This window comes from Spea bombifrons, chromosome 11 (assembly GCF_027358695.1).
Source record: "Spea bombifrons isolate aSpeBom1 chromosome 11, aSpeBom1.2.pri, whole genome shotgun sequence".
NCBI classification, from domain to species: Eukaryota; Metazoa; Chordata; class Amphibia; order Anura; family Pelobatidae; genus Spea; species Spea bombifrons.
Genome location: NC_071097.1, coordinates 6,657,035 through 6,726,976, shown reverse-complemented (window position 1 = coordinate 6,726,976; position 69,942 = coordinate 6,657,035). Strand labels below are relative to the sequence as shown.

Below are 69,942 nucleotides of genomic sequence, written 5' to 3'. Positions count from 1 at the left end.
CTATCTCGGAGCCCCAATACATAGGTAACTACGGACGGGTCGTCTGTTGGTACCGTGCCTTCCCAGTGTTCCCGTAGGAGGTCTAAGGGGCCTCGAACCCTCCGGCTGTATAACAGCTCAAAGGGGGAGAACCCTGTGGATTCCTGTGGGACTTCCCGGTAGGCAAACAAGAGATGGGGCAGGTGGCGCTCCCAGTTCTTGTGCTCTGCAGGCAAAGGTCCGAAGCATCTGCTTCAGAGTGCCATTAAATCTCTCGCATAACCCATTGGTTTGCGGAGCAATAAAGGGGTTTAATGCCGCACAACTTCCAGAGCTGTTGGGTTACCTCTGCGGTGAACTGTGTCCCTTGATCGGACAGCAGCTCCTGGGGAAACCCCACCCGGGAGAATATTTGCAACAGCGCCTCCGCTATGGTTTTGGCTTGGATGTTGCTTCATGCTACAGCCTCAGGGTACCGGGTGGCATAGTCCACCACGGTAAGTATATATTTCTTCCCCGTGGGGCTTGGCTTAGCTAACGGGCCAATAAGATCGACTGCAACCCGGCTGAAGGGTTCTTGCACTATGGGCAGGGGTCTTAATTTAGCTTTCAGATGATCCCCTCTCTTGCCTACCCGCTGGCAGATCTCGCAAGTGCGCCAGTAGTCCCTAATGTCCCCGGAGATACCAGGCCAAAAAAAGTTCTGGGTGATTCTATACCTCGTTTTTCTCTGTCCTAAATGTCCGGCCAAGGGAATGACATGTCCGATGCGTAGTATGTCTGCCCTATATTTCTGGGGTATCACTAGCTGCGGCCTGGGCGCTTTACCAGTCTGTTTCCCCCCATCCGCGGCACTACGATAGAGTCTGTCCCCTTCCCAATGGAACCAGTAGTCGTCCATCCCCCCAGGCTTACTGAGAGCCTTCTGTCGGTACACTGCTAGGGTGTCGTCCTGTTGTACTTCCTTACTGGAGTCTGTCGGGGAGTCCCAGGTGAGGAGGTCGGGGCCAGAGTCAAGGTCAGTGGGTCTTACCTGGGTCTCTTCGGAGGGAGGTGGCTTGGTTTGTTGGGCTTGTAGCCAGGTGGTTACAGGGTGTGCTTCCTCAGGCTTGGAGGGGCCAAATGTGGAGGTGAGATGGCCTAAGTCGTTGCCCAGTAGAATTTCCTCTGGAAGCCCAGTCATGAGTCCAGATGCACCTGAGCCGTGGGGATTTGATATACTTTGCCCCCTGTGACTTGTACTGCCACAAATTTTCCAGTTGTTACCGGGTACTGGTACCCTCTGGGGATCCACCATGGTTAAGGTGGCTCCGGAATCACGGAGCCCCCTGGCCGCTTTTCCATTGAGTAACACAGGCTGGCAGTGATGATGGCGGTTGATCCCCGCAATGGCTTGTACGATGTCAGCCTCGTGTAAAATTCCCCAGTCTTCTTCCTGACCAACACCTTGAACCACTTTGCGCCGGGGCCTTCCTCGATATGGTCCCGATAGCTGGGTGTGAGGTTCGTCTTACCAGGAGGAATCCGAAATGCAGGACTGGAACACACTTGCTCAGAAACAGAACACACACAAGGGGCCTGGTGAGGTTAACAGGGCACTTGGCAGTGAACTGTAAGTACGAGTGGTCAGAGAGAAGCCGTTTAGCAGACCAGGGTCGGGACGTCAGAGATACACAGGAACCGTTTAGATAGCCAGGGTCAGGAAGCCAGAGGTACACGTAGTCGGTATGGATAGCCAGGGTCAGGATGCCAGAGGTACACAACGTTGCAGGGAGAGCCAGAGTCAGGAAGCCAGAGATAACACGAGAGCCGTTTAGCAGACCAGGGTCGGATACCGGGATAATGAGAGAAGTAAATATACACACTGGAGGAGCTCACGATATACAGAAGGGATCAGTATAACTGAGCACTGGACACACTGAGAGAGAAGTTTAAATAGCCCGGGGGGGCGTTCCCCGACGTCTGGGACGTGATCGCGTCCTGCGTCGCCATAGCGACGCAGCGGAATCCAGTCGGCGGTCAGCCTCATAAATATGCATGAAGCGGCCGCACGCGCGAGCGGCTGCTTCATACTCCAGCGAACGGTGCCGGCGTTTCAGCCGGGAGGGAGAAGAGGACGTCCGGGAGCCACTTAAGGTAGGTGCCTTACAGGATTCCCCCGCGAGACGCGACCTCCGGGTGCGTGGATGACCTGGCTTGAGGGGATGTAATTTGTGAAATCTTTGAACACACATCGGAGCGTGGACCTGACTCGCAGGTTCCCAGGTATTCTCTTCCGGGCTATACCCCTTCCATTGTATCAGGTATTCGAGATGTCCTCGATGGATCCTGGAATCGACAATTCTTTGTACCACGTATTCTTCAACTCCATCGATGACAACTGGAGCCGGAGGAGGAGGTATCCGGTTAGGAAAAGGATTGGCTACCCAAGGTTTGATCAGTGACACATGGAATACCGGATGGACCCGACAGGTAGAGGGGAGTTTCAGCTGCACTGTCACTGGGTTGATGATCTTTGTGATGCTGTATGGGCCAATGAACTTAGGTCCCAGTTTCTTGGAGGGGATCTGCAAGCGCAAATGACTTGTGGATAGCCAGACTTTAACGCCGCAGTGGTAAGTAGGGGGACTGGAACGATGGCGATCCGCATATAATTTGTAGGCTTTACGGGCTTTGATTAAATTTTGCTTCAGGACTCGAAATTGCCTTGTTAAAGTGGTGACTCGATCTGAAATTCCGGAAATCGTGGGTGCGGTTGGCAGACCTGGAATCATAATGGGGTGGTACCCATAGTTCGCATAGAATGGTGACATCTTTATAGATCGTTGTTTTTGATTGTTGTAGGTAAATTCTGCGGAAGGGAGGAACTGGAGCCAATCATTCTGAAGGTGCGTGGTATAACATCTTAGATAATGTTCTAATATTTGATTTAGACGTTCAGTCTGACCGTTGGTTTGTGGATGAAACGCTGTGGACAAGGTGGGACGGATGTGTAGATTGCGGCAGAACACCTTCCAGAAACGAGATGTGAATTGTACTCCACGGTCTGAAGTGATGGTGTGTGGTAATCCATGAAGCCGGAACACAGTATCCAGGAACAAGGTGGCCGTGGTGGAAGCGGAAGGGATGCCAATGGTGGGAATAAAATGTGCCATTTTGGTGAATCTATCAATCACCACCATGATTGTGTCGTGTTTCTTTGAGGGTGGTAAATCTACAATAAAGTCCATAGAGATTTCAGACCAGGGAACCGAAGGAGTGGGTAATGGGCGGAGAAGGCCCATTGGCCTTCTGCGTAAGGTCTTGGTACGAGCGCAGGTGGTACATGAACGGACAAACGAGGTCACATCTTGATCCAGCAAAGGCCACCAGAATAGGCGACGAACAAGGTCTGTGGTCTTCTTAATGCCCCCATGTCCGGAGAGGAGAGAATCATGGCAGGTTTGTAGAACTTTTAAACGAGCCGGAGTCAGAACGAATATCTTATCACGGTAGTATGATAGGTTTTGGGTACGACGAATAGGGGGGTTTGTTCTTGGGACTATGGCTCTGCGGGATAAAGAGCGAATAAAGTCCATAAGAGATGGTTGAAGGGTGAGGAAGAGGCTGGAGGGAAGAATAGTGTCCGGTTGGGTCTCTGGACAACTCGATACAGGAGGTAACCGAGACAATGCATCTGCTTTGGTATTGCGAGACCCAGGGCGGTACGTGATATGTAGGTTGAATCTTGTGAAGAAGAGAGCCCACCGAGCTTGTCTAGGACAGAGTCGCCGTGCGGAGCGAAGATATTCAAGATTCCGGTGGTCGGTATATACCGTTACTGGATGTTGAGTCCCTTCTAGCAGATGACGCCAGGTGTCCAAAGCCTGTTTTATGGCCAGTAATTCTCTGTCCCCCACGCTATAGTTCATCTCAGCTGGAGTGAGTTTACGCGAGTAGTAAGCCACCGGATGCAATCTTTGTTTCTCCCCATGTCTCTGGGACAGGACTGCTCCTACCGCTAGATCCGAAGCATCCACCTCCAAATGGAAAGGTTCAGCCACCTTGGGTTGAATGAGGATGGGAGCGGTGGTAAAATGTTGTTTGAGAGCGTCAAATGCGCCCTGTGCTTCCGGTGTCCAGGCAAAACGGGAGTGTTGACGGGTCAATCTGGTGATGGGTGCAATAACGTGAGAGAAGTTCCTAATAAATTTGCGATAGTAGTTCGCAAAGCCAATAAAACGTTGGACCCCTTTTTTATCAGAAGGCACTGGCCACTCTAGGATAGCTGACACCTTTTTAGGATCCATCTGCAGGTTTCCAAGCGTAATGATGAACCCCAGGAATTCTACCTGATCGGCTTCAAATTGACATTTCTCCAGCTTAGCATAGAGGCGATGTGTGCGTAGGCGTTCAAGAACCATTTTGACCTGGTCACGGTGATCAGATAGATTTGATGAAAATATGAGAATATCGTCCAAATAGACCACCATAAAGACATCTAGATAATCTCGAAACACGTCATTGAAAGTGTTGGAATGTAGCAGGGGCATTGCAAAGCCCGAAGGGCATTACAAGATATTCGAAATGTCCATATCAACTTCGGAAGGCGGTCTTCCACTCATCTCCTTAAAATGCGGACCAAATTATAAGCCCCCCGGAGATCAATCTTGGAGAAGATCCGCGCATTTTTAAGTCGATCCAGGAGTTCTGGAATGAGAGGTAACGGATATCTGTTTTTCATAGTGATTTTATTTAGTTCCCGATAGTCTACACATGGTCGCAGACTCCCATCTTTCTTCTCTACAAAAAAGATTCCTGCACCTGCTGGAGAAGTGGAAGGTCGGATGAACCCTATAGCTATGTTTTCTTGGATATAGTCCTTAAGGTGCTGTAATTCAGGTTCTGATAATGGAAATATCCTGTCAAATGGAATGGGAGCGCCAGGGAGGAGGTCAATGGGGCAGTCATAAGTCCTTTGTGGAGGAAATGTGTCAGCTCCCTTTTTGTCGAATACATCACTGAAACTTGCATATTGTTCAGGGATACGTGGATCAGGAGGAGAGGACGAACAATCGGGAAGTAACAGGAGTGTGGGGTGGTTCGTCAGGCAGCGATTGCGGCAAAACAGAGAGTGGAAGGAGAGGGTCCCCTTGGACCAATTGATTGTAGGGTTATGCAGTCTTAGCCAGGGCAGGCCAAGAATCACCGGAAACATGGGCGATGGAATAAGGTCGAAGTTCAAGTATTCCGTATGATTATTCCCCAAAAGCGCATGGAGTGGTAACGTTTCTTGTGTAACGGGTCCAGTAGATAGGGGAGACCCGTCGACCACTTGGATATGTATAGGAGCCGACTTGATTAAAGTTGGTATGTGCAGTTGCTTGGCAAAGTCCTGGTCCATAAAGCAACTGCTGGCTCCAGAGTCGATGATAGCAGAAACGGTGGTAGGATTATTGGTCCACTGTAAAAACAAGGAGATGTACAGATGAGGAGAACTGTCTTTAGGAAAAGAACTTAGGCAAACTTTATCGTGTGCGGGCTTACCCTTGGGAGGGCGTCGTGGACAGGTGGAGATCAGATGCCCCGGTTGACCACAGTATAAACACAGATTGTTCCTACGACGACGGGCTTTCTCGGCTTCTGATAATGGGCCACGTGCCAATCCGATCTGCATAGGTTCTTCTGGAGGGGGCATGATTGCTGGAAACTGGAGAGCAGGAGCAGTAGGAACCGTAGGAACCGTATGAACAGTAGGAGGGAAGTGGCGTCTCGGAATAGGAAAGGCTGAAGCTGCGCGTTCCAGGCGTCTCTCCCGAAGTCTGCGGTCTATCTGTATGACAAGGAATATGAGATCTTCCAATGAATCAGGAATGCCCACGCGAGCTAGTTCGTCCTTTAATCCCTCGGCCAACCCCAGGCGGAACTGATCTAAAAGTGCTGGTTCGTTCCACTTGCTGTCCAGAGCCAAGCTTCGGAATTCAGTCACGTATTCCTCCACTGGCCTCTTCCCTTGACGTAGGGCACGTAGGGCGGCCTGAGCGGAGGTAGTGCGGAAAGGATCGTCGAATAAAGTGTCCATAGCGTGACTGAACTCGGCCCATGAGTTTAGGACCGGATTGTTGGTGCGCAGTAAATGGTGAGCCCAGATCTGTGGTTCACCTGATAGTAATGAAATCACAGTTCGTACCTTCACGTGATCAGAGGCATAGGTTCTGGGTTGGAGTGAGAACAGAATCTGGCAGGATGTCATGAAGGTACGATAACCAGTTCTGTCTCCTGAGAAGTGCTCGGGAAGAACAGCCTTGGGTTCAGGAGCAGCAGCAGCAAAGGCCCCCTCCAATGGTGGAAGTGGAGCGGTAGCAGCAGATGGTTCCCCAGAGACCGGAGGGTTAGCCTGAAGTTCGTGGAGCTGGTGCTGCATATGCGCATGACTGGTTTGGAGGTCTTGGAAGGAACGTGTAAGTGCAGTAATCTGTCCAGAGATTGCTGCAAGGGCATCAGAAATTCCTGCGGATTCCATGTTTAGGCTCAGTTATTCTGTGAGGTTCGTCTTACCAGGAGGAATCCGAAATGCAGGACTGGAACACACTTGATCAGAAACAGAACACACACAAGGGGCCTGGTGAGGTTAACAGGGCACTTGGCAGTGAACTGTAAGCACGAGTGGTCAGAGAGAAGCCGTTTAGCAGACCAGGGTCGGGACGTCAGAGATACACAGGAACCGTTTAGATAGCCAGGGTCAGGAAGCCAGAGGTACACGTAGTCGGTATGGATAGCCAGGGTCAGGATGCCAGAGGTACACAACGTCGCAGGGAGAGCCAGAGTCAGGAAGCCAGAGATAACACAAGAGCCGTTTAGCAGACCAGGGTCGGATACCGCGATAACGAGAGAAGTAAATATACACACTGGAGGAGCTCACGATATACAGAAGGGATCAGTATAACTGAGCACTGGACACACTGAGAGAGAAGTTTAAATAGCCCGGGGGGGGCGTTCCCCGACGTCTGGGACGTGACCGCGGAATCCAGTCGGCGGTCAGCCTCATAAATATGCATGAAGCGGCCGCACGCGCGAGCGGCTGCTTCATACTCCAGCGAACGGTGCCAGCGTTTCAGCCGGGAGGGAGAAGAGGACGTCCGGGAGCCACTTAAGGTAGGTGCCTTACACTGGGGTTGCAGGGACAGTTCAACATAATGTGTCCCGTTTGGTTGCACGAGAAACACCTCCGAGCGTCGGCTGGTGGGGGGTAGCGAGGACTTCCCATGGCTGTAGCTTGCGGTGGGGAATGGGCTGGCAGATACCGAGGGGCTGGCCGGGTGTTGGTCGAGTTAGCCCGGCGCGTGTCCTGGTACTCATCTGCCAAGCTGGCGGCTTGGGCTAGGTCTCTGGGGTGACGGTCCCGGACATCAGGGGGAGTGTAGTTAAAAAACTGCTCCAGAAGGAACAACTGAGTCACCTCTTGGGCAGTCACTTCTCGGCTCCCTGTGAGCCAGTTTTGCACTGCTTTCTGCATCCGATGCCCCCATTCTTGGTACGTGTCTTTCTCCATCCTCCGCAGGCTATGGAACTTGAGTCTTTGTGCCTCCGGGGTGATGGCGAAACGAGCTAGTAATTGTTCTCGCACTCGCTCATAGCTGTTACAGTCCTCGCCGGCCACTGCTCGGTAGGCTTCAGCCGCCCGGTCAGTGAGCTTGCTGGCAAGGATGGTTACTTTATCTGCGTCTCTCACTTGTTGCAACAGACATTGCCGCTCGAAGTCTTGGAGATATCCTTCGATATCCCCCTCCGCCTCGATGAAGGATTTGAAAGCTGCATAGGGGAGCTTTCGGAGGTTACTCAAAGTGAGAAATCTCATCACTTTCCCCAGAAGAACGTGCTTGTTGGGGATACCTTAGCGCAGTCACCTCTGCTATCACCCGGTTCACTATCTCTGCGGGTGGATGGGGCCCGTAGCAGGACAGGCGGAACAGAACATCCCTCTGGAACTCATCCTGGTCTCCTGGGGTAACAGGGCCGGCTTTAGCCTGGTTGTCCGCCATAAGTTCCGCAATGAGGGTATCCCTGGTTTTGTTGCTGGCAACCTTTCCACGAGCATCCAGGAGGTCTTTCAAAGTATTCTGCTTACGTTTTAGTACCGCTGGTCCATACCCTCGTAAGGTGCTCTCCGTCTCGGCTTCTTGGTCCTGGTAGTGGTTTGGATGTCCCGCTTAGCTAGGAGCAAATCCCAAATCACGGAGCTGGCTAGTCCGACCGACTACCTCCGCTGTCTTGTGCTCCCTTAGCCTGGGACACCACACACTTTCCCCGGTTCCCCAGTCACTAGCCGAGACTCAGTGTAGGGTATAACATTAAGAACACTTTATTGGACACAGACACAGGTATATATATCCATATAATCACATCAACACACAGAATGAGACGTCTGAGTAACATAACCGCCCTCTTAAACTGGGGGATTCAGGTCTCCCAGGAACAATAGGGGAGATAACAGGATTAGCCTCTGATATCTTCCACCGATAGTCAGGCTGGAGCCCTGGCTGGGCACCCTGTGGAGATAATCCTGTCTGGTACACATAGTGGGGCAGGAGGCTATTCTAGCCGCCCAGCAGTTCCAAAAGTAAAACCTGTATGTCCTGGTACTGGGCCTGGCGGTCTGGGGGTAAACATAAAAACTGGGTTCCAGGGGAACGGGTGGTTGGGCTGTATAATATCCACAGCGGTGTGCCTGAAGGGACGAGTCCGTCACATAGATCAAATGAATAAGACATATAAACCTTGTGTTTGAAGGTATTAATAAATAACACACAAAACAGCATTGCAGGTATAGATCAACTGACAAATCACAAGCAAACTCAGCAGTGAAGGTTTAGATCAAATAAATAATGCATGGCAACCCTAAATTACAGACATAGATAACAGGTTACATACTCCAAAGGCCAGCGCTGGCACCCAGATTACATTCACAGGACCTACCCAGGACCCAGATTGGACGCATAGGGCTTGCCATCTTCCTCCCCAAACAGCCTGCCTGTGCTATCTTTGCCCCAAACAGCCTCCCTGTGCAATCTTTGGCCTAAGCAGCCTCCCTGTGCCATCTTTACGACAAACAGCCTCCCTGTGTTATCTTTGCCCTAAACAGCTTCCCTGTGTCATCTTTACCCCAAACAGCCTCTATGTGCCATCTTTGCGTTGCTCTCCCACTCTGAGAACAAGTTCTCTTTTATGACCTGGGGAACCAGGAACCCAGCAGGGTCACGTGACGTGACATAACTTAACATGACCCTACTGCGTTTCTACTTTCTCTGTGCGGTACAAGACAGCAACACAGAGGTAAGGAAGCCGAAGCTGAGACCACACTATCTGATACGGAATTCGATCCATACGATGACTGTCTTACAGATGTATCACAAGATGTCGTTGATGTACTTGTGATATCAGATGACGAACAGCAGGATTTTGCTCCAGTTTGGTTGACAGCTTAGTTGTCCAGTTTGGTTGACAGCATGGCAGCTCCCATGGGTTTATTGTCTTATCCTTCCTTTCAGCTTTAGAGTGAATTAGGAAAAGTTTACTCTACTTGCACTGTTTGATGACAAACAGCCTTATGTGACAGTTTTCCTGCATGTCATAAGTTTGAATTCAAATTACCATATTGAAATCAAATCTGATGTTTTTTAATTTTTATTTGGTGTGCGTTGGAAGAGGGGTAGTCTTATACGGCGAGTATAGCCCAAACTCTATATTTTAACTGGAAAAGTTGGGGGTCGTCTTATACGCCCAGTTGTCTTATACGCCGGACAATACGGTAATTATAGTGTTAAAGCGCCACGCATGCAGACAGTTCCCCTACAGTCCAAAAACCAGCCAATAGAGACCCCATGCTCTGTTACCTGCTCTTTCATGGCTCAGCTCAGGAGTCTCCAGAATCTCAGCCATTGCTGAATGGTGCAGCTGTAAGCTAGATCTTTCACTCTTATATCCAGTGAATGCAGTGAGAGGTGTATGGGAAACATGGCGGACAGATAACATGATATAAAGGTGTGGAGGAGGGGGATTGATGTTAGTTACATTTCATTAATACGAGATCCCACCACTGCCACAGTGTAACCAGCGCTGTCGCTACCACCTACCCTGTGCCAAAGCAGGCAACAAGATTGGTAGTCACTCTGGGTTCTCAGAGTAAATGTGCTATACCGGGGAAGAAGGATCTCATAAAGAACCATACCATCAGTCACGGCACACCAGTCAGGATGCAAGAGGAAACTTTGTTGGGACTGGGCAGAGTTTATATAGGGGATACTGACAAAACACAGGAAACTAGAAATGATTCGCATAGTTAACACATAACACAATTCCAGGGATTATGCAGACAACATCAGCACCAGGCTACTCCCCTTACACATTTACCGATGGTGAATATGAACCTTCCCGGCAGCTTGGCACACCGGCAACAACGCCCTGGTCTGGCTAGATTTCTAGGAACAATGGTAGACTTTTGCAATGAAGCCAGGTGGTTTAACAAGGAAAACAGAAGTGCTGATAGACTCTCCTGGTTAGAGGGCTAGGCCACGCTGAATGTTTTGGTCAGAGTGTCCATGCAGGCAACTCTGATCTACTTGGGACTGGAAAGGGGAGGGTTGGTGTTCACAGGACAAGTAGATCACGTACACTCACAGAGCGGGGCTGCGGAGTGCTGAAGCTTGTACAAATTGCCTGTACTCTGTAGCATTGCTCAATTCAGAGTTCTAATCTGCCTCTGGAAGGAACATCAGCACAAACGCTGTGTGTCTGTGCTTTATGAAATGGGTCCCCATGGCCAAGCAGCTCCACACTAGCCGAGGATTACTGGGTGAGGTTTGATGGACGGATTTGGGTTGGATTGTCAGGAGAACGCTACCTACCGAAATGCAAAGTGCCTACTGTAACGTTTGATGGGGGAGGGATAATGTTCTGGGGCTGTTTTCCAGCAAAGGGTAATGTTAATGATACAGCATTCAAAGACATTTTAGACAATTGTTTGATTCCAACTTTGTGGGAACAGCTTGGGAAAGACCCTTTTCAATTCCAGTATGACTGTCTCTCAGCTCACAAAGCAAACGTGGTTGGATGAGTTTGGTGAGGAGTAACGTAACTGGCTACACAGAGCCCTGACCTCAACCCCATCAAACACCTTTGGTGTGTGTATAAAATATATCTGTATGTGTACCTATGTGTGTGTATAAAATATATCTGTATGTGTATCTATTGTGTATGAAATATATCTGTATGTGTATCTATTTGTGTGTATAAAATATATCTGTATGTGTATCTATTTGTGTATAAAATATATCTGTATGTGTATCTATGTGTGTATATAATATATCTGTATGTGTATCTATTTGTGTGTATATATAATATGCCTGTATGTGTATCTATGTGTATGTATAATATATATCTGTATGTGGATCTATGAGTATGCACATATATAATATATCTGTATGTGGATCAATGTGTGTATATAATATATCTGTATGTGTATCTATGTGTGTATATAATATATCTGTATGTGTATCTATGTGTGTATATAATATATCTGTATGTGTATCTATGTGTGTATATAATATATCTGTATGTGTATCTATGTGTATTTATAATATATCTGTATGTGTATCTATGTGTGTATATAATATATCTGTATGTGTATCTATGTGTGTATATAATATATCTGTATGTGTATCTATGTGTATTTATAATATATCTGTATGTGTATCTATGTATATATATAATATATCTGTATGTGTATCTATGTATATATATATAATATATCTGTATGTGTAATTATGTGTGTGTAGATATATATATATATATATATATATATATATATGTATGTGTATCTATGTGTATATATAATATATCTGTATGTGTATCTATGTGTATATATAATATATCTGTATGTGTATCTATGTATATATATAATATATCTGTATGTGTATCTATGTATATATATATAATATATCTGTATGTGTAATTATGTGTGTGTATATATATATATATATATATATATATATATATATATATATATATATATATATTTGTATCTATGTGTATATATAATATATCTGTATGTGTATCTATGTATATATATAATATATCTGTATGTGTATCTATGTATATATATATAATATATCTGTATGTGTAATTATGTGTGTATATACATATATATATATATATATATATATCTGTATGTGTATCTATGTGTATATATATATCTGTATGTGTATCTATGTATATATATATAATATCTGTATGTGTATCTATGTGTATATATAATATATCTGTATGTGTAATTATGTGTGTATATACATATATATATATATATATATATATATATATCTGTATGTGTATCTATGAGTATGTGTATATATATATATAATATATGTGTATGTGTGTTATGACGTAATGATGCAATGACCATTCCAATATGTAACTGATGCTTTTATTATACTGTCTAACTGTTACAAAGAAAAACAACCGTCAACTGTCTTTTCATGTACCTGCCAGCCCCGCCCAGGTGATGACATCATGCTGGTACAGAAGCCAGCGTCATCCATCCAAGCAGGCAGCAACAAACACTACATATATCTATGTGTGTATATATATATGCGTATCTATGTGTGTATATATATATAAATATATATATATATATATATATATATATATATATATATGTATATGTGTGTGTATATATATATGCGTATCTATGTGTGTATATATATATATAAATATATATATATATGTATATATGTGTGTGTATATAAAGCTTATAGAAATATATATTTGTTGGTGATAGAAAGCTGTAGATATAATAAAGATCATTTAAACAAGATACCTTTATGCACTTTATTGGATCCATGAGAAAGAAACCCCCTTGTTTGTGTAATAATATAATACATTAATGGGGGTGACATTTATAATTATGATTAAAGAAAACACAATTCCATCAGACTTCTCTTTTAAGGTATAGGTGATGATGCCACAAAGTGGTGAAGATTCTGGATGTGTCTAGTGATGATCATAAAGACATTTGAAGCTCTCAGCTGTGCTTTGTAATACTGTCACAGAGATTTGAAGATTCTGGCTGTGCCTAGTGATGATGTCACAAAGACATGAAGATTCTGCCTGTGCCTAGTGATTATGTCACAATGACATGTGAAGCTATGATGTCACAATGGGGCACAGGCTATATGAACACAACATTCTGAGAGTAAGCCAGACACACGGATACTCACTGGTAAGTCACATCACCCTGAACGTAAGGCTGGGGAGTCAATGAAGGTTTAAGGTCATAGAGCAAGTGAAAAATGTGCCGGCCCCTCTCACCTTTTATTTGTACATACCTCACCTTTCTTTGTATTTTGTATTTTATTTTGACTTCTGAATCTCGCTTCCAAGGCAGCTGCTTTTTGGGCAAGAAATTTGAATTTCATTATTTGTGAGCCTCTATATAGATAGAGCAGCTGCTAGATCGGCCGTGCCCCTGTGTAACATTATTGTCTATGGAGAACCAACATCCTGAATTCATTGTTTCTTTCTTTATAGAGTTGTCCGTGTATCACACGACGTACAAAACGTCAGCGACGATTTTACTCACCTTGGTGAAGTAGAAGCCAAAGACAACATTATGTCAGAGATGACAAACAGAGACGTGGAGGGAAATATCCCAGCGCTCTCACAGGAAGTTCCTGAAGCTCCTGAACAGCTAAAGCTGGATCCCGAGAGACGGGAATTTTTTATTACCCACATGCGGGAGATGATTCGAAGTGGCTCGGAGATTCCTTCTCCTCCCAACCTCAATGATGAACGCGTACAGGAGAGACGTAAATCATCCAGAGGTAAACCTGCTATACAGGAGAGACTGGAGACCCTCCCCCGAAGACCAACTTTACAGCAGCAGAGTGGGGAGAAATTGACACATAAATCATCCAGAGGTAAACCTGCTATATCTCAGCAGCCTTACCCTGTGAAGAAACACCTACGAGATCTCCCTGTGGAGCCCTCACCCAGGACAGACAGTGGGGTGCTTCTCAAACAACAGAGTGGGCGTGGGAAGAAAAATAGGGATGCGTTACCCAGAGAGGAACCTGTTATATCTCAGGAGCCTTCCCCTCTGGAGGAACATCTTCAAAAGCTCCCTAGGGAACGCTTAAAGAGATTAGACAGCCGTCAATCTTCAAGCAAGAAAATCCCAGCGTTCTCACAGGAAGTTCCTGAAGCTAAAGAACAGCTAAAGCTGGATCCCGAGACGAGGGAATGTTTTAATACCCACATGCGGGAGATGATTCGAAGTGGCTCGGAGATTCCTTCTCCTCCCAACCTCAATGATGAACATGTACAGGAGAAACTGCAGATCCTCCACCGAAGACTAGGTTTACTGCACCAGAGTGGGGAGAAATTGGGACACAAATTATCCAGAGGTAAACCTGCTATATCTCAGCAGCCTACCCCTCTGAAGAAACACCTACGAGATCTGCCTGTGGAGCCCTCAACCAGCGCAGACAGTGGGGTGCTTCTGAAACAACAGAGTGGGCGTGGGAAGAAAAATGGGGATGCGTTACCCAGAGAGGAACCTGTTATGTCTCAGGAGCCTTCCCCTCTGGAGGAACATCTTCAAAAGCTCCCTAGGGAAAGCTTAAAGAGCTTAGACAGCCGTGAATCTTCACGCAAGACACATATGAGGTTCCACCCAACTCCATTCTTGGATCCCGAGACGGGGGAATATATTCATAGCCACATGCGAGAGATGCTTCATAGTTGCTCAGATCGGCCACTTCTGGTCCAGAACTCTATAAATGCAACTGTAGTGCCCCCTGAGATACCTTCCCCTCCAGCAACACGTTCCATCAGCAGAGAACAACCCAACCCCAATGATGAACGTGTACGGGAGAGTGGGAAGAAATTGAGGCATAAATCATCCAGAGGTAAACCTGCTATATCTCAGCAGCCTTACCCTCTGAAGAAACATCTACGAGATCTACCTGTGGAGCCCTCAACCAGCACAGACAGTGGGGTGCATCTCAAACAACAGAGTGGGCGTGGGAAGAAAAATAGGGATGCGTTACCCAGAGAGGAACCTGTTATGTCTCAGGAGCCTTCCCCTCTGGAGGAACATCTTCAAAAGCTGCCTGGAGAAAGCTTAAAGAGCTTAGACAGCGGTGAATCTTCACGCAAGACTTCACGGGCAGGACTGATGAAAACATCCCCGTCTCCTAATACCCACATGCGGGAGATGATTCGAAGTGGCTCGGAGATTCCTTCTCCTCCCAACCTCAATGATGAACGTGTACAGGAGAGACAGAAATCATCCAGAGGTAAACCTGCCATATCTCAGCAGCCTAACCCTCTGAAGAAACATCTACGAGATCTCCCTGTGGAGCACTCAACCAGCACAGACAGTCGGGTGCATCTCAAACAACAGAGTGGGCTTCGGAAGGAAAATAAGGATACGTTACCCAGAGAGGAACCTGTTAAATCTCAGGAGCCTCTGGAGGGACATCTTCAAAAGCTTCCTAGAGAAAGCTTAATGAGCTTAGACAGAGGGGAATCATCAAGCAAGACTTCCCAGGCAGAGCCATTGAAAACATCTTCTCAAACGTCTTCTCAAACGTCTTCCGAAACGTCTTCTCAAATCAGTGAGTCCCTGACATCCAGACTCCTGCTTTGTCTGACGGACACCATGTCGACGATGTGCTACTGCTGTTGCACTGCACTGTTTGGATCATCAAACAGTTCTGAGTGTTCAGAGGAAGATGGATTTTGAGAACAGACGGATTAAAAATATCTACCCTGTGCATGTTTCATTTTGGTTGTTGTATTCTGCTGAGAGGCTGTTCCAGTCATCCGCTCAGTAATCCAGAACCATCCAAAGCACAGAAAGTATGGCAGTTTTTCTGGATTTTCTGCCACTATTTACACTGCTATGTATATCTGTTAATAAACTGTAAATAGCATTTGAAATTCTGTTATGTGTGTTTGTAGTGCATCGGTGGCTTCACAGAACTGCCGCACCACCCAATAGGTGTCCCTTTTCATACCCTGCTCCAGGCACTCGCCCTCTGTCTATTCAGACATCCCAGACACTCCAGGTCCTTATCTTCTCTGAGGTCCTGACTCAAAAATACAAAAAACCCATGCCTGATATAAAACTAAAAACAGAGACCACGGAGATACATTTCTCTAATCAAAATAGCAATTCGTCGACACCCACCTATCATCCCCAGTTTCGATTCGTCCTTCACTGTGCCAAATGCTCTTTTCTTTCCTCATGTAATTCACGTATTGAGCAAATAAACAACAAATTAAAACACAGCATTGCAGGTATAGATCAAATGAAAAAGAAATACAAACCTTGTGTTTGAAGGTATTAATAAGTAACACATGAAACAGGTATGATGCAGGTATAGATCAACTGAAAAATCACAAGCAAACTCAGCAATGAAGGTTTAGGGCAAATCTATAATGCATGGTAACCCAAATTGCAGACATAGATCACAGGTCGCTCACCTCAAAGGCCAGCTCTGGCACGGAGAATACATCCACAGGACATGCCCAGAACCCAGATTGGATGTATAGGATTGGCCAATCTTCTCCCCAAACAGTCTGCCTGTGCTATAGACAAAAACAGAAATTAGAGACCATGGAGATACATTTCTTTAATCACCCCTAATGTCCCTTTGTCCCCTCTTTCACTGTGTCACACTTTTTTCTGTCCTAATGTAGCTCATGTATAGATCATGCCAACAAAAAAATGGAAACACAGAATTGCCGGTATAGATTGTCATGGAGCTGGCTAGTCCGACCGACTACCTCCGGTGTCTTGTGCTCCCTTAACCTGGGACACCACACACTTTCCCCGGTTCCCCAGTCACTAGCCGAGACTCAGTGTAGGGTATAACATTAAGAACACTTTATTGGACACAGACACAGGTATATATATCCATATAATCACATCAACACACAGAATGAGACGTCTGAGTAACATAACCGCCCCCTTAAGATGGAACAAGGTCTCCCAGGAACAATAGGGGAGATAACGGGATTAGCCTCTGATATCTTCCACCGATAGTCAGGCTGGAGCCCTGGCTGGGCACCCTGTGGAGATAATCCTGTCTGGTACACATAGTGGGGCAGGTGGCTATTCTAGCCGCCCAGCAGTTCCAAAAGTAAAACCTGTATGTCCTGGTACTGGGCCTGGCGGTGTGGGCGGCAGAGGGCAGCTTCTGGGCAATAGGAAAAAGGGGTAAACATAGAAACTGGGTTCCAGGGGAATGGGTGGTTGGGCTGTATAATATCCACAGCGGTGTGCCTGAAGGGACGAGTCCGTCACAATGCTCCCCCTTGTGGAACACCTCGTCCTACCCAGCGCGCCCCCAATCGGGTCCGCTTGGGATCGTTCGAAGCCCTGGCACCCATCGCCTCCCAAACACAATCACCCCGTTAGCTCCGTTTGTCTGGACAGCCCATCCGCATTCCCGTTGAGCCTCCCTGGACGATACTGAATGATGAAGTTGAAGAGCTGTAGGGCTAGACTCCACCGTAATAACCTGCCATTGTCCCCGGCTACCCTGTTCAGCCATACTAAGGGGTTATGATCCGTAAGGACGGTGAAGGATCGCCCGTACAAATAGGGTTGAAACTTGCGGAGAGCCCAAACCAAAGCCAGGCATTCTTTTTCAATGGCGGCGTAGCTCACCTCCCGGGGAAGTAGTTTGCTGCTGATGTATGCCACTGGGTGTTCGTCGCCATCGTCTCTGACCTGGTTTAGTAGTGCTCCCAACCCGAACGTAGAAGCGTCTGTATGGACGACAAAGCCTTTGGATGCGTCTGGTGCAGCTAGTACAGGAGCTTGCACTAAAGCCTGTTTGAGTTGTCTTAACGCCGCCTCGCACTCCGGAGACCACAGGACTTGTCGGGGCAAACTCTTTTTGGTCAGGTCAGGGGTTTTGCAATAGTGCTATAGTTGGGGACAAACTTACGGTAATAACCCGCAGTCCCTAGGAACGCTAGGACCTGTGTTTTAGTACGTGGTACTGGCCAGTTGGCAACCGCCTCTACTTTAGCGGGCTCTGGTCTCTGTCTCCCACACCCCACCCGGTGTCCTAGATATTGGACTTCAGACAGACCAATGTGGCACTTGTCTGGCTTAATTGTCAGCCCTGCATCACGGATTCTGTCTAGCACTGTCCATAGATGTTCGAGATGTTCCCTCCAGGTGGCACTATGGATGGCTATGTCATCTAGATAGGCGCAGGCATACTCCTGCAACCCATCCAGCAGGCGGTCTATCATCCGCTGGAAGGTAGCCGGTACATTCTTCATCCCAAACGGCATGACTTTAAACTGGTACAAGCCGTATGGGGTGATGAATGCAGACTTCGGCCTAGCCTCCGCGTCCAGAGGTATCTGCCTATAGCCCTTGCATAGGTCTATAGAGGCGAGGAACCTTCCCCCTACGATCCGGTCTAATAAGTCATCTACCCGGGGCATCGGGTACGCATCAGTCACGGTGCGGCCATTCAGTCGCCTATAGTCAACACAGAATCTGGTGGTGCCATCCTTCTTAGGGACGAGAACGATTGGGAAGCCCAGGGGCTTACGGAGGGTTCGATGACCCCGAGATCTAGCATCTCCCTGATCTCCTGACGCATGCTTTCTCGGACAGCATCAGGGACGCGGTAAGCGGGTTGCCTTAAGGGATGGGGGTCTGTGGTCTCCACTTTATGAACCGCTGGGTGTAGCCAGGTAGAGATGAAAACATGGCTCGTCGTTCCTCTAAGATCTGGGTGACTGGTCCTTTTCTGAGGGGGCCAGCCCTTCTCCTAGCCTAACACTTTCTAACTTTTCTGGGTTTCAATATCCCCTGGTAAGCCGGGCAGGGGCAGACCCTCCCATTCCCCTACAGCGGGGCCGCATATGGCGACCACCGCCTCCTCCCTTTCCAAGTACGGCTTCAGCATTTTCACATGGAAGGTCCGCTGGACCCGCTCATCTGAACATCTGGCCACAATATAGGTGGTGTCACAGAGTCGTTGCGTTATCTTGTAAGGACCCTGCCAGGCTGCCTGCAGTTTGTTTTGCTTGACCGGATGGAGAGCCAATACTTTTTGCCCTATCTGGAAGGTGCGATCCCTAGCCGTCCTGTCATACCACCTCTTCTGTCTGCCCTGAGCTCTCTGGAGATTGTCCTTCACTAGGGTCGTGTATCTCTGGAGCCCATCTCGGAGCCCCAATACATAGGTAACTACGGACGGGTCGTCTGTTGGTACCGTGCCTTCCCAGTGTTCCCGTAGGAGGTCTAAGGGGCCTCGAACCCTCCGGCCGTATAACAGCTCAAAGGGGGAGAACCCTGTGGATTCCTGTGGGACTTCCCGGTAGGCAAACAAGAGATGGGGCAGGTGGCGCTCCCAGTTCTTGTGCTCTGCAGGCAAAGGTCCGAAGCATCTGCTTCAGAGTGCCATTAAATCTCTCGCATAACCCATTGTTTTGTGGAGCAATAAAGGGGTTTAATGCCGCACAACTTCCAGAGCTGTTGGGTTACCTCTGTGGTGAACTGTGTCCCTTGATCGGACAGCAGCTCCTGGGGAAACCCCACCCGGGAGAATATTTGCAACAGCGCCTCCGCTATGGTTTTGGCTTGGATGTTGCTTAATGCTACAGCCTCAGGGTACCCGGTGGCATAGTCCACCACGGTAAGTATATATTTCTTCCCCGTGGGGCTTGGCTTAGCTAACGGGCCAATAAGATCGACTGCAACCCGGCTGAAGGGTTCTTGCACTATGGGCAGGGGTCTTAATTTAGCTTTCAGATGATCCCCTCTCTTGCCTACCCGCTGGCAGATCTCGCAAGTGCGGCTGTAGTCCCTAATGTCCCCGGAGATACCAGGCCAAAAAAAGTTCTGGGAGATTCTATACCTCGTTTTTCTGTCCTAAATGTCCGGCCAAGGGAATGACATGTCCGATGCGTAGTATGTCTGCCCTATATTTCTGGGGTATCACTAGCTGCGGCCTGGGCGCTTTACCAGTCTGTTTCCCCCCATCCGCGGCACTACGATAGAGTCTGTCCCCTTCCCAATGGAACCAGTAGTCTCCATCCCCCCAGGCTTACTGAGAGCCTTCTGTCGGTACACTGCTAGGGTGTCGTCCTGTTGTACTTCCTTACTGGAGTCTGTCGGGGAGTCCCAGGTGAGGAGGTCGGGGCCAGAGTCAAGGTCAGTGGGTCTTACCTGGGTCTCTTCGGAGGGAGGTGGCTTGGTTTGTTGGGCTTGTAGCCGGGTGGTTACAGGGTGTGCTTCCGCAGGCTTGGAGGGGCCAAATGTGGAGGTGAGATGGCCTAAGTCGTTGCCCAGTAGAATTTCCTCTGGAAGCCCAGTCATGAGTCCAGATGCACCTGAGCCGTGGGGATTCGATATACTTTGCCCCCTGCGACTCGTACTGCCACAAATTTTCCAGTTGTTACCGGGTACTGGTACCCTCTGGGGATCCACCATGGTTAAGGTGGCTCCGGAATCACGGAGCCCCCTGGCCGCTTTTCCATTGAGTAACACAGGCTGGCAGTGATGATGGCGGTTGACCCCCGCAATGCTTGTACGATGTCAGCCTCGTGTAAAAATCCCCAGTCTTCTTCCTGACCAACACCTTGAACCACTTCCTCGATATGGTCCCGATGGCTGGGTGTGAGGTTCGTCTTACCAGGAGGAATCCGAAATGCAGGACTGGAACACACTTGCTCAGAAACAGAACACACACAAGGGGCCTGGTGAGGTTAACAGGGCACTTGGCAGTGAACTGTAAGCACGAGTGGTCAGAGAGAAGCCGTTTAGCAGACCAGGGTCGGGACGTCAGAGATACACAGGAACCGTTTAGATAGCCAGGGTCAGGAAGCCAGAGGTACACGTAGTCGGTATGGATAGCCAGGGTCAGGATGCCAGAGGTACACAACGTTGCAGGGAGAGCCAGAGTCAGGAAGCCAGAGATAACACGAGAGCCATTTAGCAGACCAGGGTCGGATACCGGGATAACGAGAGAAGTAAATATACACACTGGAGGAGCTCACGATATACAGAAGGGATCAGTATAACTGAGCACTGGACACACTGAGAGAGAAGTTTAAATAGCCCGGGGGGGGCGTTCCCCGACGTCTGGGACGTGAACGCGTCCTGCGTCGCCATAGCGACGCAGCGGAATCCAGTCGGCGGTCAGCCTCATAAATATGCATGAAGCGGCCGCACGCGCGAGCGACTGCTTCATACTCCAGCGAACGTTGCCGGCGTTTCAGCCGGGAGGGAGAAGAGGAAGTCCGGGAGCCACTTAAGGTAGGTGCCTTACACTGGGGTTGCTGGGACAGTTCAACATAATCTGTCCCGTTTGGTTGCACGAGAAACACCTCCGAGCGTCGGCTGGTGGGGGGTAGCGAGGACTTCCCATGGCTGTAGCTTGCGGTGGGGAATGGGCTGGCAGATACCGAGGGGCTGGCCAAGCATTCTCATTTTATGTACCAGCCTTTTATGTGGCACCGTATCAAATGCTTTGGAAAAATCAAGATATACGACATCCAGTGATTCACCCCGATCCAGTCTTGAGCTCACCTCCTCATAAAAGCTGATCAGGTTAGTTTGACAGGACCGATCCCTTGTAAACCCAATGCTGATATGGAGTCATACATTTATTTTCATTGAGATTCTCCAAAATAGCATCTCTTAGGAAACCCTCAAACAGTTTACATACAACAGAAGTTAAACTTACCGGCCTATAATTCCCCGGATCACTTTTTGTCCCCTTTTTGAATATTGGCACAACATTTGCTATGCGCCAGTCCTGGGGAACAGACCCGGTCACTATAGAGTCTTTGAATATTAGAAATAGGGGTCTGTCTATTACATTACTTAACTCCCTTAGAACTCGGGGGTGAATGCCATCTGGACTTGGTGATTTGTCTATTTTGATTTTTTTATCATCTATGGATGTGTGATTGTGTATGATAAACGGAGGCCAAGTTCCTTGGAGCATTTGTCTAGTTCATTTTGTGTACAGTACACCTCGGTACGTGTGTGCAATTCTATTGGTCGTTTCGGCAGGGGGCTGGCCTGCCATCAACAAATGAAGTGCGTTCTGCAGTTCTGCAATTCACTCGTTGATGCCAGACCAGCCCCCTGCCGAAATGACCAATAGAGTCGCACACACGTACCTTCACGGCAGCTGCTGCTGCTCCGATGTGTTGTTAACCCCGTATTAACCCCTGCTAGGCAACCGGGAAGGAAACGAAGATTAAACGAGCACGAAGAATGTCCGCGAATATTCGCCCGAAGAGAAGACAGGAACGGGCGAATATTCGCGGAATACGAAGATTTTTTTCCCCCCGAAGACGAGCACGAAGACGAACACGAAGAGCCCCCTGGTGCCCAAGTCTAGTAATAATGATGATGTCATGTTTTCTCCATGTTGTCCTCCAGCTCACTGGGCTAATCCTAATCACCATGGTGTTTCTGGCTTGCCTCCTCATGCTGGTGATGTACAAGGCTCTGTGGTACGAGCAACTCAGTTGTCCAGAGGGATTCATTTTTAAGGTACTGTGGTCCGGATTGTTAAATAATTGTACCTGGATAAAGCATTCTTGTTCAGCTGGGTTCCATTCAACCAGTGGCCTAGCAGATCCCCCTAATGGGCTATTGAGCTCTCCAGTCCAGTTGTAACTGGCCCATTTTCATTTTGCAGAGGAGATGAGTTAAAAATGTGTGACTCCAGTCAATGTTCAGAGTTGACTTAAGCATTTACTCCTCAACACGCATTGCAGTTGACTCCACATCAATTTAAAGGGCTCCCTGTCAATCCGCACTACTACTACTCTGCCTGAAACATCTGCATGTAAAAGCCTCACTTCGAAAAAAATTACTGGAAACCTAATAAAGAAAAATACACGTTTACACATCTGTATTATGTTTTTGTTTTTTTATATTAAAGTGCAAGCTCAAACAACAGCGACAACCCCAAGGGAGGCTACACCCAATGGAAATGAATAATCGAGCAGGAAGTTTAGATGACTGCTCCCATGGTATACTCGAAGGTGGATTTCTCATACATAATAATAAAGCTTATATTAATTTGGTGTACAGAACTGTAGCACGTGAGATTAGGGACAGATCACTTCAAGGTCCGACCCTTTTATGTGACGGCGTTGTTATACAAGCAGAAAGAGACACAGGAAACCGCTTCCCTGTTCTGTCGTAGTTGTGTTTTTGGCATAAGAAGCACAGGGATCCTGTGTGCAATAAACAAGGATATTTGCTCTTCCCTCAAATAATGTGACCTGACACACACTCTAACATTGTACAAAGAGACTCCACTCAGTTTAACACTATATACTGACACCCCATACACTTTAACCCACACTCGAACACTGTACAAAGACACTCCACTCATATACACTATATACTGACACCCCATACACTCTAACGCACACTCTAACACTGTACAAAGACACCCCATACACTCTAACGCACACTCTAACACTGTACAACGACACTCCACTCAGTCTAACACTTTATACTGACACTCCATACACTCTAACCCACACTCTAACACTGTACAAAGACACCCCATACACTCTAACGCACACTCTAACACTGTACAAAGACACTCCACTCAGTCTAACACTATATACTGACACTCCATACACTCTAACCCACACTCTAACACTGTACAAAGACACCCCATACACTCTAACGCACACTCTAACACTGTACAAAGAGACTCCACTCAATCTAACACTATATACGGACACCCCATACACTCTAACGCACTCTAACGCTTTTTTAATGGCAGAGGCCCGTGTACCTTACTGCAGCGCCTTGAGAGGTGGCCACATTTGAGCTCTTTGGTGCAACATAGCATAGACCTCAATTAATTTTACAACTGTCGGCCAGTGAGGACAGCTCAGGGCTTGACTAGGGATGACAAGGGATGTAGAGCTCGGCCAGACATATCCAGCTGGCAGCTGCACACTTCAGCACCAGACCCGCCATCTTACGGCAGATCTGGTGAGTACTGGGTGCTGTTGGCCAGAGGTCTACCAGGTGGCCAGACTGAGATGTTTAGTATTATTAAAATGCTGGATCGCTCTCAGAACAGATCCCACGATTTTGAGTCAGCAAATAAAAAAATGACAGACTTTTTGGAAGGAGGAGAAAAAACCCCATAGCAGCTGCCGCAAAAGCATAAGAAATTCAACGCCGTCCCGTCATCAACCCCCTCTTTCTTCGTGATGAGGTTATAATTTAAGTAAATGAGGTCCTTGAATCGAGCGCGAAGCTGGGGCAGCTGTAAAGGTTTAGGAATGGAGAGTCAAGAGGTAGGAAGGAACGAGGGGGGGGTGACGGTTGAAGAGAAGCCCTCTCTGTCTGCTCCTCTGAATACCCATTTTTGTCTTCCGATCACACGCTGATCTGTCTTGGCATCAGCTTTTTTCAAATGAGTTAAGCACGGTTTGCCGAAATTTAACGTTTTGCCTCTTTTGTAGTCCACGAAGGCTTCAATTTGGCTATACATTTATTATTTTGACCTTTGGCTGGTAACTTTTCCTTTAAGGGGGGAAGCTTTGTGTAGAGATTTCAATGGGTTTTTTTCTTCTTCTTCTTTCTCCCCATTTGTCTTGAATATAAAAGAGGACCTTCTTCTCAGAAGATGAAGAGGGGGTAAATAAAAGCACCTAGGGAGCAATATTCCTCGACAAAAAAAATCAATTAGTCTCTGGGTTTGAGAAGCGGCGTGAAGAATGGAGGGAGGGCGCGATGGAGTTTAGTAGAGTGACAACATGAATTCTTACCCCTTTTAATCAGATCCTGCATGGTCCTCGTCAGAAAGCCAACAAGAACGATGGGCTGTGTCTTTGTATGCACAGGCCAAGGTATTGTGACTTCTCGTCAAACTTTGGAGGCCGTTGCTCACTTTGTCCTTTTGAGGGAGAATGAAGTTTAGGATTGAGATGGAATGTTGGAACTTTGGTAGAATTTCAAACACTTTTAGGGTTAACCGTTTCATGGTTCTTCAGAAGAACAGAAGAAATCTTCGGGGGGGGGGATTGTCACATATGCCACCGAGACGATTGAACGGTGGAACCATAGAGAATGTTTTTGTCACTGCTGATGATAATTTAAGATGAACTTGGTAAAAAAACTCTTCAGAAATACTTCTACTGGATTGTCCATCAACATCTTAACGTTTATGAAGGACTCATACACCCTGCCAAGACAATTCATTATGGTAATGCTAATGAAGTCCATCCCACCATAGGCTTTTATTAGTCAGGGTGATTTAGACAGAGTGTTTCTATTGTTTAGCACAGGTGTATGATAATGGTCCTCATCAACAGTCTTGATGTTCAAGGGTGGCTTGTTTTGTAATAAAAGACAGAGATTGTCCATGTAACTATCCGACTACATGCCGGGAGATTTTGCAACACACCCTAATGTTAGTTGAAGATTCTTCTAAGGATGTGCTTACCAGCTACGGAGGTCTCAGCTAGTATTTTTAACAGGACCTATATATTGAGCAGTCTAACCTTGTTAGGTAAACCTGTCTAGTTCTTAGGGGACAGAAATGGAAACCATGGTGGAGATCTGCTGCGTTGGCTTCAAAGGGTCAATGTGTTGGGCAGTCACCAATGGCCTTCTGTTCACCATTGTGGTAAAGAGCCTTATTTGAGTGTTTTTGGCCCTTTTGTAGCCATTCTCCGCTGACCTCTATAACTAGCAAGGTGTTTTCACCCATCGACCTGACTCTCTCTGAATGTTTCATGGGCTCCATTCTCTGTAAACTCGGTAGTGGGTGAAAATCTCAGGAGATCTGTTGTTTAGGAGGCACCACTTCTACAGCCATCAAACTTACCCAGGGAGATCTTGATTCTTCACCTTTCTAATTTTGGGTCAGCAGCATTTAAGCATCTTCACGGCGTTCCTGTGCTTTCTATATGGAGCATACACAAGCTTGCAATGCCCACCAACAACGGACAGCCTATTTTACGGCGAGTCCCCCGCTTGGGGGCGTCTCAAGTTACATTACAAGTTACATCTCGTGCCATGGCAGAAGAAGAACCTCCATCGACATATCAGTCTGATCCTTCCTCGGGACTGGAAATGGAACCAACAACCTCACATGTATGTTTTAACTTGTATGGGCCTTGTCAGTGGGGTCCGGTTGGTATCCCTCTAGTCACAAGTGAACAAGGAGGTCCACGTCCGGACTCAGCTTTTCACTTGGGTTGAGCCCCAAAAAGACCCCTGAAGGGTGAAATACCATAGAAAACAAGGTTGAGAACCTCACCAAGAACAGACAGCTGTTATACACCCCAAGTTTATTTAAAAGGAGGAGAGATGTTAGAACACAAGGCCATAATCTTAAACTAGAGGGTCAGAGACTTAGATGGAATTTTACTTTACGGAGGTGGTAGATAAGTGGAACAGCCTTCCTGCAGAGGTGGTAGAGAATGGCATATGTCTACTGAATCCTGATTAAGGTCTGAGTCCTGGATGGGCCTGATCCGTCATCAGATTCTGATAGACTCAGAAACCATCCTGAGCTCCTAGAAAGAGGGACATCATGGGAGGAAAGAGGGGCTCAGGCATTTGGGTGAGGGACTGGACAAGCTGAGCAGGGACACTTGGGAGGTTGGATGGGTATTAATCATCTTGTGCATGTGCGGTAGTAAATCTTTAAGTCAGGAGCCTTCAGCAGCAGATGTGATTGGTTGTTTGGGGAGGGCCCATCATGCCCATGAGGGTACGTTATCATATTAATAAACCGGGGCGTCGTCCGTCCTGAAAGGAAAAGGGGGATTTTCAAGCGCCTGTCCTGTTTATTCACCAAACTATAATGGCCCATTAGCCCTCGCACAAAGAGATGACAAGCGGGATTACCGTGTTGGCTCGGATATAGGCCGCCCCCGTATATAGGCCGCACCCTAAAAGTTTGGTGCTTTTTAAAAGAAAAAGTTTTTTTCTTTAAAAAAGCACCAAAAAAACATGCTGCCACTCTGTCCTCCCCCCGAGATATGCTGCCACTGTCGTCGTCCCCCGAGATATGCTGCCACTGTTCTCCTCCTCCCTCCCCCCCGATATATGCTGCCACTCTGCCTCCCCCCCCGACTTACTTATAGTTGTATACGCATATTGCGTAGATGTCCCCCGCCGGTCCCGCAAGACACCCGGGAGTCTGCTCCGGTAAGTCTTGGGGGCAGAGGTAAAACGCATCGTTCGGACGGTCACCGGCTGTGGCGATGCGTGTAAACAACCCGGAGGCTGTGACCGTCCGGACGATGCGCTTAGACAACCTCCCGTGCCAGCACCCCCCCCGTGGAAAGTGCTGGCAGGGGAGGCTGTCAGAGTATCAGAGAGTAGGATGCAGGTCCCCTGCACCGCTGCGGGGGATCTGTATCCTAACCCCGCTGCCTGCCCATCGCCTGGGACTGCATGTCCCGGGCGTCAGGCGCTAGACCCCGAATATAGGCCGCACCCCCACTTTAAAGACTTAAAGTGTGGGGGGGGGAAGTGTGGCCTATATTCGAGCCAATACGGTAATTCCGCCCCAACAAGGGGTATAATAGGCATTGAATAATCTGATTTGCCCTTTAAAGGTATAAGCCCCCCCAAAAAAAGGCAGAGAAGTTAAAAGGCTGAGCTAATGAAAAGAAGGGGGGGTAGGACTCAACAAAATAGAGGGAGGGGGGTCAATTAACCCTGTAAACTCAGCTCAGAGTCACTCAGTCCTACTAAAGATTGTCATCTGCCAACAACGGTGATATTGAGCCGAAACAGAATAAGATAGAGATTCGTATAAACTTATGGAACCTCGGAGGTCTCTTTCTCAGTAAAAATGTGACTAATTGATGGACTTTTCCCACCATGCAGAGCCGTTTCTTGCTCTCTCTCGTTCTTTAGATGACATTACATTGCCCCCTTCTGGTCAATGTCTGCATTCCACTACTTTACACGTGTTGCATATATATATATATATATATATACATATATATATACATATATATATACACACATATATACACACATATATATATATATATATACACACACATATATATATATATACACATACATACATATATATCGTATTGGCTCGAGTATAGGCCGCACTTTTTTCCTATATTCGGGGTCTAGCGCCCAACGCCCGGGACATGCAGTCCCGGGCGCCGGGCAGGCAGCAGGTTTAGGATACAGATCCCCCGCAGCGGTGCAGGAGACCTGCATCCTACCGTCTGATACGCTGGATCACAGCCTAAGAGAGTGTGTGGGTGGCTCTGAAAAGAGCCGTTGGGTGTTTCCGGGTGACGAGTCAAAAAGCTTAACCTCCGAAACCGTACAGAGTACGGCCTTGGCGTTTCAAGGCATACACCACGTCCATAGCGGTAACGGTTTTCCTCTTGGCATGCTCGGTATAAGTGACTGCGTCGCGAATCACGTTCTCCAAAAACACTTTGAGCACACCACGGGTCTCCTCATAGATCAGCCCAGAGATACGCTTTACACCTCCTCGGCGAGCCAAACGGCGGATAGCAGGCTTGGTGATACCCTGGATGTTATCCCGAAGCACCTTCCTGTGCCTCTTTGCGCCACCTTTTCCGAGTCCCTTACCTCCTTTGCCACGACCAGACATGACGGTACCTACTCCACGATTTCTACAGCACAATACTCGCCTACGGCCGGCCCGCTTTCTTTTATGCGTACTGGACGGACCTGATGGGGAACTGCACCATGATGCCACAAGGGGGCGTTGCTTTTTGAATTTATGCTTCACGTTGGTTGGCTGGAGAAGCTTCCAAGACACTGATTGGCTATTTAGGAAAATCAAAGGAAACCGGATATGAACAATTCAAACCAACCTCCTTTGTGCCACTCCCTACACCAAGGCCGCGTCTGCTTTCCAAGATGCCTAGCCTTTATTAATCGAGCCTCTCTACTGCATGACGTACGTTAAGCTTCTGCCTCCCTCACCTCCACGTGATCGCTTTCGACGATCCCTCATTTACCACTAGGTGGCAGCATATCGCTGTAAATAAACGCCAAACGGCGGCCAAGATAAAGGCGGGCTTTTAGCTTTCGCCGTATCGCTGTTAACGGTCAGCCAGTACACAGTTCACTAGGTAGGAGGCTGACCAAAAGAGAGGAGATCAAATAAATAAACAAGAAAAGAACCACAGCTAACGAATAAATGAACGATTCGACCATTTAATAAAATAAAAAAACTCTCCACACCAAAGTTTCTTGATCAAAGGCTGGCTTTTTCAAACCATCGTTCTAGCCTATGAAAAAGAGGGGCGTGATTACGCGTATCCAATCACATTTACCGCTACTCTATAAAGGGCTTGAGTTGGCCACGTAATCGCTATAGTTACATTGTGTCCATCGGTGAATCGGATCATCACGCAGAAGCAGCATGGCTCGCACCAAGCAGACAGCCCGTAAGTCCACCGGAGGAAAAGCTCCCCGGAAGCAGTTGGCGACCAAAGCTGCGAGGAAAAGCGCTCCAGCGACTGGTGGTGTGAAGAAGCCACATCGCTACCGCCCGGGCACCGTAGCTCTTAGGGAAATCCGCCGTTACCAGAAGTCTACGGAGTTGCTTATCAGAAAGCTGCCTTTCCAGCGGCTGGTCCGTGAGATTGCTCAAGACTTCAAAACCGATCTACGTTTCCAGAGTTCTGCTGTTATGGCTCTCCAGGAAGCCAGCGAGGCTTACCTCGTGGGGCTTTTCGAAGACACTAATTTGTGCGCTATTCACGCTAAGCGGGTTACTATTATGCCAAAAGACATTCAGCTGGCTCGCAGGATCAGAGGAGAACGTGCTTAAGTAAACGCGGTGTGGGCGAGCGCTTTTTCCCCCTCACCTTCCCACAAAGGCTCTTTTAAGAGCCACCATATTGTCACTCAAACGAGCTTGTGTTTTGCGTTTCCCTTCGCATACACGAAATGCACTCTGTTGTTTCGGCCAAGCTTCAACTTTCTCGCACCATTGATCCTTGGCCCTCTACCGAGCGAGCCGTTGAGCGGCCGAGTTCCTGGCTGGGCATAACGATTAACGGCAAAGCACAATCTTTAAGCCCGCCCCTTATCTCTATTATGTTACGGACAGAGCTCCGAGCGAGAGCGCTGGCCGAATATGTGAATCCATGCATTACACACAAGTATGGGGCTAGGCTTACAGCGGGTGGCCCACATAGCCGCGGCCGGGTGATTAAACGCTTTTTTTTTTTTCTTTTTCGGAGGATATGATGGTTCTGAAAAGAACCTTTTGTGTGAGGAATTAAGTGGGAAAGCACACACCAGAGGCGCTGCAAAACCCACGCCCCCCCTTCTCACTTTTTGGGGGCTGCCTTTTTAGCCTTGGGCTTAGCGGGACTTTTGGCTGCCTTGGGCTTAGCGGGGCTTTTGGCTGCCTTGGGCTTTGTGGCCTTCTTAGCTGGGCTCTTGCCAGCTTTCTTCGCCTTAACAACCTTAGGCTTCTTGGGACTCTTGGCAGCGGCCGACGGTTTCTTAATCTTTTTTGGGCTTTTCTTCACTCCTGCAGGGGCTTTCTTGGGCGACTTCACAACCTTCTTAGGGGCTGCTTTTTTAGGCTTTACGGGAATTTCCTTCTTCTTTGATGTCTTCTCTCTGCTCTCCAGCTGCTTCTTGTTCAGCTTGAAAGAGCCAGAAGCACCGCTTCCTTTCAGCTGGATCAGGGTCTCTTTAGACACCAGACCCTTGAGAGCGAGCTTCAGGCGGCTGTTATTCTTTTCTACGTCGTAGCCGCCAGCAGCGAGTGCTTTTTTAAGAGCTGCGAGAGACACTCCGCTGCGCTCCTTGGACGCAGAGACCGCTTTCACAATCAGCTCGGAGACACTGGGACCGGACTTCACAGGACGGCTTTTTGCAGCTGCCGGCTTCTTCGGCTGTTTCTTCTTGGAAGAGGTTTCTGCCGGCGGAGGCGCAGGGGAAGGAGCTGTCTCGGCCATCTCAATGCCTGGATCCCGCCACGAAAGAGTTGCAATCGCACGTAAACACGGGGTTAAACCGCCAGAAGTTTGGCTTTTATAGACGAGCTGCCGCACATTCATTGGTTCATGAGCAGTAGCCTGCGAGTCTATGATTGGACGCCGTTTCTGAAACCTCCCCATGCTGCCGATCGCCGGGGCATCGCTGGATTTGCATTCAGGGAGAGGGGGGTTTGAAAGGAAAATATATTTACCGTTTGCGCGTAAACGTCTCATCACACTTCTAATTTTACATCCTAACTCCAAAGCAGTTGAATGTCCTACACCGTGCAGCCCCCCCAAAATAAATAAATAAATAAATAACTGCCAGGGAACAGCACCCAAGAGGTGTGAAATAATAAATAAATAAAATAATGAATACAGATAAAATAAATTCTTTAATACGGTATCACCTATTAAAGATTAATTTACCCTTAAACTTAATCTACAAATTTATATAACCCAATCATTTATTATTATTTAAGAATAGCCTAATATTTATACATTAAAGAATAACATTAAAAATGATGGATATTTTTAACTAATAATAATCAATTAAATAATTTAAAATAAATTGTATTTCTACTGCTAGTGCCTGGCTGCCTGCCGGTCTGATGATTGTCTTAGGACTCGTAGCTGACAAGAGTTTACTTAGGGGTTATTTATTATTAACGTATTATATTATTTATTTATTATTCAAAATAATAAAAGTAATTATTAAGATTAGGTTTTGTCTTATCAGGACGTTTTATGTGCGAGAGTGTGTTTGTGTGTATTAGTGCGTGAGCATACGTTAGTGAGGAAAGGGTTAAGCGTGAGAATGTGTTTGTGTGCATGCACCACTGTGTATTAATGATGTATATACTATTTCTTTAACGTGAGTGCGAGTGTATAGAACTAGAAAGGGGAAATAACAGGAAAGATCCTTGTGAATTGTGTGTGTGTGAACTCTGTAAAACACAGCTTTACATCTATGATCATATAGACTGACCTCTGTATAATAACACACAGCCTGACTTCTATACAAAACCCCCTGACCTCTGTATAAAACACACACCAGGACCTCTGTATAGTAACACACAGACTGACTTATGACTATACGTTAATATTGGGGGCCCAGAGCAGCAGGGTTGACAAGGACTAGCGTGCCCCCCTCCCCCTGCCCTGTAATCAGCCCTTCGAAGCCTGTATTTTTGTGACAGGGGAGCCGGCACCAGACTTACTTAAGAGGGCGGGGCTTCCTCTTCAGCAGCCGGCACCAATACAGAGACAGGGGAGGGACTATCTAGCCGTCTACTACCTCTCTCATTCTCCTAGCCCCTCCCCCGAGTGTCTGTTTGGATCAACCCCTTCCTTTCTTGTGTCTTCTGGAGATCCCAGATCTGCTCAATGCAAGAAAAAGTTGGAGGAGGGAGAGAGCGGATGGACGTGAAGTTACATTTTTAATATATTTTTTAAATAACATTTTAAATGGATTCCTGCCTTGAATAGGGAGCCGAGTCCCGCTCCTTAGGTATTTAGTTTCTTGTTGTTCTTGTTGAGTACTTTGATGGTTTTGGCAGCAGTCCCAGTGTTCTTGTTGCGGTTTGGCAGCAGTCCCGGTCTATTGATTGGTTGCGGTTTGGCAGCAGTCCCGGTGTTCTTGTTGCGGTTTGGCAGAAGTCCCGGTCTATTGATTGGTTGCGGTTTGGCAGCTGTCCAGGCGTTCATTGACTTGGTGTTGTGATAAATGAATGCCGGCGAGGAGAGGGTGCCGAACGTTCCTTTAATTGTCAGTAACAGGAGGGGATGCTTCTCCGTGCGGATTGAGAAAGCTCACACAGCTCCCTGACTGCGACTCGGATGATTGACTGCCACGCGGGGGCCACTCTCCCACAGCTTCCTGACGGCCACTCGGGGGCCCCCTCCAGAAGGCCACTCGGGGCCCCCACCCACAGCTTCCAGACTGCCATTTGGGGGCCCACATCCCAAGGATTCCAAGGGGCCACCCGGGGGCCGCCTCCAAACGGCCAATGGGGGGACCCCCTCAAACTGCTTCCGGACTGCCACTCGGGGCCCCCCTCCCAAGGATTCCAGACTGCCACTTGGGGGCCCCCCTCCCACAGCTTCCGGACTGCCACTCAGGGACCCCCCCTCCCACAGCTTCTGAACGGCCACTCGGGGCCCCCCTCCCAAGGATTCCAGACTGCCCCTCGGGGGCCCACCTCCCAAGGATTCCAGACTGCCACGCGGGGGCCCACCTCCCAAGGATTCCAGACTGCCACTGGGGGACTCCCTCCCACAGCTTCTGGACTGCCACTCATGGGCCCCCCTCCCACAGCTTCTGAACGGCCACTCATGGGCCCCCCTCCCACAGCTTCTGAACGGCCACTCGGGGGCCCCCTCCCAAGGATTCCAGACTGCCACTGGGGGACCCCCTCCCACAGCTTCTGGACTGCCACTCATGGGCCCCCTTCCCACAGCTTCTGAACTGCCACTTGGGGTCCCCCCTCCGAAACCTTCCAGACTGCCTCTCAGGGGCCCCCCTCCCAAGGATTCCAGACTGCCACTTGGGGTCCCCCCTCCCAAGGACTCCAGACTGCCCCTCGGGGGCCCCCCACCCAAGGATTCCGGACTGCCCCTCGGGCCCCCCCTCCCAAAGTTTCTGGACTGCCACTCCGGCCTCCCCTCCCAAAGCATCCAGACTTCCACTCAGGGGGCCCCCTTCCCACCGCTTCCTGGCCTCATAATGTGTATTTATACCAGCAATGTATTATATATATAAATAAAGTAAGTTCCATTTATATGTGATGGCTCAGAGTAGTAGTATTGTTCGACAACTAAATAATGGATAATAAATAACACTGACATACTATATACAGTACTGCAGAGTATGTTAATGTATTCTGTTACAGTATTATATAATTGTGGCATATTTGTCATATATATATTCATTGTCGCTTCCCAATGGTATTTCTTTGATTTACTGTAAAAGTTATGCCATAGTTAGTAAAGGCAGATAGATGCCCAGACTATTCTTTAATTCTCTGATCAGGCCCCAGTTACCCCTGCATTCCTGTGAAAATATTTTGTCGTTCCATGTCAGTAATGTCACAGAGCTGGCTAGTACGACCGACTACCTCCGCTGACTTGTGCTCCCTTAGCCTTGGACAACACGCCCTTCCCAGATTCCCCAGTCACTAGCAGTGTAGGGTATATAAAAATGAAGAACACTATTTTTTACACACATGGCTAGATATAGCCAGCAAAGCGAACATTAACATAAACAGTCAGGTATTGGATTACAACGGCTACAGAACCGCCCCCTTAATCTGGGTAATTTGGACTCCCAGGGGCAATAGGGCAATTAAAGTGATTAACAATACAATGGGGTCCCCACCTCCACTATATAATACTGGCCAACATTTCCAGGGAAAACAATGGTTTGGCCGGTGTCAGACAATTCTTGCGTGGAAAGAGTTAAAATGCTAGCATGTTAAATGTCCATGGGTTATCTAGTGTTTTTTTTTTTTTAAATGTATGATTCGATGGGTAAATTGAATTGGCCGGGTTCAACAATGTCCCAGATAACACGGGGGGCAGGGACCACACGTCACATTTCCAATTTGAAAAATGCACACTTCTCAAATGTGGCCTTTTAACCCCCCAGACGAGGACAACAGTCCCACTCGCCAGGGGAGGGAGGCAGGGTCCATAATCTGTGGGTAGCACTCCATCACACTGTTGAGGTGTAAATATACTAAGTATGCACTGAGTTCAGCCTTTGGAAATTGAGAAACAATTTCTTTTTAGTGCCTGGATTAACTAGCAAATCGGACAACACTGAAATCTGGTACAGAAAAAGATGGAAAATCTTTTAGTTATCCCACCACTGACACCACATTTGTCACGTTCAGGACTACTTGCCAAGCTGTGACGGTGTGGAGGGTGTGGGCATGAACAGAGCCGGCCTTAGGTGTTCCGGCGCCCTGTGCAAACTACTCCTCTGGCGCCCCCCCTCACTACCCCCCCTCTGCCCCTTCAAACTACCCCCCCTGTGCCTTCAAACTACCCCCCTCTGCCCCTTCAAACTACCCCCTCTGCTCCTTCAAACTACCCCCCGTCCCTTCAAACTACCCCCCTCTGCCCCTTCAAACTACCCCCCCTCTGCTCCTTCAAACTACCCCCCCCCTCTGCCCCTTCAAGCTACCCACCTCTGCCCCTTCAAAAACTACCCCCCTCTGCCCCTTCAAACTACCCCCCCTTGCCCATTCAAACTAACCCCCCCTGCCCCTTCAAACTAACCCCCCTGCCCCTTCCTGGAGGATGTTAAATAAAGTTAAAAAAGAACAACAACAAAAAAAAACAACAATGTTTTCATTTAGGTGCAGAGGGGGCGGCAGCGGACCCCGCGGCGGCGGCGGAGGAGGACCCCGCGGCGGCGGACCCCGCAGCGGCGCCCCCTGGAGTGTGGCGCCCTGTGCGGTCGCACACCCCAAAGGCTGGCCCTGGGCATGAAGTGGTTAATAGCACCAGGCCTCTGTATTTACTATCTTCACCACTTAACAAGGCATCAGTTATACCAAATGAACCCCCAAATCCTGCCTTTATCCCCTCAGGTAGTCTGCCACCACTCACGATTTTGATACCGGATTTGTGAGAAATCCGAACTAGAACATTTATCTCTCTATGTATATAACAACCCACCACGTATTTGCCCGAATATAGGCCGCACTCCCCCCCACTTTAAGTCTTTAAAGTGGGGGTGCGGCCTATATTCGGGGTCTAGCGCCCGACGCCTGGGACATGCGTCCCGTTATGATACAGATCCCCCGCAGCGGTGCAGGGGACCTGCATCCTACTCTCTGATACGCTCAGACAGCCTCCCCTGCCGGAGGTTGTTTATACTCTCGTCGCCGCAGCCGGTGAACATCTGCGTGATGTACGTTAACAATCTTCCTTTCCGGTACTTCCCGCGGCGGAGGGGTAGAGTGGCAGCAAATCTCGGGAAGGGAGGGATAGAGTGGCAGCATATTTCGGGGGTGGCAGAATTTTTTCCTTTAAAAAAGCACCTAATTTTTAGGGTGTGACCTATATTCGGGTGCGGCCTATATTCGTGCCAATACGGTATATATCCTCTAGAACTTAATAACAATACGGTAAAGTGTTATCCTCTCTTAGGGTTTGTGGATATCTATAGTAGAGCCAGAGCCGGCCTTAGGTGTTCTGGCGCCCTGTGCGGACTACTCCTCTGACGCCCCCCCATCCCCCAAAAAGAAAGGAAAAAAAATCTTGTCACGAAACTCCCCTTTCTCACTATCTATCCCCTCTCCCCCTTTATCACTATCTACCACCTCTGCCCCTTCTCACTATCAACCACCTCTGCCCCTTCTCACTATCAACCACCTCTGCCCCTTCTCACTATCTACCACCTCTGCCCCTTCTCACGGCCTCCCCCCGCCCCATCTCACTGCCTTCCCCTCCCCCCCATCTCACTACTTCTCATTATCCTTACTTACCTTGTTGAGTCCTGCGGTGGGAGCGGGAGGCGTCCATCTGCCGCGGTGCATGCTTCACAGCTGAGCGCTGGAATATGACATCATATTTTGGTGCTCAGCATGAAACGCCGGCACCGGACGGAGTCACGGAGAGTGAGGGGCACCGAGCGGTTGCTGAAAACTTCACAAGCGACGCTCGGCGCCCCTGCCCAGGACTTAAATTAAAACATTGGGGTTTTTTTTTGTTGTTAAATATGTTAAATAAAGTTAAAAAGTGTATTTAACATGGAGGATGTTAAATAAAGTAAAAAAAAAAAAAACAAACTAAAAAAACAATGGTTTAATTTAAGTCCCGGCCACACAGGTCGTACACCCCTAAGGCCGGCCCTGACTAGAGCCCAAAGACAGACTTGGATTATGAATATTTTAATAACAAAAAGACAAAGATTACACAGTGCCACAATTACAAAAAAACAAGACGTACAAAAGAAAACCAAAATGGCAAACAGTTCTTAAAACGATGGGACTTAAACACAGGACCCTCACTCACGAGTTTCTTCAATAAGCTGGCCTGTGGGAACTCCTTAAGTCCAGACGTTTTTTTTATGATGTCTGTGACAGAATGACCTGTCATACAGGGGCCCAAGGTACTCAGAGATGGCTCCAGCCTGGCTGCCAAACAGGCAGGAACTCCATTGTTTAATTAATCCCATCAATAGGATTGCTGACTGGGGATTAAAGGTTGGGTGGAATACATGTATCTGGTAATTTATGTTAATGAAGTTCTGTGGCTATATCAGTCTATGTTTTACTACAATAAACTGTTCATTCCTGCTGTACTCAATTCAAGGTAGTTGTGTCTACTTATTGGGTACACATAGCAGGGTTCCAAGGTGCTCATGCTGACTGGTGCTGGAAGTGATTCCGGGGACAACAGGAGGATACGTCTGGGTGATCTCTGGGAGTTACTACAGCTCTCTTGGTGAACCCGTTACAATGTTGTTCCGATCAGAGTATATCGTGAAGTTCTGCTTTGAGGTCGCTGCATTGTCCCTAAATCAGATTCTGTTTCAAGAAAACATCCCTCTGACCACATGGCCAATTATATGACACCTTTTCCAAGAATTGGTTCCCATCTTTGATGTGCCAATAAATTATGGTGGGGTAAAGGTGATGGAAAACCCCTCCACTTAAGATAGGAATGGAATTCCTACAACTAAGGATCCTTATCAGTTAAGCCATGAATCACCACAGGGGTCCTGGGAAGATGACACCTCTTGCCAGATCAGATATGGAGGGCATGTACAAAGAAACTGATTTACATCAACATTGCTAACACAAAGGAATAACCACCTCTGCTGGATTATCCTTCCATGTATCCACTACATTCTATGAGTTAATCATGACAGCTATACTTCCGTATACTACAGTGCTGACGAGGTTCCTGATAGGCTGTATTTCCTGTTAATCCAAGTCTTGTATGTCCGGTGACTATGGGCAGAGGGAAGCAACGTCTGGCGGGTGTACCTAACCTGTTTATAAGCCCGTGTGTTTCCCAAATAAAGAGTCCCCGTTTTGCCTCACTACGAGTCTCGTCTTGCTATTTAGTTAAGCCTCGGTGCTGCCCTTATCAGGGCCACCGAGCCCCACAATGGCTGTACCACATTAAACCGGTAATTTCGGGGGTGATCCTGAAGGAGCGGCGGCGATCCCCGGGTGCCGATAGCTCGGGGTCCTGAGTATATTCTGTCCAAAAGGTTAGGCGATCGGTCGAAGGGACCCCGAGCGGCAGCAGTTCAAAGTTTCCCCGTGACGACCGTGAGATACCCCACGGGTGGTGGGGGCACGGACCAGGGGTGGTTCGGGGAAGAGGCCTCCTATAGATTACCGGCTGCTGGTGCTGCCAGGAGAGCAGAGATCAGCAGGCGTGGTAACCGAGGTTGGTAACTTGTTTCTGGCTCTTCATCAAGGTATCAGCTACATCTTTAGAGAGACCTTGTGACGGATCGTCCTGTGCCCCAGACTGGACACATCCGCCAGCCAGCTCCTTCCCTCTCCCAGTCAGCGGACACACTGTGGCTGTCCGAAGAAAGCAGTCACAGACCAGCACTTCCCTCAATCATGAGACAGGACTTCATGCTTTGAGGTTAAAACAGAACTCTCCTTTTATTACACACAGAATTTATATACAATCTCAATTCAATGAGCACCGAACCCAACCCCCAATCCCATCAACCATATCCCATCACAAATCCCATCAGCCACATCCCATCACAAATCCCATCAGTTTCCATGGGATGTATCGGGTGAGGAGATTAAGAGATACAATGTGTTTCCCCCACCTGTGTTATCCCCCCTGTAGTGCGGGTGCCCCCTGGGCAGACAGGGCTGTGCTGGCTGATTAAGAGCCCCAGCCGGATTACAGGATTGTCTCTTTGAAGGTTGGAGCTGCAGCTACATTCAAACAGGTTACAAATAAATATAATAATAATAACAGTGAAGATGAGACATGGTTCTTCACAGACCTGCCTGAATTAAAGTCTCCCTTTCAGGAGCCAAACTGAAAGACTGAAACAGGCGGGATTTGGGTGGAGGACAGGCCCCTGCTGGAGCAGGTCTGGTTTGATCTCCAACCTTAGAGGGCTCTCTATGGACAGACGAATCAACTCCGGGTACCAAATCCTTTTGGGCCAGTCGGGAGCTATCAGAATCACCCGACATCTGTCCCAGGCGATGAGAGGAAGAGGGGGCAAGATATAACCCAGGTCGAAGGCCCAAACCTGAGAAAAGGCATCCAGAGCTAAGGGATGGCCTGCTGCTGACGGAGAATAAAACAGAGGGAGTTTCTTGTTGGCTGTAGTAGCCATGAGGTCGATCTCTGGAACTCCCCAGATCTTCGTGATCTGATGAAACGTCGCCTAGCTCAGGCTCCACTCTCCTTGAAGAACAGAAGTTCTGCTTAGGAAATCTGCAGTGACTTTCTCCTTTCCATGGATGAAGACGGCCGAAAGGTGAGAAAGATGAAATTTGGCCCACTTCCCGATCTTCTGACGAAGACTTCCTAACTGAAGACTTCTCGTGCCACCTTGTTTGTTCAGGAAAGCCACTACCGTGCGATTGTCCGACAGAATTCTTACCGCTTTCCCTCATAGCCTGGACTGCCATGAGAGGAGAGCTTTCCAAACTACCCGAAGTTCCAGCATATTGATTTGAAGATGGCGCTCGTGGTTGGAACAAAAACCTTGACGGAATTCTTTGTCCATCGTAGCTCCACAACCAGATAAACTGGCGTCCGTGGAAACGACTGTCCAAGAGGGCTCGGTCCAGACCAGACCTGAACCCAGCCTGTTCGCCTGAAGCCACCATCTGAGGGAAGAATGGACACTGGGAGGAAGAGAGACCTTCCTTGAAAGCGCCGGAACGGATCGATTCCATGACTTCAGGATGAGACATTGTAGAGGACGGATATGCAGAAGCGCCTATGCCACGGCAGGCCTTGTAGAAACCATCAGTCCAAGAAGTAACATGAGAAGCCGTAGACTGGAAAGAGATCTGGAAAGAATCAAGCTGGTAAGGCTCATAATGTTCTGAATTTTGTTCTCCGGCAGAAAAATCTTTTGACACGTAGTGTCCAGGATAAACCCCAGGAAGGGAATTATTCTGTTGGGAAGCAGGTGGGATTTTCGAAAATTGACAATCCTTCCCAAATCCTGAAGCATGGAAACAGTGAATCTGTTGAGACTCAGATGATAGAAGCCAGTCGTCTAGGTATGGGACTACCTTGATTATTTCCTGAGGAAAGCCACGATCCCTGATAGTAGTTTCGTAAAAATTCTCGGTGCTGAAGCGAGACCGAAAGGAAGGGTCTGGAACTGGAAATGACGAATCCCTGATGTAGACGGAATGGCCACCCGAAGGAACCTCTGAGAAGCTTGCTTGTTGGGAACATGGACATAGGCGTCTTGAAGATCGAGAGTAGCCAGGAAATCCCCTTCGGAAAGAAGTTCCATGGTGGATTTGATAGATTCCATCCTGAACTTCCTGTAACTCACTAATTGATTTAGAAACTTGAGGTCTATGATAAGCCTGAAGTCTCCTGATGGTTTGGGAACCACAAAGATGTGGGAGTAAACACCTTTTCCTCTTTGGGCAGCAGGCACTGGGATAAGTACTTGTTTCTTGACAAAATCCTGCACCAGATCCAAAAGCACCTTTCTCTTGGAAGGATCCGCGGGAGGTGTAGACATCATAAAACGCTCTGGGGGAGTGCTGACAAGCTCCAGACCGTACCCTCTGGAAATGATCCCCAGGGTCCAAAGGTCTGGACAAACAAGAGCCCAGAGGTGAAAAAAATTTCTCAGCCTGCCCCCTACCGCACAACTCCTGGCGTCAAGGTCTCTTAGCGGCTCCATCTTCATGTTAAGATGGGAAGGGTCTGCCCCTACCACGAAACCGAGCCTGGGGTCGGAATCTTGACCTCTGGAGGAGCTGAACGAACAATTTGGACGAAAATGAGGTAAGGGTTTATGTTTAGGCAAGAAGTACTTATCCCCAGTAGCCTTTTCCAATAAAGTTTCCAGCTCTTTCCCAAACAGATCTTTGCCAGAAAAGGGAATCCCGCACAAATGTTGCTTGGAGCGGAGTCTGCTGACCAGGCTTTGAGCCATAGAGCCCTTCTAGACACAACCGACAATGCAGAGGCCCTAGCAGCCATGCGTATGGATTCCATAGCTGAGTCACATAAAAAATCAGCAGCGCTCTTCACATCTGAGATGCCACGGAGGATATATTCTTCTCCTGCACCGCTTAGGATATCATCTTCAATTTGTTGAAGCCATAAGCGCATAGCCCTAGCTACTGAGGCTGCTGCAATGCCTGGCTTAAAGATAGCTGCTGAGGCTTCAAAAGATCTCTTAGCTGCCCCTTCTGCCTTCCTATCCATGGGATCCGAAAAATGAGAGGAATCTTCTAAAGGTATAGCAGATCTTCCGGTGGCTCTGGCCACTGGAGCATCAACTTTGGGAGTTGAACAGAGCTCAGATAAATCGTCTGGAAAAGGAAAGAGTCTGGACACCCTTTTACAGGTAGTTAGCCTTCTTTCCGGAGCCTTCCACTGGTCAGTGATTATGGATTTTAAGGTTTCATGAATAGGAAAAACCTTAGATTTCTTAAAGGAGCCCTGGTTTGTCTTTTGGCTGCTCTTCTTCCAGATCCGGAGCAGCCCTTACGGCAATAACCAGCTTGTTTACTTCTTCTGCTGGAAAGAAGAAGGATTCTTCCGATAGTTCCCCCTCCTCTAGGGATTCGGGATCTTACATCTGCCAATCCTTTTCAGGATCTGAAGTGTAAGGATCCTGACCAGAGGGCCGGAACCCAGGCCAAGGGTCGGGGCCCACAGATCTAGGCTGAGGTAAAGAAAACATAACAGAGGTTTTGATCTGCTGAAAAGTGGACTGAAGCTCAGCCTTCATCCATTCCTTGAATTCTGAAATGGACTCCTCTCTGGCTTTGAGGCAGGATGAGCAAAATTTCCTAGAGGCGTCAGACATTGTAGCCTTGCAGTTTTTACAGGCAAAATGTTTCGTCTTGGATGCAGCCTTCCTAGGAGCTGGTGATTCTTCAGGGAGGTCTGGCTTATCTAGTGACATCCTAATAATAAAGGATAGGAGACGGTTAAAACAAAAAGAAAAAACAAACGCAGACAAATTCCCATAGACTCATAACCTACTTGGGTTAAGAGGCAGAAAACACCAGAACAGAAAATCTCAGGAAGCCAGGACTCTTCATCAGAAGAAAACTGCAAACTAAAAGCAGTACAAGCTAATAAAAAACCTTACCAAACCGAGGGAAAAAGGTCCAGAAAACCACCAAAAAACCTTCTCTGACCTGAGAGCTGCTTACAGATCTGCCCCCTTCCTGACCTCAGATGCCTCCTGGCAGACTGAGACGAGACCGGAAGCACGCCACCGCAAAGATCAGACGCTTCCTGGCTGAAATCGTCGGCAGACTGAAGAGTCCCGGCGTTCTGCTTCCAGTTAGCCTGCCCAAGGGCTGCTAAAGGTAAGTAGGCCACAGTCCTACCGAGGACCCTGAGTGAAGGAGCCTTTCCCTGCTCCGGTAAACAGGTTCCTACCGAGGACCGGAGAGGGCTAAAATGGCCGAGAAACGCTTGCCCGCTACCCAAAGCGGGGGATGTACCTACCCGGATAGGGCAGGAAAGAACTGTGGGTACAGGGGAGGTTCTGGGGGTTTAAATCTTCCCTGCCCTATTCAGATAGGCGGACCTATCTCATATGCTACCGGGAGTAAGAAGGGAAATTTATCCTCGCTCTCGTGGACTATGCCACCGGTTACCCCCCTAGATTTGCTTAGAGAGCACTGGCAGGGACCGAAGGGCCGACCATAGTAGAGTACGTGTTGGCCTTCTGGGATAGATTGAAGAACCACACGGACATGGTCCGGGAAAACCTTCAAGTGGCGCAAGGTTGGCAGAAACGGTGGTACGAACGGACCGCCCTGGAGCCGTGCCTTTGAAGTAGGGCAGAAGGTCCTAGCGCTTAAACGATCCCGTCAGGATAAGCTGCAGGTGGTGTGGCAGGGATTGTATCGGGTGGTGAAGCAACTGTGCAACACCACCTACATGGTAGCTAAATGTGCAGACGGAAGGATCCAGCGAACCTTCTGTGTGAACATGTTGAAAGCCTACCAGGAGCGTCCCGAGGAAGTAGCAATAATTTGCACCCCGGCAATAGATGACCCTGAGGGATTAACGTTGCCCCAGGTAGCGTCAGGGACGAGGGAACTTGGCGCGATATAGTTAGCGGTGCAGTTAGGGGAATCCCAGAAGGCCCAAGTTCGCCAGCTGTTAGATCAGAGAGGCGGCTTACTCTCTGCCCTCCCCGGATGCACCACCGCGTGGAGACTCCAGGGCAAACCCCGTTACGCCAAGCGGCGTACCGAGTTCCTGAGTCTGTCCGAGAAGGGATGTTAAGGGAGATTAGGGAGATGCTCGATCTGAGAGTGATTGAGACGTCCGAGAGCCCCTTGGCTTTTCCGGTAGTCCTAGTGCCTAAGAGAGATGGGACGACCCGGTTCTGTGTAGTCTACCGCAGGCTCAATGACCGGACTGTGACTGACACGTACCCCATGCCCCGAGTAGATGATTTGTTACACCGCATCTCTCGTGGTAAGAGAGATCGGCCTTCATCACCCCATTGGGACTATACCAATTTAGGGTAATGCAGTTTGGGATGAAGAACGCTCCGGCGACGTTCCAAAGGATGGTAGATCGACTTGTCGATGGCCTCCAGGACTATGCTTGCGCGTTGCAATCGGAGTTAGCCACCTAACCAAAGAAACACCCCTAAGCTGACCCGTTGGGGTCTAGCCGGGTCTGTCACTGGAAACAAAGGGGGGAGTAATGTGATGGTTCCAAGAGTCACCCTACCCCTCAGTTAATGTTATCCAGTGACATGAAACTCTTTAATGTGTTATTAATAAAAATGTATATTATTGCCTTATTTTGTAAAAGTTTGCACACGGCACACTAAGGTCTGAGAGATAATCTAATAAAGATAATGTGTGCTCTTTATCTCCCAGACTTAGTGGTGCCGGTGTCCTGTTGTATTGCTCCTCCTCCCCTTGTGGTGTCCCTACCTATAAAAGGCGACACCTGTCCCATAATAAAGAGTTATTCCTTTTGTTGTACCTAAAGACTAGTCTTGCCTGGTTATTTGGGTACCGGATAGCGATATCCCTTTACTTTGCTTGGGGATATTGCCTACAGATTGCGGGGAATTATTGTCCTGAAGGGAGAAGTCGCTCTTGGTGGAGAGGGACAACCTGAGGTCCCGGGTCGGTCCGTCACACCGACACTAGCGGAGCAGGGCTCACGAGCTGGTCCGGTGACCCTAGCTTCACGGCACCGCAGCCCGCCGAGGCGTAGTTGAGTACAGTGCCGTAATTGTCCTGAAAATGACAATTAGTGATCCAGCGGGTCCCTGAAGCATTAGACGAAACTGTGACGGGACCGACCTATACCCCGACTGGGTACTCCCGCCAAACGTTGCTTCCTCCTGACGGGACACCAACAAGTAACCCCTTCAGCGCCGGGCAGAACCAGCGTTGTAGATAGAAGGGGGGACGTCGCTGCACTGTAGCTGCATTGGCACTGTGGCTATCCGAAGCTTAGCTACACAGCGAGTCTACAGCCCACCCCAAACATCAGGCAACACTCATGTTGAGGTGAAAACAGGACTCTCTTATTAAAACCAAAGACAGAGCTATATATACACAAGTAAGAAAAGGGGCAAGACAAATATCACATGATCTAATTACCATGGCAGGAAGGAAGTAATTGCAACACAATATCCGGGGGAAGGACAGGATGACACGAGACATAAATAATGACATTAACTGGGGACGTGGAATGACGATAGACATATAATTGGCTTAAGACAGACAATGGCCAGGACACAGGGATAACAGGAGCTCACACGATTAACAGCTACCTGTTATGTAATGGATAATTAGGTATGCAGCAGTGACACCAAGTCATACCTACAGGGGGCCTTAATACAAGGGCTAACTCACACAAAAACAGGGGAAACACTTCACACTTATACAATTAACAATGTACAGATAATCAGCCTTCTTCCTACCACAGGATGTCCAGCAGACGTTACAGTTCTTAGACTCTGAGTGCTAAAACATGGGGTACATCAGCAGACTGAACCCCTGTATCCACACACAGAAGTCTCTACAAGGCCCGGGCCCATAGTCGATAGGGAGGAGGCTGGCTCTCAGGCCTCTCCAGGGGCCCCAGTGATGGAGGGTTCTGTCACAGAAACTAATGTTCCAGGGAAGTAACAGACTTTATTGGGGAAACACACAGGCTTATATACAGGTTAGGTGATAAAAAGGTCATAAATCAGGCACACATCTTCCCTCCCTGCCCAGACGGTCCGGCGCCACGCTTAGGCAACCGAGCTCCACAATATCCGTAGGGACCCCGAGCAGCAGCAAAATGAAGTTTCCCCGGGACAGCCGGCGTTTGTACGATAGCCGCATGGCCTGATCGCCACCTCTCTAGCGGCTCCAGTGACAAGGGATCCCCAGTCTCTGCGGGGGTGTCTGGGCTACGAGAGCCGAAGTCCATGGGTAGGGCAGGTGATACAGGGATGAGGTAGGACGGGAAGGGGAGCCAAGCGGCAGTAGGTTGAAGCTTCCCCCGGGATGGACCGCGGGACAGCCGGCGTGGGTCCGATAGCCGCGCTGGGGCAGTTATGGTTAATGAGGGTCTTTAGGGTTAATTTAGGGGCAGTAATGGTTAATGGGGTATTTAGGGTTAATTTAATGCTGAGGACTGAGGGCACGGGCGAAGGAACCGGGGGGGGACGGATCCCCCCCAGGAAATCATGCGGGGGGGACCGATAATCCCCCCAAGGGTGAGTGCACTCGGGTGCTGCTGTGAGGGTGCTCACAGCTGCCCGATCCGCAGCTGCAGCCTGCAGGACTGGTTAGGGAAATCCGTGATCTCCCCAACCAGTCCTACAGCTGTATTCAGGTCACACTCACCAGCTGTCTGTAACTGAGCGCCGGGCGACGGGATATGACGATTATATCCAGCCCCGGCGCTCAGCAGAAACAGCTGTCCGCAGCCGCACTGCACAGACTGCGAGCGGCAAAGGAGGAAGCAGAAAGCAGGAAGTAGGAAGGAGGAAGCAGGAAGAAAAGGTAAGATTTGTGGAGAACCAAGGTGGGTGGGTGGTTGATTATTGGGGGGTCTGATGTAGAGAACGAAGGTTGTGGGGGGGGGTCTGATGTGGAACACAAAGGTGGGTTAGGGGGGTCTGATGTGGAGAACAAAGGTGGTGGGGGGGGTCTGATGTGGAGAACAAAGGTTGTGGGGGGGTCTGATGTGGAGAACAAAGGTGGGTTTGGGGGGGTCTTATGTGGAGAACAAAGTTGGGGGTGGGGGATCTGATGTGGAGAACGAAGGTGGGGGGGGTCTGATGGTAGATTTGTGTGTGCATATACATATGGTAAGGCATGTGTATGGGCACTTGGGCAGGCATATGTGTATAGGGCAGCTGTGTATATGTGCGTGTATGTGCATATGTCTGTATGGGCAGTGTATATGTGTATGTCTGTATGGGCAGTGTATATGTGTATGTGTGTATGGGCAGTGTATATGTGTATGTCTGTATGGGCAGTGTATATGTGTACGTGTGTATAGGCAGTGTATATGTGTATGTCTGTACGGGCAGTGTATATGTGTACGTGTGTATGGGCAGTGTATATGTGTACGTGTGTATGGGCAGTGTATATGTGTATGTCTGTATGGGCAGTGTATATGTGTGTATCTGTATGGGCAGTGTATATGTGTATGTCTGTATGGGCAGTGTATATGTGTATGTGTGTATGGGCAGTGTATATGTGTACGTCTGTATGGGCAGTGTATATGTGTGTGTATGGGCAGTGTATATGTGTGTATCTGTATGGGCAGTGTATATGTGTACGTCTGTATGGGCAGTGTATATGTGTGTATATAAGGAGTGTATTTGTCTTATAGTGTATACGTCTTTGTAAGTATGTGCAAGGGCAGTGTATATTTATGGGGAGGCGTGTGTGTGTGTGTGTGTGAGCAGATTATGTATGTTTGGGCAGGCGTGTATAAGGGTAGTGCATATGTGTGAGTACTGGCAAGTGTGTATGTGCAGGCAATTGCAGCGTATACGTGTGTTTTTGTGGGCAGGCATGCGTAAGAGCAGTGCATATGTGTGTATGAGCAGGCATGTCGTACTTAAAGGGAAGATTATCATTCCCTGTAACACATGTTTAACCCATTGTGTGTGTGTACGTAAGTGTGTGCATGCGTGTGCATGTTATTCAAGTGTTTAAGTGTGTGGATATGATCCTGTGTGTATGACATGTTAGGAGTCTTAGATGGTTCCTTCAATACATCATAGTAGTCTCTGTGGCCGTGTCCAGTGGGGTCCATCTGTGGTTGTAAGATTTGTCTTTTTTTGTGAGTTTCTGTGGGAATTTTCTCCCATTCATCCAGTAGAACGTTTTATGAGCTGAAGGTGATAAACCAAGACATTTTGGACAACACTATGCTTCTAACTTTGTGGGAACAGTTTTGGGGATCATGACTGCGCCCCAGTGTGCAAAACAGCTACTTTGCACCATAACCACTACAGTGCGTTGGTTGTAGGGTCTTACTCTGCCTGCAGTTACTAAAATATTTCTATAAGAGTATTTAAGTGTTGTCTGCTCCCAGACCACAAATGCGGAAAGGGTTAATTGCATCATTGTATTTCTGTAGGATCTTTTGTTACAATGTTGGCAATTGTGCATTACTTAAAGTATTATTATCAGTTGTTCTAAGTGAAATAACTGAAATATAGGCCAAACTTTTGGTTAATTTTCTTTGACCTGTTTGTTTAATAAAGAGCTTCTCTGTGAAAACTGAACATGATACTTTTTTTGTGCGGAAATTGTACATACACACACACATACATTTATATAAAATTTGCCATGAACAATTCCCAGTTTACTGAACAAGAATATACCCTACCAGTAAAACTGCTACCCCCCCCATATTTTTAGGGGTTCCTACGCCCATGACTGAGGGTTAATTTAATAAAGTTAACTAAAGGTGCAGTTAGAGGTAAAGCAATCTAAAGGTGGACAATCTAAGGGGAATCTAAATCCTGGGGGCAGTGAAGATTATTAATGTATTTATTTATAAAAGTGTGGTGTCAGTGATATTCTCTGAATGGTTCGAATCTCTGAACGATTCTCTGCCTTCAGTGACATCGCTAGAGTAGGCAGGCAGGAGGGTTCATTGACGCTAATGAAAGGGGCGGGGCCAATCGTTAGTTTGACTGCAGGGAGGGACTGGGCAAAAGATTCGGATCATGAATCGGATCATTTCAATGACCGACTCGAAATGATCCGATTCACTTTACTGATCCGAACTTCGCATCATTGCTTTGGGGTATAGGAAGGGTTAATTCCTTCTTAGCAATTAAGCTTTCAGAGGCAAGGGAGATGTCTACAGTGGAGCTACTCACGGCTCTCTCTCAGAATGATTATCAAATTCATTAATACGCTCCCCAGACCATTGCCAGCTACACGATCATCACACAGCTGAGGGATTCCCCGGCTTCTGACACTTTAATTTGCGGTAAACCACAATTTCCTATGCAATGCTGCCACCGTGTGGTAGCACTTAACCACCCACCTTTCTTGAGAACCATATTTATCCATTTAAGTGCTGGCAGCTTTGCCTCGAATTGTAACCCTGAAACGGACGGAGGGGGGGGCGGTAGGGTGCATGATGTAGCTTATATGAATGGTGTTTAGCCAGCGTGAAGCTCAGCAACTAAACATCGGGCTGAAAAACTGCAGTGGAAAGCAGTTGCCTATAAAGAAGTTTGCCGCAAATTTATAGCCAGTCAGATATAGCTTGTTCCAGAGATTATGGGTGGCTCTGAAAAGAGCCTTTGGTAGTGTTGGTTAATTGCCCTGCCGTTACCGATTACCGCACTCACTTGCTCTTGGCAGGTTTGTGGCTCTCGGTCTTCTTGGGCAAGAGCACCGCCTGGATGTTGGGTAGAACACCTCCCTGAGCAATGGTGACCCCTCCGAGCAGCTTATTGAGCTCCTCGTCGTTACGGACGGCAAGTTGCAGGTGGCGTGGAATGATACGGGTCTTTTTGTTGTCGCGTGCAGCGTTACCAGCCAGCTCCAATATCTCTGCAGTCAGATACTCCAACACCGCTGCCAGATACACGGGTGCGCCGGCTCCTACTCTCTCGCCATAATTACCCTTGCGAAGAAGTCTATGCACACGGCCGACAGGGAACTGCAGACCAGCACGAGAAGAACGTGTCTTCGCCTTGGCACGAACCTTTCCGCCTTGTTTTCCTCTGCCAGACATGCTTTCGCTCGACAAACACTCACGCAGACTACTGACGAAGTAATACGTTACAAAGAATCGCAGCACACTTACCCAGCTATTTGTAGCTTCCCCCCGTGACGCTATTCGTCACTGATTGGTTTCTTTTCAAAACATCCAATCGGGTGGACATAGTCTGAGACACCAATCGGTGTAGGCACTGCGGTTCATGGGCGGCCGCATCGGCACACGTGACAACCTCATCGAATCGGACGCGAGACAGCAGAACGGCCTTATTTGCATGCGGTGCCTATAAAGGGAAGGGCCCAGCGCAGTAACGCTTCAGTGTTCATCATTTTCTCTTGCGTTGGGTGTTGAAAGGGAAACAGACGCGATGCCTGATCCAGCGAAATCTGCGCCTGCTCCGAAGAAAGGCTCTAAGAAAGCTGTTACGAAGACTCAGAAAAAAGACGGGAAGAAGCGCAAGAAGAGCAGAAAGGAAAGCTACGCGATCTATGTCTACAAGGTACTGAAGCAGGTGCATCCAGACACTGGCATTTCCTCCAAGGCCATGGGCATCATGAACTCGTTTGTCAGTGATATCTTTGAGCGCATTGCCGGGGAAGCTTCACGCCTAGCCCATTACAACAAGCGCTCCACTATCACTTCTCGGGAGATTCAGACTGCTGTACGTCTCCTCCTTCCTGGAGAGCTGGCCAAGCACGCTGTGTCAGAGGGCACCAAGGCTGTTACCAAGTACACCAGCGCCAAGTAAAGTTCTTTTTGTTCTCTCTCTATAAACAAAGGCTCTTTTGAGAGCCACCCACACGGTCTGTCTCAGAGCTATGTGAATTATGTAGCCCCTTTTGTTGGACTGCTAGCTCTGGGAAGAGCATTTGTGAGCATTGAAATGTGCTCCTCACTCCTCCAGATCAGCTGGGGTGTTGTGCCCGTCGACCAGACTGCCTGGCACGAGAAGCCCAAGGTGAAGGGGCTCCTGTAATGGCAACGATCTGTACTCTGATTGGGTATTCCAACTAATGGCTGATTTCTCCTTCTGGGACCTAAGAGATTAACCCCTTCGCCGTCAAAAAGAACCAGCGTTGCAGAGAGAAGGAGCTGCTTTACCACTGCGGCTAGCCCAAGCTGAGCTACATCGTGGGTCTATTGTCTTGAAAACAGGATAAGACATGAGGGGACGACAAAGTCATAATAACTTTCACACACATACTGGGACATACAGAATTCATCAGATAACTACCACAGATGGCGCCTATTAACCCTGGGACGTGTCGGCCCCCATTCAAGCGAGGCCAGCCTTTGGAGGACACCAGCTGCCGATCTCACCCCATGTTCTGCCAGTAGCTCAATCTATAGCCAGACACAGCCACTGTTAAGCTAGTTATTTCAAGGTGTGCATAGAAAAGGGCGGGCAGACTCTGGGACAACATGATCATAGCCTAAGAGAGTGTGTGGGTGGCTCTGAAAAGAGCCGTTGGGTGTTTCAGGGTGACGAGTCAACAAGCTTATCCTCCGAAACCGTACAGAGTACGGCCTTGGCGTTTCAAGGCATATACCACGTCCATAGCGGTAACGGTTTTCCTCTTGGCATGCTCAGTATAAGTGACTGCGTCACGAATCACATTCTCCAAAAACACTTTGAGCACACCACGGGTCTCCTCATAGATCAGCCCAGAGATACGCTTCACTCCTCCTCTGCGAGCCAAACGGCGGATAGCAGGCTTGGTGATCCCCTGAATGTTATCCCGAAGCACCTTCCTGTGCCTCTTTGCGCCACCTTTCCCGAGTCCCTTACCTCCTTTGCCGCGGCCAGACATGATCACGTTTACTCCACGAGCTCCACAGCACAATACTCGCCTACGGCCGGCCCGCTTTCTTTTATGCGTGATGGACGGACCTGATGGGGAACCGCACCATGCTGCCTCAAGGGGGTGTTGCTTTTTGAATATATGCTTATCGTTGGTTGGCTGGAGAAGCTTCCAAACGTGCCTCAGCCACCGATTGGCTATTTAGGAATATCAAAAACCTTAATGCTTTTGCCTCCCTCACCGCCACGTGATCGCTTTCGACGATCCCTCATTTACCACTAGGTGGCAGCATTTCGCTGTAAATAAACGCTAAACGGAGACCAAGATAAAGGCGGGCTTTTAGCTTTCGCCGTATCGTTGTTAACGGTCAGCCAGTACACAGGTTCACTAGGTAGGAGGCTGACCAAAAGAGAGGAGAAGAACTAAATAAAAAAAGAACCGCAGCTAACGAATAAATGACCGATTCGAGCGTTTAATTTAAATAAAATAAAAAAGATAACTCTCCACACCGAAGTCTCTTGATCAAAGGCTGGCTTTTTCAAACCATCGTCCTAGCCTATGAAAAAGAGGGGCGTGATTAAGCGTATCCAATCACATTCACCGTTACTATATAAAGGGCTTGAGTTGGCCACAGAATCGTTACAATTACGTTGTATTCGTCGTTGAATCAGATCCACATACAGTAGCATGGCTCGCACCAAGCAGACAGCCCGTAAGTCCACCGGAGGAAAAGCTCCTCGGAAGCAGCTGGCGACCAAAGCTGCGAGGAAAAGCGCTCCAGCTACCGGCGGCGTGAAGAAGCCACATCGCTACCGCCCGGGCACCGTAGCTCTTAGGGAAATCCGCCGTTACCAGAAGTCTACGGAGTTGCTTATCCGAAAGCTGCCTTTCCAACGGCTGGTCCGTGAGATTGCTCAAGATTTCAAAACCGATCTACGTTTCCAGAGTTCTGCTGTTATGGCTCTCCAGGAAGCCAGCGAGGCTTACCTCGTGGGGCTTTTCGAAGACACCAATTTGTGCGCTATTCACGCTAAGCGTGTTACTATTATGCCAAAAGACATTCAGCTGGCTCGTAGGATCAGAGGAGAACGTGCTTAAATAAACGTGGTGTTGGCGAACGCGATTTTCCCCTCACCCTCCCACAAAGGCTCTTTTAAGAGCCACCACATTGTCACTCAAACGAGCTTGTGTTTTGTGTTTCCCTTCGCATGCATGAAATTAACCCTGTTCTTCGCGGCCAAGCTTGAAATATCTCACACCGTTATCCCACTACCGAGCGAGCCGTTGAGCGGCCGAGTCCCCGGCTGGGCATAACGATTAACGGCAAAGCATAATCTTTAAGCCCGCCCTTATCTCTATTATGTTACGGACAGGGCTCAGAGCGAGAGCGCTGGCTGAATATGTGAATCCATGCATAACACACAAGTATGGGGCTAGGCTTTCAGCGGGTGGCCCACATAGCAGCGGCCGGGTGATTCAACGCTTTTTCTTTTTTCGGAGGATATGATGGTTCTGAAAAGAACCTTTTGTGTGAAGTATTAAGTGGGAAAGCACACACCAGAGGCGCTGCAAAACCCCTTCTCACTTTTTGGGGGCTGCCTTTTTAGCCTTGGGCTTAGCGGGGCTTTTGGCTGCCTTGGGCTTTGCGGGGCTTTTGGCAGCCTTGGGCTTAGCGGGGCTTTTGGCTGCATTGGGCTTAGCGGGGCTTTTGGCTGCCTTGGGCTTAGCGGGGCTTTTGGCTGCCTTGGGCTTTGCGGCCTTCTTAGCTGGGCTCTTGCCAGCTTTCTTCGCTTTTACAACCTTAGGCTTCTTGGGACTCTTGGCAGCGGCCGACGGTTTCTTGATCTTTTTCGGGCTTTTCTTCACTCCTGCAGGGGCTTTCTTGGGCGACTTCACAACCTTCTTAGGGGCTACTTTTTTAGGCTTTACGGGAATTTCCTTCTTCTTTGATGTCTTCTCTCTGCTCTCCAGCTGCTTCTTGTTCAGCTTGAAAGAGCCAGAGGCACCGCTTCCTTTCAGCTGGATCAGGGTCTCTTTAGACACCAGACCCTTGAGAGCGAGCTTCAGGCGGCTGTTATTCTTTTCTACGTCGTAGCCGCCAGCAGCGAGTGCTTTTTTAAGAGCTGCGAGAGACACTCCGCTGCGCTCCTTGGACGCAGAGACCGCTTTCACAATCAGCTCGGAGACACTGGGACCGGACTTCACAGGACGGCTTTTTGCAGCTGCCGGCTTTTTCGGCTGTTTCTTCTTGGAAGAGGTTTCTGCCGGCGGAGGCGCCGGGGAAGGAGCTGTCTCGGCCATCTCAATGCCTGGATCACACCACACAACAGTTGTAATCGCACGTAAACACAGGGTTAAACCGCCAGAAGTTTGGCTTTTATAGACGAGCTGCCGCACATTCATTGGTTCATGAGCAGTAGCCTGCGAGCCTATGATTGGACGCCGTTTCTGAAACCTCCCCATGCTGCCGATCGCCGGGGCATCGCTGGATTTACATTCCCCCTGAAGGGGGGTTTGAAAGGAAAATATATTTATCGTTTGCGGTAAGATCCTAACTCCAAAGCAGTTGGATGTCCTACACCGTGCAGCCCCCCCCCCAAAAAAAAAAGAAAGAAAAGAAAAACTGCCAGGGAACAGCACCCAAGAGGTGTGAAATAATAAATAAATAAAATAATGAATACAGATAAAATAAATTCTTTAATACGGTATCACCTATTAAAGATTAATTTACCCTTAAACTTAATCTATAAATTTATATAACCCAATCATTTATTATTATTTAAGAATCGCCTAATATTTATACATTAAAGAATAACATTAAAAATGATGGATATTTTTAACTAATAATAATCAGTTAAATAATTTAAAATAAATTGTATTTCTACTGCTAGTGCCTGGCTGCCTGCCGGTCTGATGATTGTCTTAGGACTCGTAGCTGACAAGAGTTTACTTAGGGGTTATTTATTATTAACGTATTATATTATTTATTTATTATTCAAAATAATAAAAGTAATTATTAAGATTAGGTTTTGTCTTATCAGGACGTTTTATGTGCGAGAGTGTGTTTGTGTGTATTAGCGCGTGAGCATACGTTAGTGAGGAAAGGGTTAAGCGTGAGAATGTGTTTGTGTGCATGCACCACTGTGTATTAATGATGTATATACTATTTCTTTAACGTGAGTGCGAGTGTATAGAACTAGAAAGGCTGGCCCATGGCTGGCTTGAAGGGGGGCCGGCCCAGGGTTATTAGGTTCCGTCTGTGGTGTAGTTCTCTTATTCTGTATGTCTCAGTATGTGTGTGATTTTTATTATGCCTTTTTCGTCCCCTCATGTCTTATCCTGTCCGTGTGCCACATGTCCGCACTACCGAGTCATGTCTTACTGGGGTAAGACTCGGCGCTGCCCTTTTCAGGGTGGTAGAGCGCTGTATTGCTATACTTCCGTATACTACAGTACGGCCGAGGTTTCTGAAGAGCTGTGTCCCCTGCTAGGATCACGCATTGTCCTTTTCAGGACAATAAACCCACGATGTAGCTCAGCTTCGGCTAGCCGCAGTGGTAAAGCAGCCCCTTCTCTCTGCAAGGCTAGTTCTGTCTGGCGGTGAAGGGGTTAATCCCTTGGGTCCCAGCAGGAGAAATCAGCGATTAGCTGGAATACCCAGTCGGGATACAGGTCGTTGCCATCACAGGAGCCCCTTCACCTTGGGCTTCTCTTCCCAGGCAGTCTGGTCGATGGGCACAATACCCCAGCTAACCTGGAGCACTAATAGTCCGACAAAAGGGCTAGATCATTCACATAGCTCTGAGACAGACCGTGTGGGTGGCTCTCAAAAGAGCCTTTGTTTAAAGAGAGAGAACAAAGAGAACTTTACTTGGCGCTGGTGTACTTGGTAACAGCCTTGGTGCCCTCTGACACAGCGTGCTTGGCCAGCTCTCCAGGAAGGAGGAGGCGTACAGCAGTCTGAATCTCCCGAGAAGTGATGGTGGAGCGCTTGTTGTAATGGGCGAGGCGTGAAGCTTCCCCGGCAATGCGCTCAAAGATATCGTTGACAAATGAGTTCATGATGCCCATGGCCTTGGAGGAAATACCAGTGTCTGGATGCACCTGCTTTAGTACCTTGTAGACATAAATCGCGTAGCTTTCCTTTCTGCTCTTCTTGCGTTTCTTCCCGTCTTTTTTCTGAGTCTTCGTAACAGCTTTCTTAGAGCCTTTCTTCGGAGCAGGCGCAGATTTCGCTGGATCAGGCATCGCGTCTGTTTTCCTTTCAACACGCAACGCAGGAGAAAGTGATGAACACTGAAGCATAACTGCGCTGGGCCCTTCCCTTTATAGGCACCGCATGCAAATAAGGCCGTTCTGCTGTCTCGCGTCCGATTCGATGAGGTCGTCACGTGTGCAGGTGCGGCCGCCCATGACCCGCAGTGCCTACACCGATTGGTGTCTCAGACTATGTCCACCCGATTGGATGTTTTGAAAAGGAACCAATCAGTGACGAATAGCGTCACGGGGGGAAGCTACAAATAGCTGGGTAAGTGTGCGGCGTTTCATTTTAACGTGCTTCTTAGTCGGTTGTCAGGTTGGTGGTTTGTCGAGAGATATCATGTCTGGCAGAGGCAAACAAGGCGGAAAAGTTCGTGCTAAGGCGAAGACACGTTCTTCCCGAGCTGGTCTGCAGTTCCCTGTCGGCCGTGTGCATAGGCTTCTTCGCAAGGGTAATTATGCCGAGAGAGTAGGAGCCGGCGCACCCGTGTATCTGGCAGCGGTGTTGGAGTATCTGACTGCTGAGATATTGGAGTTGGCTGGTAACGCTGCACGCGACAACAAAAAGACCCGTATCATTCCTCGCCACCTGCAACTTGCCGTTCGTAACGACGAGGAGCTCAATAAGCTGCTCGGAGGGGTCACCATTGCTCAGGGAGGTGTTCTACCCAACATCCAGGCGGTGCTCTTGCCCAAGAAGACCGAGAGCCACAAGCCTGCTAAGAGCAAGTGAGTGCGGTAATCGTAACTGCAGGGCAATTAACCAACACCACCAAAGGCTCTTTTCAGAGCCACCCATAATCTCTGGAACAAGCTGTATCTGTCTTGCTATAAGCTTGCTGCAAGCTTCCCTAAAAGCAACTGCTTTCCACTGCAGTTTTTCAGCCCGATGTTTAGAAACATAGAAAGTGACGGCAGATAAGAGCCAGAAGGCCCATCCAGTCTGCCCAACCTCTGAGTACTCTCCTTTAGTACTTGCCCTTATCCTATATCTAGCTTGGCATTATGCCTATCCCATGCTTGCTTAAATGACTTTACTGTATTAACATCTACCACTTCCACTGGGAGGCTATTCCATGCGTCCACTACCCTTTCCGTAAAGTAATATTTTCTGATGTTACCATTAAACCTTTGCCCCTCTAGTTTATGCTTGTGTCCTCTTGTTGTGGTTTTATTTCTTCTTTTAAATAAACTTTCTTCCTTTACTTTGTTGATTCCCTTTAAGTATTTAAATGTTTCTATCATATCCCCCCTGTCCCGTCTTTTTTCCAGGCTATATAGGTTAAGATCCTTTAACCTGTCCTGGTAAGGTTTATTTTGTAATTCATAAACCATTTTAGTAGCCCTTCTCTGCACTTTCTCCAACATATCTATATCCTTCTGGAGATATGGTCTCCAGTACTGTACACAATACTCCAAGTGAGGTCTCACCAGTGATCTGTACAGCGGCACGAGCTCTTCCCTCTTCCTACTGCTAATACCTCTCCCTATACAACCAAGCATTCTGCTAGCATTACCTGCTGCTCTACTGCATTGTCTACCTACCTTTAAATCCTCAGAAATAATTACCCCTAAATCCCTTTCCTCACACGTTGAGGTTAGGACAGTACCAAATAGTCTATACTCTGCCCTTGGGTTTTTATGCCCCAGGTGCATTACTTTGCATTTATCCACGTTAAATGCCAATTGCCACAGCTCTGACCATTTTTCCAGCTTACCTAGATCGTTTGCCATTTGGCTTCTTCCTCCAGGAACATCAACCCTGTTGCAAATTTTTGTGTCGTCGGCAAATAAACATACCTTTCCATCAACACCATCTGCAATATCACTAATGAAAATATTAAAGAGAATGGGTCCAAGTACAGATCCCTGAGGTATCCCACTGGTAACAAGACCTTGTTCTGAATATACGCCATTGACTACAACCCTCTGTTTTCTGTCACTCAGCCACTCCTTAATCCATTCAACAACATTGGGATCTAAACCCAGAGATTGCAGTTTATTTATAAGTCTTCTATGTGGGACAGTGTCAAAGGCCTTACTGAAATCCAGATACGCAATGTCTACTGCACCACCGCGATCAATTACTTTAGTCACCCAATCAAAAAAATCAATAAGATTTGTTTGGCAAGATCTTCCTGAGGAAAACCCATGTTGTTTTTGATCTTGAAAGCCATGTGACTTCAGATGTTCAACAATCCTTTCCTTTAACATGGTTTCCATTAATTTTCCCACTACAGATGTAAGACTAAATGGCCTGTAGTTGCCCGACTCCTCCCTACTGCCTTTTTTGTGTATAGGCACAACATTCGCTACTTTCCAATCCCCAGGGACAACTCCCGTTACCAATGATTCGTTAAATATATCAGCTAACGGTTTTGCTAGTACACCCCCAAGCTCTTTTAATAACTTGGGGTGTATCCCATCAGGCCCCATCGACTTATTTGTCTTTACCTTAGACAACTGAAGTAAAACCTCCGCCTCGATAAACTCACATATTTCAAATGATTCAGTCTTTTTTCCCAACTGAGGTCCCATTCCATCATTCTCATCTGTAAAAACTGAACAGAAATATTCATTGAGGCAGTCAGCTAAACCTTTATCCTCTTCTACATATATGCCTTTTGTTTTTAGTCTAACTAATCCTTGTTTAACTTTCCTTTTCTCATTTATATATCTAAAAAATGTTTTATCTCCATTTTTTACTGATAGGGCAATTCGCTCTTCTGCCTGTGATTTGGCAGTTTTTATAACTTTCTTTTGCCTCTTTCTGCCTAATTTTATAGATCTGTCTATCTTCCTCACTTTGGGTATTTTTGTATCTACTAAAGGCTAACTTCTTGTCTTTCACGATTTTGGCCACTTCTGCAGAGTACCACAGCGGTTTCCTTAATTTTTTACTCTTACTGACCAACCTAATACAATTTTCTGTTATCTTCGATAAAACAGCTTTTACAAAATCCCATTTCTCCTGAACACCATTTAAATTGTGCCAGTCTGATAATGACTCCTCTATACATTTTCTCATTTTAGAAAAGTCAGCTTTTCTAAAATCTAAAACTTTTGTTTTTGTGTGGTGTGACTCAGTCACTGTTCGTATATTAAACCACACAGACTGATGATCACTAGATCCCAAACTTTCACCTACAGAAATATCTGTTAACAAATCTTCATTTGTGAACACTAAATCCAATGTGGCCTCCTTACGAGTTGGTTCCTCAACCACCTGTTTTAAAGATAATCCCAATAAGGAGTTTAGAATATCCGCACTCCTGGTACAACCAGCTACTTTCGCTACATCCTGAACTTCCTGGAACTCACTAATTGATTTAGAAACTTGAGGTCTATGATAAGCCTGAAGTCTCAAGATGGTTTGGGAACCACGAAGATGTGGGAGTAAACACCTCTTCCTCTTTGGGCAGCAGGCACTGGGATAAGTACTTGTTTCTTGACAAAATCCTGCACCAGATCCAAAAGCGCCTTTCTCCTGGAAGGATCCGCGGGAGGTGTAGACATCATAAAACGCTCTGGGGGAGTGCTGACAAGCTCCAGACCGTACCCTCTGGAAATGATCCCCAGGGTCCAAAGGTCTGGACAAACAAGAGCCCAAAGGTGGAAAAAAAATTCTCAGCCTGCCCCCTACCGCACAACTCCTGGCGTCAAGGTCTCTTAGCGGCTCCATCTTCATGTTTAGATGGGAAGGGTCTGCCCCTACCACGAAACCGAGCCTGGGGTCGGAATCTTGACCTCTGGAGGACCTGAACGAACAATTTGGACGAAAACGAGGTAAGGGTTTACGTTTAGGCAAGAAGTACTTATCCCCAGTAGCCTTTTCCAATAAAGTTTCCAGCTCTTTCCCAAACAGATCTTTGCCAGAAAAAGGAATCCCGCACAAATGTTGCTTGGAAGCGGAGTCTGCTGACCAGGCTTTGAGCCATAGAGCCCTTCTAGACACAACCGACAATGCAGAGGCCCTAGCAGCCATGCGTACGGATTCCATAGCTGAGTCACATAAAAAAATCAGCAGCGCTCTTCACATCTGAGATGCCACGGAGGATATCCTCTTCTCCTGCACCGCTTAGGATATCATCTTCAATTTGTTGAAGCCATAAGCGCATAGCCCTAGCTACTGAGGCTGCTGCAATGCCTGGCTTAAAGATAGCTGCTGAGGCTTCAAAAGATAGCTGCCCCTTCTGCCTTCCTATCCATGGGATCCGAAAAATGAGAGGAATCTTCTAAAGGTATAGCAGATCTTCCGGTGGCTCTGGCCACTGGAGCATCAACTTTGGGAGTTGAACAGAGCTCAGAGAAATCGTCTGGAAAAGGAAAGAGTCTGGACACCCTTTTACAGGTAGTTAGCCTTCTTTCCGGAGCCTTCCACTGGTCAGTGATTATGGATTTTAAGGTTTCATGAATAGGAAAAACCTTAGGTTTCTTAAAGGAGCCCTGGTTTGTCTTTTGGCTGCTCTTCTTCCAGATCCGGAGCAGCCCTTACGGCAATAACCAGCTTGTTTACGTCTTCTGCTAGAAAGAAGAAGGATTCTTCCGATAGTTCCCCATCCTCTAGGGATTCGGGATCTTCCATATGCCATTTCTTTTCAGAATCTGAAGTGTAAGGTTCCTGACCAGAGGGCCGGAACCCAGGCCGAGGGTCGGGGCCCACAGATCTAGGCTGAGGTAAAGAATCCATAACAGAGGTTTTAATCTGCTGAAAAGTGGACTGAAGCTCAGCTTTCATCCATTCCTTGAATTCTGAAATGGACTCCTCTCTGGCTTTGAGGCAGGATGAGCAAAATTTCCTAGAGGCGTCAGACATTGTAGCCTTGCAGTTTTTACAGGCAAAATGTTTCGTCTTGGATGCAGCCTTCCTAGGAGCTGGTGACTCTTCAGGGAAGTCTGGCTTATCTAGCGACATCCTAATAATAAAGGATAGGAGACAGTTAAAACAAAAAGAAAACACAAACGCAGACAAATTCCCATAGACTCATAACCTACTTGGGTTAAGAGGCAGAAAACACCAGAACAGAAAATCTCAGGAAGCCAGGACTCTTCATCAGAAGAAAACTGCAAACTAAAAGCAGTACAAGCTAATAAAAAACCTTACCAAACCGAGGGACAAAGGTCCAAAAAACCACCAAAAAGCCTTCTCGGACCTGAGAGCTGCTTACAGATCTGCCCCCTTCTTGACCTCAGATGCCTCCTGGCAGACTGAGATGAAACCGGAAGCACGCCACCGCAAAGATCAGACGCTTCCTGGCTGATATCGTCGGCAGACTGAAGCAGAGTCCCGATGTTCTGCTTACAGCTAGCCCGCCCAAGGGCTGCTAAAGGTAAGTAGGCTAGAGTCCTTCCGAGGACCCTGCGTGAAGGAGCCTTTCCCTGCTCCGGTAAACAGGTTCCTACCGAGGACCGGACCGGAGAGGGTTAAAACGGGCGAAAAACCCTTGCCCACTACCCAAATCGGGACTGCAGCGCTGGCAGGGCCGGACTGGCCCACCGGGATACCGGGAGATTTCCCGGTGGGCCGGAAGGTCCGTGGGCTGGGCGGCCATGAAGACAGCCGCTGGGCTGCCCCCCAGGCTGCCCGAAATCTAATCAAAGCGGCCGCTGGGTGCTGATGCGGCCGGCCGGCATCAGCACCCAGCGGCCGTGTGCGATGGCCGTCTAGTGATGGGAGCAGTGTGAGGGGTGAAAGCTCCGCCCCCTCGCACTGACCTTTCACCCCTCACGCTGCTCCCATCACTATGCGGCCATCAGATTGCTGGGAATGTAATCTGAACGGCCGATGCGTGCTGATGCTGCCGGCTGCCTCTGCTTTAATACTTTTTTTTTTACTTTATATGGCAAGCCGATCCAGCTTACCATATAAATAATAAAAAAAAAAGTGTTAAAGTAGCTCCGGCCGGCAGCATCAGCACGCATCGGCCGTTTAGATTACATTCCCAGCAGTCTGATGGCTGCATAGTGATGGGAGCAGCGTGAGGTGGAAGCTCCGCCCCCTCGCACTCAGACTGCTGCAGCACCGGATGTCAGTTCAGTGGCATCCTGTCAGCATAGAGGAGAACAGTGTGCAGCTACCAGGAAGTCAAGAGAAGTAGAAGGTGAGTAAAATAATGTATTTTTTGTACTGTATAATGTTTTTTGTATTTGTTAAAAACAAAAAAAATCGGCATGTGTGTGTATGTAAGTGTGTCCCCCTATATGCCACTCTGCCTCCAGAAATGCCTTATATCCCCCTATATGCCACTCTGCCCCATGATATGCCTTTTAACCCCCTATATGCCAGAGTTGCATATAGGGGTATAAGGCATTTCTGGATGCAGAGTGACATATAGGGGGTCAAAAGGCATATCTGGAGGCAGAGTGGCATAAAGGGAGTTAAAAGGTATATCATGGGGCAGAGGAGCATATAGGAGGTGTGAATATTGAATTTGTGCCTTCAGCTTCTCAGCAGATATTTTTATGTTAACCCTGAGTGTCCTTTTCTGTGTGACTCTATGTGCAATGAAAGGTTAAGAGTGGACAGGTGGTTGGCTATTTCTTGCTCCAAGTAAGTTAAAAGAAACTGACCAAGTCTATTCAAGGACCACAATGAGGGGGGTCAGAAGTGATTGATTATATCAGCTGCAAACATGGTCTTTGCCATAAACTGACCATAAAAGGATGAATGGATTTCTGTATCTTTCTGTGTGTATATTTCAGGACACTGATTATTTGCCACGTAGACAGATTTTAGCATGTAGTTGTCTTGTTTGTAAAGGTATAAGACGTGTGGTGTTTTCATTGAGGGAGAGTAGTCTGGCTGATGACTCTCCCTCGTGTGCACGAGCAATAAAATCTGCTTATTCAACTCTTTTGGGAAGAATCTGTGTCTCAAAGTTACTGAGCATTCACAGTTGGGGGCTCGTCCGGGATCCCACATTTCGGACTCAGGATCCAGATGGTGCAGACTCACGATCCTTTACCCAACATTGAGCTCATCTAAAAAAAGGTAAGAGGCACCTCTTTTAAAAGAAAGCCTTTAGTGTAAAGTATTGGGTAGAGGATACGGGGGTCGGCCACTGGGTACCTATCTGAATGACGGGATCCATAAGAGTTGAGTAAGTAAGATGCATGCATGTTATTCTATTTTGTATGTTTATAAGAAGTAAGTTATTGTATTGTATGGTATTGTCAGAAGTTGCAACTAAGTAGAGTACATAGCCTAACCCGCTATTGTAGAGTACATAGCCTAACCCGCTATTGTAGAGTACATAGCCTAACCCGCTATTGTAGAAGTGCATAGCCTAACCCGCTGTTGTAGAAGTGCAAAGCCTAACCCGCTGTTGTAGAAGTGCAAAGCCTAACCCGCTGTTGTAGAAGTGCAAAGCCTAACCCGCTGTTGTAGAAGTGCAAAGCCTAACCCGCTGTTGTAGAAGTGCATAGCCTAACCCGCTATTGTAGAAGTGCATAGCCTAACCCGCTATTGTAGAAGTACATAGCCTAACCCGCTATTGTAGATTTGTGTTTTGTGTAGAGGAGAATAAGATGGGAAATCTTTTCTCCAGAGTTACCCCGGGGTCCCCTCTAGAAACCATGATTAAGAAGCATGGCAAAGAGATGGGAAATATATGTATAAATGGAAATTAGCCTCAGAATCAGATGAGGATAATTTTTATTGTTGGTCCTCACAGGGATCTTTAAATATGGAATCCTTAAAAGGACTCCGTATGACTTTAAAGAAAGACATGTCACATGTCTCCAAAAATGAATGGAGAGTGTTTTGTATGTGGTTTAGGGAAGGTTTCAAAATCTGGAGAAAGCATAATGAGTCTGCTCCACTTGAAAACTCCCAACACCCTCAGGCGGCCGCCAGTTCCCTTTATCCTGTTAGGAAAGAGGGAACTGATAAAAAACTGCAGAAAGAATCTCAGAATGTTGTACTTGTTGATAAGTTATATCCTCCATTGCTTACTAACAATGATATGACTATTGATGATTTGATATTTAATCCTCCCCCTTATAATCATGTTGCCCCTGGAGCTGATGCTCCTGTTCTCATTCCTGAACCTGTTCTCACCCTCCCCATTCTGTCCCAACACCCTTTTCATCTCTATCACCCTTATCCCAATCTACTGCTTCCCCTCCTCCTCTGCACCCAATTTCCCCTCCTCCTTCTATTGATGTTAAACACCCCTATGATTTAAGAAATGCAGTTGTTCAGCCCATTTTTCCTGTTGTTCCTAACCCTACTACTATCCTGCCCTCTATCCCTTCAGAGGCCAAATATTTCACTGTAATTGATCTTAGTTCTGCTTTCTTTAGCATACCTTTGCATAAAGACAGTCAGTACCTATTTGCATTTTTAATGTGGATGATTTACTTGTCACATCCCCTACTGAAGAAGTGTGTGTTGCAGATTCCTTTCATCTGTTGCAGGAGCTGGCTAGGAAAGGACTTAAAGTGAACAAACTGAAATTGCAGTGGTGTCTCCCTGAAGCTAAATACTTAGGACAGCTTATTTCCCATGGTTATAGATCTATCCTGATAGGTTGACCCCTATTATCAATTGTCCAGTGCCCCGTACAAAGAAACAGTTACGTGCTTTTCTGGGAATGGCAGGATACTGTAGACAGTGGATATCTTTTACAGATGCTGATATAAATTTTGTTTGTAGATGGCTCATCCTTCATTGACCCAAAAGGACAAAAGAAGGACTGGCTACGCTGTTGTTGACTGTTTTCCGGTGATTGAGTTAGGACCTTTACTTGCTAATTTTTCAGCACAGGTGGCCGAGTCGGTGGCTCTCACTAGAGCATGTATATTAGCTACAGGAAAGAAAGTGAACATATATAGCGATTCTAGATATGCCTTTGGTGTTGTGCATGATGTTGGTGCCATCTGGCGATTGCGAGGTTACCTTACTTCATCAGGTTCCCCTATTCTTAACCATACACATGTAAAAGCATTGTTAGATGCTCTCATGATGCCTAGTGCAATAGCTGTAATTAAAATTGCAGCTCATACCGAGGGCACTGATGCAGAATCGAAAAGCAATGATTTAGCTGATAAATCTGCTAAAGAAGCGGCAGGCTTGCCCTTCACAGAACTTTTTCAAGGAGCTGCTAATGCAGACCCCACCTCACTAACGATTCCCATTTGATTTAAAGAAATTGTATTCCCAAATTGATGAGAAAACTCAGCAATATTGGGAACAAAAGGGAGGAGTGGAAGAAAATGTTTTTTTGGTTTTTGGCATGGCCTTCATGGCCTTCAAATTTTTTTTAACTTTTACCAGTTTTACCTCCTGATTTGGCTCCCTATATTATCAGACTAGCGCATGGCCTGAGTCATGTGTCTAGTGAAGCAATGATTAAAGCTATACAAGCTGATTGGTGGGCCCCAGGTATACGGCCTCTTGTTAAAGAATATTGTGAACAATGTGTTATTTGTCAACAAGTTATTTGGGTAAATGAGTACAAATATAAGGGCATGGGAAGACTCCGTGTCCCATGGGACCCTTTAGAAGTTTGCAAATTGACTTTATTGAAATGCCAAGATCTTTGCATTACAAATATGCCCTTGTTATAGTGTGTACATATTCCCGCTGGATAGAAGCCTACCCATGCCAACTTAAAAGTAGAAAGAGCTAATGGAGTCTTAAAAAATAAGATTAACAAAATATGCGCAGAAACCCATATGCTCTGGCCAGAAGCTTTACCCTTAGCATTAATGTCGATGCGAAACTCAGTTCATGCAGCCATAAAGGTTACACCTCACGAGCTCATAATGGGACGTCCTATGCTAGCTGCTAATTCTCTAGAAGTATAAGTGCATGATCATGCAATGATAGATGACACAATTAGCGTGTATTGTAAGACTCTAATGAAGTCCTTTAAGTCTCTCAAATCACAGGTGCAAGCAGTGCGCACGGACACAGAGGACCACAAACCAATTCACCAAATCCAACCAGGAGAATACGTATTGGTCAAGAGTTTTTAAAAGAAAGAAAGTTCTTCAACTTTGCTGGAAATGCCCATATCATGTCTGCTTGTAACTAACAGAGCTGCAAAGGTAGCAGAGATTGCTTCTTGGATTCATTGCAGCCATATAAAGCCTTTCTCAATTCCAAGGAAATCAACAAGTTAGTCCTCCAACAGGCACAATAACCCTAGCTGACTAACCTACGTGGGAAAGCCGAGAAAGGCCAAGAGGCCACTCGTGAAACCATGCAGCAAAATATTGGAAAAGCCGAAAGAAAGATCTAAAAGTTTTTTTTGCATGTCTTGTTGGATTTTTATGGGATTGTGCATGTTGGTAGAATTCCCTTTATCAGTCTAATAAGAAGTGGTCAACTCTATTGTCAGATACAAAAGGGAGGATATTAGATACCATGGGAGAGGGATGGTTTGTATATTGACATAGGCAGAATGTTTTGTGGAGCTTCGGGTGTGATCAGTCATGTTGGGTGTGTGGGTTTGTTCCACATGCTGCGGGTGCTCCCTGTGTTGGGTGTCCCTGTGGCAGGTCAGGGGTTTCACGGGAACTAGGTAATGGGTTTAGTTTTATAAACCAATGAGGAATGGGATCCATTTGGCCTTGAAAGATGGCTCGGTTCACTTGGAGCAAAACTGGTGACTGGTGGTATGATTGTGGCTTTGTTTGTTATTGTATGTGCGTATGTTTTCTTTCTACTAATTAAGTCGCTGAGTGTAAAGTGTACTGGCACTAGCCACGCAATGCCTTTGTTGGAAGGTGAAGAATTCCCCCGATTTTAAAGACCCGGAAACTCTGGATGACACATTGTATGACGATCCAGATGAAAAGGAAGTAATGGACGCATGGTTCGCTATGCAACAAGCTCCATCTCGTCCAAAAACAAATTATTGATTACTTAACAGAATCTGTTAAGAATAAAAAGGGAGGACTGTGAATATTGAATTTGTGCCTTCAGCTTCTCAGCAGATATTTTTATGTTAACCCTGAGTGTCCTTTTCTGTGTGACTCTATGTGCAATGAAAGGTTAAGAGTGGACAGGTGGTTGGCTATTTCTTGCTCCAAGTAAGTTAAAAGAAACTGACCAAGTCTATTCAAGGACCACAATGAGGGGGGTCAGAAGTGATTGATTATATCAGCTGCAAACATGGTCTTTGCCATAAACTGACCATAAAAGGATGAATGGATTTCTGTATCTTTCTGTGTGTATATTTCAGGACACTGATTATTTGCCACGTAGACAGATTTTAGCATGTAGTTGTCTTGTTTGTAAAGGTATAAGACGTGTGGTGTTTTCATTGAGGGAGAGTAGTCTGGCTGATGACTCTCCCTCGTGTGCACGAGCAATAAAATCTGCTTATTCAACTCTTTTGGGAAGAATCTGTGTCTCAAAGTTACTGAGCATTCACAGAGGGTATAAAGCATATCGGGGAGGCAGAGTGGCATATAGGGGGCATAAGGCTTTCCTGGAGGCAGAGTGTCCCATGATATGCCTTTTAACCCCTTCATGCCACTCTGCCTCCAGGAATGCCTTATACCCACTATATGCCACTCTGTCCCATGATATGTGTGACGGATCGTCCTGTGCCCCAGACTGGACACATCCGCCCGTCAGCTCCTTCCCTCTCCCAGTAAGCGGACGCGCTGTGGCTGTCCGAAGAAAGCAGTCACAGACCAGCACTTCCCTCAATCATGAGACAGAACTTCATGCTTTGAGGTTAAAACAGAACTCTCTTTATTACAAACACACAGAACTTATATACAATCTCCATTCACTGTGCACCGAACCCAACCCCCAATCCTATCAGCTACATCCCCTCACCAATCCCATCAGCCACATCCCCTCACAAATCCCATCAGCCACATCCCCTCACAAATCCCATCAGTATACAGGGGATGTATCAGGTGAGGGGATTAAGGGATACAATGGGTTCCCCCACCTGTGTTATCCCCCCTGTAGTGCGGGTGCCGTCTGGGCAGACAGGGATGTGCTGGCTGATTAAGAGCCCCAGGGTACACATAAATATATTAATAATAATAACAGTGAAGATCAGACAGGGTTCGTCACATCACTCCCCTCTTGTGCAAACGTCCGGCAGACACAGCCAGATCCCTAACGGATCGGCTTGGGGATGACCGGGACTCTACTGTCTCTAGTCCTGCGGGGTAGGGAGAGCGGGCGTGCGGCCTCTGGGGCACCCTGGCAGCCCCATGTCAGTCACCCAGGCTCCTAGGCCTGGCCCGTAGTCAAAGGGTAAGAGGCCAGCCCAGAAGCCTCTCCAGTGGGCAGCCCTCTTTAGTCTGCTCTGCAGGTATGGGAGACCTTTCTCCAGGGCTTCCTTTCCCCTCTGGGCCCTCAGCCCAGACTCGGCTCCCTCCCAACCTGATGGAACCCTCCCATGGTTATCCTGACTACGGGCTTGTCCCGAGTCAGCTCCACATTCCCCCACCCAAACAACAAGAGCCCACTCCAAAGCAGCAGCAGTTTCACTTACCCCTACCTGGCTCTCCGAGCTGGGGCTCGTTTTGCCCACTGGACCATGCCGCTTGGGAGGAGTGCCGGTTGCCCTTCCTCCCATACTTGGTGACAGCCGCTGGGGAGGGTCGCCGCCTGTGCCCCCTCCCGGATGCTCGTGCTGGGGAGAGCCAGATAATGGGGGTGTAAGCTGTGGAGGGCAGAGGTCAGCGACTCTCTGCCCAGTTGCCAGTGCTTCTGCTGGTGCAGGGAACGATGCTGGGCAGAGAACAGCGTCACTCTGCCTTGTGGCCAGCTCTTCCACTGGTGGTTCCCTGCTAGCAGGTGGGGACCCTTCGCTGTGGGGCGGGCAGAGGCCAGCAGCACTCTGCCCTGTTGCCAGCGTTTCAGCCAGAGCGAGGATTGCTGGTGCAGGACAGAGGTCAGCGACTCTCTCTCCGGGTGCCAGCACTTCTGGTTGGTCCTCGTTAGCCGGCGGGAACACTGTGCTGGGGGATGAGCAGAGGCCAGCAGTACTCTGCCCCGTGGCCGGCTCTTCTGCCGGTCTGGCATTTTGCGGTGCTGGGCAGAGGATCGCGTTGCACTGCCCTGGTGGGTCCCTGCTAGCAGGCAGGGACCTTTCACTGTGGGGCGAGCAGAGGCCAGCGGCACTCTGCCCCGGTGCCGGCGCTTCAGCCGGAGTAGGAGGGGCGCATGGTGCTGGGCAGAGAACAGCGTCCCTCTGCCCTGTTGCCGGCGTTTCAGCCAGAGCGAGGATTGCTGGTGCAGGACAGAGGTCAGTGACTCTCTCTCCTGGTGTCAGCACTTCTGGTTGGTCCTCGTTAGCCGGCGGGAACCCTGTGCTGGGGGGTGAGCAGAGGCCAGCAGCACTCTGCCCCGTGGCCGGCTCTTCTGCCGGTCTGGCATTTTGCAGTGCTGGGCAGAGGATCGCGTCGCACTGCCCTGGTGGGTCCCTGCTAGCAGGCAGGGACATTTCACTGTGGGGCGGGCAGAGGCCAGCGGCACTCTGCCCCGCTGCCGGCGCTTCAGCCGGAGTAGGAGGGGCGCATGGTGCTGGGCAGAGAACAGCGTCTCTATACCCTGTTGTCGGCGCTTCTGCCGTCTCTAGTGGAAACCCATAGGCCGCTGCCTCAAATTCTGGCGACTGCATGCGGTCCATAATCGCCCGGAAAACTTCCTTCGAAAAGTGATTGCCCACTTTCACCTCTTCGGGCTCTGGCTGCAATACCAGGGGCAGAGTGGCTGAACCTTCAAGTCCGGAGGCTTGCCAATTACAGTGAGCGGCCTCCGGAGCTCGCTCTGTGACATCTGTCGGCTCACACTGCAGGGCGTAGCTCCCCTCGAACAGCGCCAAGTATTCTGCCTCGAGGCACCATTCTCTGTCTACTAGTCTCTCAAGGTCTTGGCTGAGTTCACTTGTTGCAGTGGGCGGCAGGGCTCTCCGGCGCTTGTCACTAATGTCCCACCATCGGTCCATGTTGCCATTGCCAAAGACACCCCTTTCCTCGAATGCCTCCCACAACAGGCCAGGCCCGCCAACATCCATCCCATCCGGGGAATGGGGCTTTCTGGATTTTCGCTGCGGGCCTCGGGCTTCCCAGTATATGGCTCGGTACTCCTCTTCGAGCCCAATCTCCTGTCGGACCAGCCTCTCTAGCTCTGCAACCTCACCTGGAGACGCAGGTCCCCCGAACAAGTAGAGCCTCCCATTCACCTTGTCCCTGATTCGTTGTTCTAGGGTGGGCAGATGTGTACCTTGGTGGGCGCTCCACTTTTCTAGGGCCGCTCTCCATCTCACGAGCCGGGCTCGGGTCCGTCTCTCAAACTCCCATACTGGAGTCTCCGATTCGAGGGTCTCAACTCCCCTCCAAGTCACCCCGCATCCCGGTGACTGTTCAATCCACTCCATCTGTGGAACCGTTTGGCTCTTCCTCGCCAGGGTATAACTTTGTTCTGCGGCTAGTTGCTTTGGTCCGCTCTGGTCTGGAAGGAGTAGATCCCACCGCTGCCACC

The 69,942-nt window shown here is 48.1% G+C and overlaps 9 protein-coding genes across 9 annotated transcripts; 3 read left to right on the top strand and 6 right to left on the bottom strand.

Annotated features, from left to right (window-relative positions):
* Positions 1-28,340: 28,340 nt before the first annotated feature.
* On the bottom strand, positions 28,341-28,679 carry LOC128469024 (histone H4). Its single transcript, XM_053450823.1, has one exon. It carries the CDS (start codon positions 28,650-28,652, stop codon positions 28,341-28,343), a length of 312 nt encoding a protein of 103 aa, XP_053306798.1. The 5' UTR covers positions 28,653-28,679.
* Positions 28,680-29,390: 711 nt separating this feature from the next.
* Positions 29,391-29,891, top strand: LOC128468886 (histone H3). The gene has a single exon (XM_053450703.1). The coding sequence runs from the start codon at positions 29,433-29,435 to the stop codon at positions 29,841-29,843; it is 411 nt and encodes a 136-aa protein (XP_053306678.1). The 5' UTR covers positions 29,391-29,432; the 3' UTR covers positions 29,844-29,891.
* A 371-nt stretch (positions 29,892-30,262) lies between these two features.
* On the bottom strand, positions 30,263-31,050 carry LOC128468845 (histone H1B-like). The gene has a single exon (XM_053450668.1). The coding sequence runs from the start codon at positions 30,985-30,987 to the stop codon at positions 30,349-30,351; it is 639 nt and encodes a 212-aa protein (XP_053306643.1). The 5' UTR covers positions 30,988-31,050; the 3' UTR covers positions 30,263-30,348.
* Positions 31,051-49,023: 17,973 nt separating this feature from the next.
* Positions 49,024-49,461, bottom strand: LOC128468947 (histone H2A type 2-B-like). Its single transcript, XM_053450756.1, has one exon. It carries the CDS (start codon positions 49,429-49,431, stop codon positions 49,039-49,041), a length of 393 nt encoding a protein of 130 aa, XP_053306731.1. The 5' UTR covers positions 49,432-49,461; the 3' UTR covers positions 49,024-49,038.
* Positions 49,462-49,697: 236 nt separating this feature from the next.
* On the top strand, positions 49,698-50,164 carry LOC128468950 (histone H2B 1.1-like). Its single transcript, XM_053450759.1, has one exon. The coding sequence runs from the start codon at positions 49,784-49,786 to the stop codon at positions 50,162-50,164; it is 381 nt and encodes a 126-aa protein (XP_053306734.1). The 5' UTR covers positions 49,698-49,783.
* Positions 50,165-50,915: 751 nt separating this feature from the next.
* LOC128469003 (histone H4) lies at positions 50,916-51,252 on the bottom strand. The gene has a single exon (XM_053450805.1). It carries the CDS (start codon positions 51,225-51,227, stop codon positions 50,916-50,918), a length of 312 nt encoding a protein of 103 aa, XP_053306780.1. The 5' UTR covers positions 51,228-51,252.
* A 653-nt stretch (positions 51,253-51,905) lies between these two features.
* On the top strand, positions 51,906-52,384 carry LOC128468908 (histone H3). The gene has a single exon (XM_053450723.1). It carries the CDS (start codon positions 51,906-51,908, stop codon positions 52,314-52,316), a length of 411 nt encoding a protein of 136 aa, XP_053306698.1. The 3' UTR covers positions 52,317-52,384.
* A 336-nt stretch (positions 52,385-52,720) lies between these two features.
* LOC128468846 (histone H1B-like) lies at positions 52,721-53,566 on the bottom strand. The gene has a single exon (XM_053450669.1). The coding sequence runs from the start codon at positions 53,517-53,519 to the stop codon at positions 52,800-52,802; it is 720 nt and encodes a 239-aa protein (XP_053306644.1). The 5' UTR covers positions 53,520-53,566; the 3' UTR covers positions 52,721-52,799.
* A 1,468-nt stretch (positions 53,567-55,034) lies between these two features.
* On the bottom strand, positions 55,035-56,060 carry LOC128468873 (histone H2B 1.1-like). The gene is made up of 2 exons (XM_053450692.1): positions 56,038-56,060; positions 55,035-55,479 (listed from the first exon to the last, which is right to left on the bottom strand). The coding sequence occupies exons 1-2, from the start codon at positions 56,055-56,057 to the stop codon at positions 55,086-55,088; spliced, it is 414 nt and encodes a 137-aa protein (XP_053306667.1). The 5' UTR covers positions 56,058-56,060; the 3' UTR covers positions 55,035-55,085.
* Positions 56,061-69,942: the final 13,882 nt, after the last annotated feature.

Bases quoted from the DNA above. Each gene is read 5' to 3' on its own strand.
- LOC128469003 (XM_053450805.1), bottom strand. From the start codon at position 51,227: ATGTCTGGCCGCGGCAAAGGAGGTAAGGGACTCGGGAAAGGTGGCGCA.
- LOC128468947 (XM_053450756.1), bottom strand. From the start codon at position 49,431: ATGTCTGGCAGAGGAAAACAAGGCGGAAAGGTTCGTGCCAAGGCGAAG.
- LOC128468886 (XM_053450703.1), top strand. From the start codon at position 29,433: ATGGCTCGCACCAAGCAGACAGCCCGTAAGTCCACCGGAGGAAAAGCT.
- LOC128468908 (XM_053450723.1), top strand. From the start codon at position 51,906: ATGGCTCGCACCAAGCAGACAGCCCGTAAGTCCACCGGAGGAAAAGCT.
- LOC128468873 (XM_053450692.1), bottom strand. From the start codon at position 56,057: ATGATACGGGTCTTTTTGTT. The intron at 55,480-56,037 runs GTCGCGTGCAGC...GCGTGTTGAAAG, and splicing joins ATGATACGGGTCTTTTTGTT to GAAAACAGACGCGATGCCTG.
- LOC128468846 (XM_053450669.1), bottom strand. From the start codon at position 53,519: ATGGCCGAGACAGCTCCTTCCCCGGCGCCTCCGCCGGCAGAAACCTCT.
- LOC128468950 (XM_053450759.1), top strand. From the start codon at position 49,784: ATGCCTGATCCAGCGAAATCTGCGCCTGCTCCGAAGAAAGGCTCTAAG.
- LOC128469024 (XM_053450823.1), bottom strand. From the start codon at position 28,652: ATGTCTGGTCGTGGCAAAGGAGGTAAGGGACTCGGAAAAGGTGGCGCA.
- LOC128468845 (XM_053450668.1), bottom strand. From the start codon at position 30,987: ATGGCCGAGACAGCTCCTTCCCCTGCGCCTCCGCCGGCAGAAACCTCT.